The sequence below is a fragment of the Juglans microcarpa x Juglans regia genome, chromosome 7S (genome assembly GCF_004785595.1).
Source record: "Juglans microcarpa x Juglans regia isolate MS1-56 chromosome 7S, Jm3101_v1.0, whole genome shotgun sequence".
Lineage (NCBI taxonomy): Eukaryota > Viridiplantae > Streptophyta > Magnoliopsida > Fagales > Juglandaceae > Juglans > Juglans microcarpa x Juglans regia.
This window is the reverse complement of record NC_054607.1, coordinates 18131582-18203408: the sequence shown is the minus strand read 5'-3', so window position 1 is coordinate 18203408 and position 71827 is coordinate 18131582. Positions and strand designations below refer to the sequence as shown.

The 71827-nt window shown below is 35.5% G+C and overlaps 7 protein-coding genes across 10 annotated transcripts; 3 read left to right on the top strand and 4 right to left on the bottom strand.

Moving 5' to 3' along the window:
* Nucleotides 1-26323: 26323 nt before the first annotated feature.
* LOC121241329 (transcription factor GAMYB-like) lies at nucleotides 26324-35568 on the bottom strand. 2 transcript variants are annotated; one of them, XM_041139055.1, is made up of 4 exons: nucleotides 34658-35568; nucleotides 31608-31998; nucleotides 27065-28061; nucleotides 26324-26979 (listed from the first exon to the last, which is right to left on the bottom strand). In XM_041139055.1, exons 2-4 carry the CDS (start codon nucleotides 31965-31967, stop codon nucleotides 26834-26836), a joined length of 1503 nt encoding a protein of 500 aa, XP_040994989.1. In that variant the 5' UTR covers nucleotides 31968-31998; nucleotides 34658-35568; the 3' UTR covers nucleotides 26324-26833. The 2 variants fall into 2 exon arrangements, with proteins under 2 accessions (XP_040994989.1, XP_040994990.1); XM_041139056.1 differs by having other exon boundaries at nucleotides 27065-28058; nucleotides 34658-35567.
* A 4006-nt stretch (nucleotides 35569-39574) lies between these two features.
* LOC121241321 (pheophorbide a oxygenase, chloroplastic-like) lies at nucleotides 39575-44042 on the bottom strand. Its single transcript, XM_041139047.1, is given in 8 exon segments — nucleotides 39575-39993; nucleotides 40379-40657; nucleotides 41040-41199; nucleotides 41363-41499; nucleotides 42466-42592; nucleotides 42751-42986; nucleotides 43404-43426; nucleotides 43429-44042. Coding segments are annotated over 8 exon segments (1653 nt in total). The 5' UTR covers nucleotides 43865-44042; the 3' UTR covers nucleotides 39575-39738.
* A 1628-nt stretch (nucleotides 44043-45670) lies between these two features.
* LOC121241322 lies at nucleotides 45671-47216 on the bottom strand. 3 transcript variants are annotated; one of them, XM_041139048.1, is made up of 3 exons: nucleotides 47068-47216; nucleotides 46226-46339; nucleotides 45671-46146 (listed from the first exon to the last, which is right to left on the bottom strand). In XM_041139048.1, the coding sequence occupies exons 2-3, from the start codon at nucleotides 46306-46308 to the stop codon at nucleotides 46020-46022; spliced, it is 210 nt and encodes a 69-aa protein (XP_040994982.1). In that variant the 5' UTR covers nucleotides 46309-46339; nucleotides 47068-47216; the 3' UTR covers nucleotides 45671-46019. The 3 variants fall into 3 exon arrangements, with proteins under 3 accessions (XP_040994982.1, XP_040994983.1, XP_040994984.1); XM_041139049.1 differs by having other exon boundaries at nucleotides 47008-47148; XM_041139050.1 differs by lacking the exon at nucleotides 47068-47216 and adding an exon at nucleotides 46882-47007.
* A 2350-nt stretch (nucleotides 47217-49566) lies between these two features.
* LOC121240216 (cyclin-dependent kinases regulatory subunit 1) lies at nucleotides 49567-51057 on the bottom strand. The gene is made up of 4 exons (XM_041137613.1): nucleotides 50899-51057; nucleotides 50678-50794; nucleotides 50503-50563; nucleotides 49567-50045 (listed from the first exon to the last, which is right to left on the bottom strand). Exons 2-4 carry the CDS (start codon nucleotides 50728-50730, stop codon nucleotides 49893-49895), a joined length of 267 nt encoding a protein of 88 aa, XP_040993547.1. The 5' UTR covers nucleotides 50731-50794; nucleotides 50899-51057; the 3' UTR covers nucleotides 49567-49892.
* Nucleotides 51058-54891: 3834 nt separating this feature from the next.
* On the top strand, nucleotides 54892-55852 carry LOC121240329 (uncharacterized protein At1g08160). Its single transcript, XM_041137743.1, has one exon. The coding sequence runs from the start codon at nucleotides 54989-54991 to the stop codon at nucleotides 55589-55591; it is 603 nt and encodes a 200-aa protein (XP_040993677.1). The 5' UTR covers nucleotides 54892-54988; the 3' UTR covers nucleotides 55592-55852.
* A 3267-nt stretch (nucleotides 55853-59119) lies between these two features.
* LOC121240273 lies at nucleotides 59120-59981 on the top strand. The gene is made up of 2 exons (XM_041137665.1): nucleotides 59120-59334; nucleotides 59499-59981. Exons 1-2 carry the CDS (start codon nucleotides 59169-59171, stop codon nucleotides 59753-59755), a joined length of 423 nt encoding a protein of 140 aa, XP_040993599.1. The 5' UTR covers nucleotides 59120-59168; the 3' UTR covers nucleotides 59756-59981.
* A 9525-nt stretch (nucleotides 59982-69506) lies between these two features.
* LOC121241599 (cytochrome P450 705A22-like) lies at nucleotides 69507-71480 on the top strand. The gene is made up of 2 exons (XM_041139429.1): nucleotides 69507-70463; nucleotides 70555-71480. The coding sequence occupies exons 1-2, from the start codon at nucleotides 69555-69557 to the stop codon at nucleotides 71236-71238; spliced, it is 1593 nt and encodes a 530-aa protein (XP_040995363.1). The 5' UTR covers nucleotides 69507-69554; the 3' UTR covers nucleotides 71239-71480.
* Nucleotides 71481-71827: the final 347 nt, after the last annotated feature.

Below are 71827 nucleotides of genomic sequence, written 5' to 3'. Positions count from 1 at the left end.
ATGAACCTCATATGCTTCTCGTTCTCCAAGTCTACTTCTCTCCTCTTGGGTGAGAAACTCTGCCTTGATTTTTCCATTTGGAAGTGAAAGTCGGGCTTGATGTTCGTCCAAATCGGTGGGTGTCAAAACCTTTTGGATCTCAAGTTTTATGATGCAACCATCCAACTTCATCACAATTTTGTTCATCAACTGTGCCAACATGTCGGGTACTGGTAATCATGCATCCGTTGATTGTAGTACTTCATCTTCTTCCTCATCTTCCATTTGGGTTTCCTGGTCTATTGATCTTCTCCTTCTGCATGCAGGTTGTTACTGATGTTTGCAGCTGAGATATTATTACATTCAAATAGCCTCCGGCATTTCTTGGGTGGAAGAGTTTTCAAGAACTTCTCAAAATTGTTGGCTTCAAAAGTCCAGCGTTTCTTCAGTGGTAGAAGTCCCAAATCCATCTTCTTTTCCTCGATTGTTGTCATCATAATCATCTTTCTCATACTTTTGTTCTTGAACCTCGAAAGATATTTCAAGAATAAGAATCATGAATGTATTTCGAAAAGTGTTGCATGCAAAGAACGAAACATTCAACAAAGGAAATCATGTAGATAAGGAGCGTTAATACTAAAGTTGGTAGTATTCGAAGAGGTGCAAAAATCCTATTCTTAAATGAATTAGGACTTAGAGATCATATATATATGTATGTATGGCAACAAGTATCATTACAATTGCAACCTAATTTAGGACCAGTAAGATCTGGAGATTCAGTTTCTGAGTGATATTCTGAATCACTAGAACTGAACTCAAGGATATCAGATGATGAAGACGAAGCTATTTTTAGGAGTTGAAATAATTCTTCTTTATCATTGTTATCAATATCCAACTGATTAAGTTTCTTTTTTAATTTTTTATCTTTTTTGGCTTTCTGATGGCATTTGTCTGCGAAATGACCTGGATTGCCACAAATAAAACATTTTCCTTGAGAAAAATCCTTAGATTTTTTTTCTTAGGAAATGGCTTAGAAAATGGTTTTTTATAAATTTTCTTGTAAAATTCATCACGGGATTTTCTCTTGATACCACCATGAGATTTAGAAAACTTATGTTTCCTTTTAGATGGAGCTATAGCAGGAAGTCCAAATTGTTCACAAAATGTTCCCATTTCGTATTTGGTTTTCTTGTTATTTCTCATCTGCTCACGAAACATTCTTTGATCATTACACATACTAATACCAAGTTTCTTGATTACTGTACAAATATCACCATAGGTGTATACATCGTAATTAAGAAACCCAGCAATAGTAAGTTCATCCTTCACCTTGTAAGCGAACAAGCGAGGTAATCCATCAATAAACTTTTCCTTCCAGTAAGGTTTCTGGCTATCATTCCGAAGCATTACTTTGGAAATAAAAACATCTTGGTACCATCTATAATCAGACATCTGATGACATCTAAGATTATTTAACTGGTCGCTGATGCGGCTGGTTATATCAGATGGTGTGCCAATAAAATACTTTAAAATTGTATAAATCAAAGTATTAACTCCATCAGATTGGGCAGATCCAATGGATTCATCAAAAATAGGTAACCCTTCGTCATTACACTTGACAGCGTTCTGAATGGTTTTCTTGGCATCTCTGGTTAGGTGTTTATCCCACCAATTTCTCAAAACACCAGAAAAACCTTGTGTTAAAATCTTAACAATATCAGGTTGCCTAATATTGCTATTTACATAAGCATTTGCCACAAGAGACATTTTATTCATGGTATTCATGATTTCTTGTTCAGAGAAACCATCAATATTCATTCGTAAACCTTGTCGGCAAAGTAAGAAGATTGACTTTGAAAAACTTTCTCTTCAAACTGTAAATCAGGAGGAGTAGGCCTGGAATACCAATTCTTCGTCAGACTCATTGGTTTGGGTCCTTTTGAAGAAAATCTGGCTATTTCAGGTTTTAAAACAATATCTTGAAAATTCTTTTCAAGTAAATCAAGATGTTTTTCTTCAGAGGAGTGATAGTTAGAAGACTCGTCTGTAGTTTCAACAAGAACTTTTTCTTCTATTTCTTTGTTAGACAAAGCACTAGTAGAAGGCTGTTCTCTCTTCAGATCATTAAGCATTTGATCAATCTTATCAAGAGTCTTTGCCTGTGGATTTTTAAAATTAATTTTGGCACGACTTTCTGGTAAGATAATCAAAGGTTTTTCAACTGTTTTCTTTGGTTGATCTTTAGTCAAAACCAAAGGAATAGGATCAGGTTTTTTAACCTTTTCTTCAATTCGATCCAACTGTTGTCCGATCGTATGAAGGGCAAGATTCACAAAGTTATTCTGAGAAATAACCTTTTTTGTTTCTTTAAGAATCTTATCATTCTCAGATCTCTGGAAACAGTTTCCGAGATTTTGAAAAGTGAAGCAGATATCTCAACTCCCTTATGGATGATGAGAACAGTCTCTAAAGGTGGATGACTAGATTGAACTACCATCTTTCTTTCTTCCTTGACAAAATCAGTTTTAACAACATTTAAAATATTATTAGAAACATAAATATTTTCAACAAAGTCAAAGAAAAGAATATGTCGCTGCTTATTCATTTCTTCTTTCTATTTCCATTTAACACGTTGTTTTTCTTTTTCAGAATACTTTGTGTGATAAGCTTTTCGCCTAGCACTGTTTTTGGAAAGTTTGTATTCTTCAAAAAGATAAACAAGATCGAACGCAAACGGTTTGTTCAGCACAATTAAACTGTGATGAACTTGTGGTGCAACAGGAGCTAGCATATCTGAAGCTGTAGGTGATAAAGATGAGTTATCATCCTCTTTATCGGCTTCGTTATGAATAGGTTGGTCTTTAGAGGATCCAGAATCCTGTGTAAAATAAAAAGCAGAAGTAACTTGAGAGGACGTTGAAAGTCCTTTCAATTTTAAAACAGGATTTGACAGGTTGGGCTGTTTTAACAGAATCTTCTGGAAATTATTTGAGATTTTGGTCTCTTCTTACTGGAATTTCTGACCCAGCAAATGAAGAACTAGATCCAGCAAAAGAATTTCTTCTTAGTCCTGGAGATCTAGTCTGATCAAAACTAATTTTAACAGTTCCATCTAGGTACTGTTGAATGTTACTTTCAACATGGTTTCGGGGGATGGAAGTAACTTCTTCTTCCAAAATCCATTCTTTGGGAAGAGTTATATCTTTCCAAAAAATCATTTTTTGAGTTGAAACATCTGCATCTGGGGTTGAACTATAGATCAGAAGAGTTTTTCCCTAGATGGGTCTTGCAATAGCTTTTGGATTTAAACTCGTTTTTAAAATACAATAATAAATCCTGTAAATTAAAGTAAGGGGTTTGCTACCCTTAAGCATATCATATCCAGAAGTTAAAATGTTTAAAGTCAAACATTTTGAAATATGTTCATCATCAAGAGCAAGTGTTAAATCTAGATAACAATTAAAATGGACTGGTCCATCCGTTACGGAGGATTGGATCATTCCAAGAATACTTGTTTCAAAATTATTGAATCTGGCATCCCTTAAACAAAACAATACGGATGCATTGATGCCTCTCCTTGTTAAAGGTTTGGCAGGAATTTGGACAGATCCAATATGAATATATCTAAAACCTTGCTGCAAGAATTTTGTCATCTGTTCTTTTGGGAAGAGATAACATTTTTCTTGAGTTTTGGAAATAGCATAAGTTTGTTCAACAGTACGCATGCAAAATTGTGTGTGCATAGATCTCTCAAACCAATTGGTTCGATAGATCGTGCTAACATCAAGTTTTGGAATCTTCCATGATCCCAACACAGACGACTCTGTTGTTTCACAAACACAGTCTTCCTTATTAACTATGTCAGGCGGCATAGCCGACCTGGAACTAATTGTTGAATTGGATCTATTTATCCAACTCATTTTGTCCTAGGACAACACCGACCGTTGCATCTCAGGGGTCTGCAAACTTACCACTCTCGGCCCTCGGGTTTGAACCTACAGCTGCCCTAAACTCGTCTCCCTGGCTTCAAAATGGGACTTACACCTCCGGATTCCTAACCTACTTGTCGAAAGATGATCCTGAACTAATCAAAGTAGAAACTTCGGGTGGGGGTTGTCAGAAAATAAAATAAGTTTAACAAAGAAGAAGCAATTCACAACAATTAGATACCAGAGTAGGCTCTGATACCAAAACAGCAGAAAGAAGGAAAAGTTAAAGCTGACTGAAGAAGAAGAGAATGAAGGGAATGGAAGAATCAGAGTAAATTGCACAATAATTAAATTATGCAAGCACAAAGTAAACAAGCAGTTAAACCGGCCATATGCATGTATGAATATGTAAAATTAATTGTAATGAACATATAAACTTTATTAAAATTAACAAGCTTAAAGTAATTACAGACACAAGGTAGTGCAGATTGGCATTTATAGAAATCAAGGTAAATAAGGAGACTCAGAAATAGGGAGAGAGGATCAGAAGGTTTATCTCGAAGTTGAGTTCTGCCTTAGCTCAAGGGTAAGGTTCTCCTTTTATAACATAAGGAGTTCCTGTTTACAATCATTAAAGTAAAACAGTAAATCAATCTGTGAGTGAACAGTAGGAACTGTTTTAGCACAGGCATAAGTGGTATCATCTTTATGTCTTCCAGCTGTCTCTGAGACGGCTGCTTTAGGCATAAGATGACAAAATAGCACTCGGTCGTCTCTGTGTCTTCCAGCTGTCTCTGAGAGCGGTTGCTTTAGGCACAAAGTGACAAATATCTCAAAGATGACTCTAGTTAGTCTTCTTTGAACTCAAGTAGTAGTCAATCGTCTTCCAACTTTGGAATGTCTTCGGAGTCATGACCAAACAGATTACTGTACGAAGTCTCTAAGGATGCTTCTGAATTCTCATTGTCTTCAGAATTATTACTCGCAGACTTAGACAGTTGTTGCTCAAGCAATTTTATTAAATTTTTTTTATTAAGTTTGTTAAAGATGTTATCTTTGGCAGACTTAGAAGATTTCTTTGAAGATGAGCTGGTGGTTTTTCCTCTTGCTGAAGGAGTTGGTGAATAGGGGTCTGAATCATTAGGGGATATTTAGGAACAGGTGAACCAAATTTGATTACTGGGAATTCCTTCTTGTCTTGCAAATCAGGGGCGACTTGAGGGAAATCTTTAATCATCTAGTTGATTACTTTTTCAGTATATCCAAACCTATCCCACCACTTCGTGAAGTAGACTCGGTCAATTATGTTAGCATTTTTCTCAAAAGTCCATTTGAAGATCCACGGTAGTTTGTAGTTCTTGCAAAAATGGAGCTCATAAGGAAACATGACTGAATGTCGGTTTAATTGTGTACCAGCAACTTGTCTGTAAAATGTAAAAGCTCTGGCTCAGGAAAATTATCTGGAATTAAACCAAATTGGTCCCACCATTGGAGAAACCAATAAGGGAATGTTCCTTTGAATCTTGTATCAAAATTGATGAACCATGAATGGATCATATCAGGTACTTGAAAAAACATGAAGCGTCTCTAGGCAGTTATATAATCAAAATAATTATAACTCAGTGCAGATTCTGAGAGTCTTTTGGGAGTCCATGGGTTTGTTCCCCATTCGGCTTGTGTAATGACTCGGAGGATGTAAGCACTGTGATAGATTAATTTGGTAGAATCATTCTTATCATAAATGAGTTTTATGACAAGAGAGTTGGTGAGAATCATGATACTGGAATAATACTGGAGATTTTGGATAAATTTTCAGGTATCCAGTGGAAATTGGGAGAAAATAAGAAGAGGCTGTTTTGAACAGATCTGTTAGATTAGAACGGTTAGGTTCTATATGAAACAGATGGGTTATAAACGGCTTCTTCAGATATTCCGATTTTCCTTTTAGGAGGAAAAACTGAGGAGTAATTAAAGTAGGTACTTTTGATGCCACAACTTTCGCATATGGATCAAAAGATGTAGAAACCGTAGACGCGAAGGTCGCCGGTTGTACAATTTTACCAAGAGATGTAAACCTATTGGCAATATCCAGTGCTGTTGATGAGGCACTGGGCACAGTGGTGGATCCAGACTCATTCTTGATGAGTTTTATACTAAGTATTGGAGGTGGGGGTTTCGCTCTCTATTTTTCTTTTCCTTTCTTCTTGCTCACGCTTATAGTTGTGTGTATGCAAGAATTCTCTGGTAAAAAAATCAGGGATAGAATTATTAGTGCTTTTGATGTATTCAATATCGAAATAAAAAACACTTAAAATACCTTGCCATCGTGCAAAAATATATTTTGATGCAATGTTTTCAACATCTTGTTCTAAAACAAATTTAGCACTCATGCAATCAATTCGAAATAAAAACTTTTTATTTAACAAATCAGATTGAAATTTAGAAATACATAGTACTATAGATAAATTTTTTTTTAATAGTACTATATTTTTGTTGTGCAGGATTCCAGGTTCCAGAATGGAAGCGAACAATTTGTTCAGGAGAACCTGGTGAAACAGATTGTTTCAGAATGCCACCATAACCAATGTTAGAGGCATCTGTTTCAACAATTTTAAATGAATCAGATGTAGGGATACCAAGGCACGGAAGGGTTTTGACATGTGCTTTGATTTTCCTTACCAAATTAGTATGGATTTTTGTCCAAGGAGGAGGATTGGAAAGGAGTCGTTCGAACAAAGGACAACAGTGTTTCCTCATATTCTTGTAAAAATCAGCAACATAATTGAGAGATCCTAAGAATCTCTTCAATTTTTTTTGTTGAGAATGACATCAGGGAATTTGTCGGTGAAATCAATGACTTTCTGGATGGGCCTGATTTTACCTTCGGAAATATCATAACCAAGGAATCTGATCTTGGTTTGGAACAATTTGATCTTTTTCGCAGAAACGACAAGACCATTGATTCTAATGATGTCTAGAAACGAATTCAAATGTTTCCAGTGTTCATCAATAGATTTAAAAAAAACAAGGACATCATCTATATAGACGATGGTAAAAGCAGTGAACGAGTTGAAAACATCGTTCATGATATTTTGGAACTCACTAGGGGCATTTTTGAGACCGAATGGCATTACATTTCATTCAAAATGACCAAAAGAGGTTACAAAAGCTGCCTTATACCGGTTTGACTCGGCTATCTAGATTTGCCAAAAACCAGATTTGAGGTCAAATTTGGAAAAGACCACAGCATTGCTCAACCTATGAATTAAGTCATTTTTGTTGGGAATAAGGTACCTAATCCACTGTAAGACTTTGTTCAAGGGTTTGTAATTAATGACTAGACGAGGGATATCTCTTTCTAGTTCAGCATTTTTTGGACATAAAAGGCTGGACAAGACCAAGGGGACATGCTGTCTTTAATTATGCATTTTTTCTTAAGATCTGCAATTTCCTTTTTGCAGAATTCTAAAGTCTGACTATTCATCTGAATGGGTCTGGTTTTAGTGAAAATAGTGCTTTCATAAAAATTTTTGGGAAGAGAAACGATGTGTTTCTTCCTATGCCAAAAAGTATTTGGTAAATCAGAACAAACATAAAAAATAAAACGCTCGTTAAAATCATCGATTTTTGAAATCAATATTGGCAAAGATAATTGTTCAGAAATCTTTTTGTATTTGATTTCCTGTTGGAAAAAATTCATATGTTTTTCTTTTGCAAAGAGCAAAAATTTCAAACCTTTATCTTGATCAATCTCTTGACGAGATGCAAATTTAAATTTGACCTTTTGACCAAAAGGGTCGGTAGTAATACCATCTTTTTCAGTCAAAAAATGATATAAAAAAGTAGAAATAAATGGAATGCCTAAAATCACTTTGTCAGACATGTTTCTGACTAAAACAGAAGGGATTTTAAAGCAAACATTGTTTTGACAAACATGAGCGTTGTTAAGCTCATATGTGATTTTCATCTGAGATCCATTTGCAGAAAATAATTTCTCAGAAGATTTTTCAAAATATTTGCTAGGAATGAGTCCCTCCTAAATGTAATTCAGGTCTGATCCGGAATCAATCATAGCAACAATAGAAAATTAAAAATCATGGGCAACCACAATGGTGACCCTTGAAAACCATTTTGGAGGAATGGTATGATGGATCAAACAAATCTGATTATCAGCTGCTAACTCATGTTGACTTGAACCAGAATCGTTTGTTTGCTCATTGTCAGAAGGAATATCCTGATCAATTTGTTTATCAATTTTAAACACTAAAAATTCTTGTTTTAAAATCTTATTTTCAGATTTAAGGTTGTTAACCTTAGTTCTTAGTTCAACGATTTCTTTTTTAACAAGATTTATTTCGTATTGTAAATCATTGGTAGAAATTTCCTTAAGTTTTGTCTTTTGAAATCTCTCCAAGGTTTCTTGAAAACTAATTATTTGCTTAGAAGACTCTGGTTCTTGGCGAGACATGGTCTTTCTTAACTTAAGAAGATATTCTTCTCTAAGCTTAGGATTTGTTATTTGAGAAATCAAGGTTAGCAATAGATTTACTATCGTCTTTTAAAAACGAATTTAAATTTAAAAGCTATTGCAAAACCCATTCAGGGAAACACTCTACTGATCCAGAGTTCAACTCCAGATGCGGATGTTTCATATATATATATATATATATATATATATATATATATAGGCAGGTTTTACCGCCTTATGACTCTAAAGTTCAAAAAACCAGAAATTTCAAATGAACGAATTAAGGAAGGCTATACGCACCAGATTATTTAAAGTATATTATTATTATTATTATTATTATTATTATTATTATTATTATTATTATTATTCATTTATGAATTTTTTTTGTGACATAAATAATCGATGAATATATCGAAGTTGTGGGTTTTAGTTTTGTAACCTTTTTTTATTTTTTGGATAAGCTTTGCATAAGTACTACAATAGGAAATTAAAGTCATCCAAAAATAAATTTTGAAAGTTATAATCGCAAGTGATCAATGAAACACATAATAACGACCAACTACAAGAAAAATGTCATTTTAAAGCGCCACTTTTCATTGCAAAAAGTGCTTAAAATTCCTGTAAAAAGTCTTTCTCATTGATTCTTAATTCACTAAACGTTAGTTTCCATTGTTTATTCACTTTTGCTCTACTACAAAGAATGTATAAAATCACCACAATAACTATGTTTTTTCGGCAATTTTGTTGGTCGCAAAAAGTGATTAAGATTGTTGCAATTGTGCATTCGGATTCCATTAAAAATAATTGGGAAAACCATATTGCAGCGGCGTGGTAGCGTCGCAAATACTGTCAAGTTTGTCGTAAATATTGTTCTATTTGAAGTCATTAACTGTCTATTAATTGTCTAACAACTTAACCAAGGCCGCGTGGAGCCTTTGATTAACTCTAAAGGACCAAGTTGTATACTATTGTTTACCCTGGGCTCGTTTGCAAATGCAACCTCAAACTATGAAAAACTCAAGATGCATGCATTGGTTTTACCAAATTTCCACTTCCTCAAGTTGATTTTTGATACGGTCATGCTTGACTCTATCAATGGCAGTTCTAACCCTTTGTAATGAACCCCATATGCTTCTCTTTCTTCTAATCTACTTCTCTCCTCTTCGGTGAGAAACTCCGCCTTGATTTTTCCATTTGGAAGTGAAAGTCGGGCTTGATGTTCGTCCAAATCGGTTGGGTTCAAAATCTTTTGGATCACAAGCTTTATGTCGCAACCATGCAGCTCCATCATGATTTTGTTCATCAGCTGTGCCGGCATGTCGGGTACTAGTATTGGATCAGGCATCCATTGATTGTAGTACTTCATCTTCTTCCTCATCTTCCTTTTGGATTTCCTAGTCTCTTGATCTTCTCATTTTGCAAGCAAGTTGTTACTGATGTAAGCAGCTGAGATATTATTACATCCAAACGGCCTTTGACATTTCTTGGGTGGAAGAGTTTTCAAGAACTTCTCTTAGTCGTTAGCTTCAAAAGTCCAGCATTTCTTCCATGGTAGAAGTCCCAACTCCGTCTTCTTTTCCTCCACTGTTGTCATCATGATCATTTTTCTCCTACTTTTGTTCTTGAACCTCGAAAGATGTTCAAAGAATAAGAATCATGAATGTATTTTGAAAAGTGTTGTATGCAAAGTACGAAACCTTCAACAAAGGAGATCATGTAGATAAAGAGCGTTAACAAAGTGCGAAACCTTCAACAAATGAGATCATGTAGATAAAGAGCGTTAATCCTAAAACTTGTAGTATTTGAAAAGGCGCAAAAATCATATTCCTAAATCAATTAGGACTTGGAGATCATATATATATATATATATAGGCAGGTTCTTACCGGCTTATGGCTCCAACATTCGAAAAACCAAAAATTTCAAATGAACGGATTAAGGAAGGTTGTACGTACCGGATTATTTAAAGTATATTATTATAGTTATTATTATTATTATTATTCATTTATGATTTTTTTTTTGTGACATAAATAAACGTTGAATAGATCGAAGTTGTGGGTTTTAGTTTTGTAATCTTTTCTTATTTTTTGGATAAGCTTTGCATACGTATTGTAGTAGGATATTAAAGTCATCCAAAAATAAATTTTGAAATTATAATTGCAAATGACAATGAAACTCATAATAATGACCAACTACAAGAAAAATGCCATTTTGCAGCGTCACTTTTTGTCGCACAAAGTGGTTAAAATCGCCGCAAAAAGTCTTTCTCGTCGATTCTTAATTCGTTGCACATTAGTTGCCATTGTTTATTTACTATTTCTCTGCTGCAACGAACGTCTAAAATCGCAACAATAGCTACGTTTTTCCACCGATTTTGTTGGTCGCAAAAAGTGGTTAAAATCTTCACAATTGTGCATTCGGATTCCATAAAAAAATTGTTGGGAAAACCATATCGCAGCGGCGTGGTAGCATTGCAAATACTGTTAAGTTCGCCACAAATGTTGTTCTATTTGAAGTCATTAATTGTCTATTAATTTTCTAGCAGCTTAACCAAGTCAAGTGGAGCCTTTGATCAACTCTAAAGGACCAAAGTTGTATACTACTATTTATTCTAAGCTCATTTGCAACTACAACCTCTAATCATGGGGAACTCAAGATGTATGCGTCGGTTTTACCCAATTTCCAGTTCCTCAAGTTGATTTTTGATACGGTCAAGCTTAGTTATATCAATGGCAGTTCTAACCCTTTGTAATGAACCACATATGCTTCTCTTTCTCCTAATCTACTTCTCTCCTCTTGTGTGAGAAACTCCACCTTGATTTTTCTATTTGGAAGCGAAAGCCGAGCTTGGTGTTAGTCCAAATCGGTGGGGATCAAAACCTTTTGGATCACAAGTTTTATGTCGCAACCATATAGCTCCATCACGACTTTCTTCATCAATTATGCTGGCATGTCGAGTACTGTAATCAGGCATCCGTTGATTGTAGTACTTCATCTTCTTCCTCTTCCTTTTGGGTTTCCTAGTCTCTTGATCTTCTCCTTCTGTATGCGAGTTATTACTGATGTTTGCAGTTGAGATATTATTACATTCAAACGACATACGACGTTTCTTGGGTGGAAGAGTTTTCAAGAACTTCTCGAAGTTGTTGGCTTCAAAAGTCAGCATTTCTTCAGTGGTAGAAGTCTCAACTCCATCTTCTAATTTTTCTCCATTGTTCTCATCATAATCATATTTCTCCTACTTTTGTTCTTGAACCTTGAAAGATGTTCTAAGAATAAGAATCATGAATGTATTTCAAAAAGTGTTGCATGTAGAGAGCGAAACCTTCAACAAAAGAGATCATGTAGATAAAAAGGGTTAATCCTAAAGTTGGTAATATTCAAAGAGGCCCAAAAATCCTATTCCTAAATGAATTAGGACTTGGAGATCATATATATATATATATATATATATATATATATATATATATATATAGGTAGGTAGGTTGTTACCACCTTCCGGCTCTAACGTTCGGAAAATCATAAATTTCAAATGAACGAATTAAGGAAGGTTGTATGTACTAGATTATTTAAAGTATATATTATTATTATTATTATTATTATTATTATTCATTTATAAATATTTTTGTGACATAAATAAACGATGGATGGATCGAAGTGTGGGTTTTAGTTTTATAGTCTTTTTTTTATTTTTTGGATAAGCTTTGCATAAGTACTGCAGTAGGAAACTAAAGTCATCCAAAAATAAATTTTGAAAGTTATAATCGCAAGTGATGAATGAAAGTCATAATAACGACCAAATACAAGAAAAATGCCCTTTTATAGTGCACTTTTCATCGCAAAAAGTGGTTAAAATCGCAGCAAAACGTCTTTCTCATTGATTATTATTTTGCTGCATGTTAGTTGCCATTTTTTATTCACTATTGCTCTACTATAACGAACATCTAAAATCGCCACAATAACTATGTTGTTTTGGCGATTTTGTTGGTCACAAAAAGTGGTTAAGATAGCCGCAATTGTGCATTTGGATTCCATCAAAAATCGTTGGGAAAACCATATTGCAGTGGCGTGGTAGCATTGCAAATACTGTCAAGTTTGTCATAAATATTGTTCTATAAGATGTCATTAACTATCCATTAATTGTCTAGCAGCTTAACCAAGGCCGAGTGGAGCCTTTGATCAACTCTGAAGGACCAAAGTTGTATACAACTATTTACTCTGAGCCCATTTGCAACTGCATCCTCTAACTCTGGGGAACTCAAGTTGTATGCATTGGTTTTACCAAATTTCCACTTCCTCAAGTTGATTTTTGATACGGTCAGACTTGGCTCTATCAACGGCAGTTCTAACCCTCTGTAATGAACCCCATATGCTTCTCTTTCTCCTAATCTACTTCTCTCCTCTTGGGTGAGAAATTCTGCCTTTATTTTTCATTTGGAAGTGAAAGTTGGGCTTGATGTTTGTCCAAATCGGTGGGGTTCAAAACCGTTTGGATCACAAGCTTTATGTCGCAACCATGTAGCTCCATCACAATTTTGTTCTTCAACTGTGTTGGCATGTCGAGTACTGGTACTGGATTAGGCATCCGTTGATTGTAGTACTTCATCTTCTTCCTCTTCCTTTTGGGTTTCCTAGTCTCTTGATCTTCTCCTTCTGTATGCAGGTTATTACTGATGTTTGCAGCTGATATATTATTACATTCAAACGACATACGACGTTTCTTGGGTGGAAGAGTTTTCAAGAACTTCTCGAAGTTGTTGGCTTCAAAAGTCAGCATTTCTTCAATGGTAGAAGTCTCAACTCCATCTTCTAATTTTTCTCCATTGTTCTCATCATAATCATATTTCTCCTACTTTTGTTCTTGAACTTTGAAAGATGTTCAAAGAATAAGAATCATGAATGTATTTTTAAAAGTGTTGCATGCAAAGAACGAAACCTTCAACAAAGGAGATCATGTAAATAAAGAGCGTTAATCCTAAAGCTAGTAGTATTCGAAGAGGCGCAGAAATCCTATTCCTAAATCAATTAGGATCTGGAGATCATATAAAGATATATATATATAGGCAGATTCTTATCGGCTTACGTCTCCAACCTTCATAAAACTAGAAATTTCAAATGAATGAATTAAGGAAGGTTGTATGTACCGGATTATTTAAAGTATATTATTATTACTATTATTATTATTATTATTACTCAGTTATGAATTTTTTTTTTTACATAAATAAACGATGAATAGGTCGAAGTTGTGGGTTTTAGTTGTGTAATATTTTTTTTATTTTTTGGATAAGGTTTGCATACGTACTGCAATAGGAAATTAAAGTCATTCAAAAATAAATTTTGAAACTTATAATCGCAACTGATCAATGAAATTCAGAATAACGACCAACTACAAGAAAAAAGTCATATTGCAGTGCCACTTTTCGTCACAAAAAGTGGTTAAAATCGGTGCAAAATGTCTTTCATGTCGATTCTTAATTCGATGCACGTTAGTTGCCATTATTTATTCACTTTTCTCTACTGCAACGAATGTCTAAAATCACCACAATAACTATGTTTTTCCAGCCATTTGTTCACTTTTCTCTAGGACTATTGGGAGTTGTTGCTTGAATGTCTGGTAGGAATGGTTTTTTCCATTTCTCATATTTTCCGTGAAGGTAATAAAGTTGCAGATTTCTTTATCCGTTAAGGGGGGAATCAGGGATCACGAGGACGTATGGATCAAGTACGAACTTTCTAACTTCTACTGTGAGGGGCATGATCCGACTGGATAAGATTGGTTTTCCGTCTATAATCTTTTGAGTGTGGCATGTGGTTAGATGGTTTCTTGTTGGGCTTTGTATAGGATGAGTTATTTTATTTTATTGTAATTTGTTTGATGCATGGGGTATTTTTTGTAAATCCCAAGTGTTCGTTTGTTACCACGGTATTCCTCTGCCATAAGTGAGGGTTTATTAATAAACTTTGGATAGAGCTGCTATGTGAGTGGCTACCGGCTCTTCTTAAAAAAAAAAAAAAAAAAAGAAACTAATTAAACACCAATTTATTAGCACAATTTCAGTCTAACATAGGCTACTGACTTCTGCTTCATTATAACTTTTTTAATGGTATGTTCGAACGAACGAAGTCTACCTTATTGAGGATACAAACAAAAATAATAAAGTCTAGCATACAAAAAGCTAATAAATATCTACTCATTTATTCAACAGTATTTGCAAACGACCTATCCTACGCAATCAAAAACTGACATCTCACAGCAAAAGTTCAGAAAAAAAAAAAATTAAGCAAATTCATACTGAACAGAAGAAGAGTAAAGAGAGTAGAAATGAGGAAGAAAACGAAAAGAAGAAGTGTTACCTTGTGAAGTGAATCTATGATGGGAGACTTTAATGAAATGCTGCCTTGCTCTCTTCTTTTAATCCATGTTCTCTTCTTTCAATCTCTCCACTTAATCATGTCCAGGAAAATTAATTATCAAGAAGAAAACATCAACCAAGCAGAATTATTCCCAACCCAAAATTCCCAAGTCTGCACTCAAAGGGTAAATCAAAAACAAAAAACAAAACAGAGTAATAATAGGAAATATTTTATAGCAAATCTGTAAATACAAGAAGGGTGTTGATACTGACCACTTGATACATTCCAAGCAATATAAAAGTATAGGATTCGCCCCACTTGATACATTGTATAGCAAACCATGCTACAAGAGAGAGTATGAGGGATCATAAATAGAAAGTATGCAAGTGATCAAAATATATATACATATATATCCATATGACCATAAATATAAATAGAATTCATAAACTGGAATCATTCTCACCATCCCATAGAGGGCTTTAACTGGACAATAGTAGATTGAAAGCATGCACATCGTTTAGCATCTAAGATTCCTTCTCCAATTAATTTCTATGTATATTTTTATCAACTAATAATAAAAAACCAACTAAGGACAGATAACCATGGTGATGTAAGTAGGTCACAAAGTCCAGCCACATCACGAAAATATGCAAATAACAGTGGATTCAGAGAAGTAAAATAACCCATTCACATGTGCAAACATACCTAAGAATAAGACCATTAATGTAGACAAATACCATCTTAAAGTAAAACAAAAATGATCTAGTTTTCTCAAGAACCATAATTTACACTATGAGATGAGAAAACCAAGAAGTGGAACTTACCCAATATATTTCGGACCATTTTCACCAACAACCAAATACTCTTGGAGCATTGTTATGGCATGCAACAATAAGAGAATAAATATTATATGCAGTAATGGTACTATGAATGAGAGTTGCATTGAAAACAGAGTAATAATACTGCCTAACCAACAAATCTAACCAACAATCAACTAAGCAAGCGAAAAAGGAATAATTAACAACCAAAACATATATAAAGACATGATTTGAAAAAAAAAAACATGACAACCAAAATATGATATTTTCAAGTTTATACCAGTTTGCACCATCTTCAGCAAAACAATTCATAAAAACAAAACATCTATACAGAGCAGTTCATTCAGCAACATTTCCAAACTAATTTATGTTTCAGCAACCATGATGAGCATGCTAAGCTAATACAAAGCTGTCTAGTTGTTCCGGTCCAATTCATACACACCATTTCCAAACTCAGTGCAAATATAATACTTAAGATGTTGAGAGAGAGAGAGAGAGAGTCAGACTCCTAGAGGAATTAAGATGCTCACCTTTTTTTTTAATAGGTAATACTAAAAAAATACAAGAGCTTTAATAATGGAGAAACCCAACCCATTCAAACACTGCAATAGCACCTCTTAGCTCCTGCAATTGCACCTCATATTTCATCCCAACAATACAAACACTAAAACAGCACCAAACACAACCCATGCAAAGCCTAAAATCAAGTGATCTGCATCCTGATTCTATTTTGATAGAACAAACGGCGGCATTCATGATTATGGTAATTAAAAGTCCTAATTAAGACTAAGCAATAATTTGTAATGTCCCATTTTCGAAAAAGAAGTTACAAAGCAATAAAAATATATCTATATTGCATGATTAAAGAATTATCCACTTACAGCTCTCTAATTACCAACTATAGTCAACTTTCAAAATATAAGTGTAAGAAATGGGCAACCATAGTGGGCACCCCTTCACCTTCTCTTTGAGGTTATAAAGTGGTTATTAAACCACTTCATGAGACTTGATAGCTAGCCATTAAGGGTCAGCCTGAGGGTTACGCTTAGAGGGGCTATTTACATAGCCCCTCTCCCCTTTGTATGAGACACTTGCATCAAGAACGATTTCTCTCTCAAATGGTTCTCTTTAGTCTCGACATTTAAGCTGTGGAACGTATGAGTGTTGCTTTGGTATTACCACGTAGCACACTCCACCATCGATGTGAAGATCGTGGACGAACAACGACATTGGAGAATCTATGGAACAACCGCACTAAATCTACGATTTACCAATGAGGTAATATCACTTCCGCTGTGTACTTTGATCTAGTATTTCTAACAATAAGTTTTAAAGAAAGTTTAAAGGCTGACACGTGGTATACTAATTAGGGCTGGAAAACGGGAGTCTATCCCCAAGCCTGCTCGGCTACTCATGCATCTTGCCCAACCTGCAAGGCTGCATGCTACCGGACAGGGAGAGGAGATGGCTGCTACCCGCCCTATAGATACTAATGTCATGTGGAATTCTCCAATTAGTTTTCTAACAAGAATTTGACTAAGATACCAAATTATTAGTTTTTTTTAAAAAATTCATGTATACATTTTTCAAAAGTTGAAAATCTAAACCTCGATTTGTAACAAACATAAAAATCCAAATATTGATTTTGCAATTAACTCTAAAAAAGATAAAGCAAGTTCATGAAATGGTTAAAAAGTTCATTAACTAAGATCAATGTCATAGTCATATTTGTAGTCATCAGACAAATTAATTAAGAAATAATTATACTCGTGTATTAACTATATATAAGTGATTCTTCTACTTTCATTCTTTCTAACCTAGTAAGTCTTGCTTGTGTGTGTGTGTGTGTCTATATATAAAATTCCATGCATAACATCAAATATTATAAATTGATATACATCAATTTCAAGTCAATTACATTTTCAAGAAGTTGGGAATGTGGATTCCTACTTTTTTTTTTTTTAAGGAAATCCACATTTCATTCAAATCGGGGTTGGGATGGGAATCTGGATTCATATAGGCATTTGAATTCTCTCTCATAAATCCATACAATAAAAATAAGCTTTTAGGATTTTTAAGAACCCTAAAAGATTATGGAAAATGCTAAATATACTACAAATTTCACTTAAAAATCATATTAACTCCATGTGATTGGTGAAAAATCACTAATATGATAATATGGTTTGAGTTTGATTTGAACTTTTGATTGGTGAGACAGCCGTATGTAAAACTTTTATACATATAGCATTACCCAAAAATTATTTCGTCCAAACGCCACATATATGTGTCAAATCAGACGCCCAATCAGTTCTAATGCACTAAGTTCATGTGTTATATGAAAAATTGTGAGCCTATTAACATTAAGGCAATATCTTAAAAAGCCTATTTATTTCAAAAAAGAAAATAAAAGAGAGAGACGCAAAACTCGGGCAATGAGTATTTATTTACAATAAAAAGCTTTATGAAAAGACATATCAATCTATAATAAAATAGAGATGATTAAGGGATACTTGGGGAATAAGATGAGATGAAAATTTTGTGAATAGTAATAAGATAGTTTGTAAATAGTAGTGAGATAATTTGATTTAATGATTTTTGAGGTTTTGGGAAATGAGATAGAAAGAGATGAATAAAAAATATTATAAAGTATAATTTTTTAATATAATTTTTATTTTAGGATTTGAAAAGTTTGAATTATTTTTTGTTTTTTGATTGATTGTTTGAAAATTTTGTAATAATTAGTTTGAAAGTGTTTGTGTTTAAGTGATGTTTAAGAAAGAAATAAGATGGGATGAGATAAGGGATGAGACCAAAACTATTTCCAAACATCTCCTATCATGTTGGATTGAAATACCCTTGTTACAGATGGTGATCTGGCCAAAGTGACCCTTCAAGAGACCTGAGTTCTACTAAAATTCTCTTGCCACATATCCGAATAGACTAAAATACTTCTATAACTAATTGAATTAAATAGAAATGGCCCACATCCAAATCAAATCAACTGACAACCAAAAATCTCCAAAACCAGCTTCATCTTCATCTTCATCTTCTCTTGCACTCTCCAATCTACCATTTTCTTGTTCTTCATTCTTATGTTCTTTTTCTTCTCTATCTGCTTTAGACCCTTTTTTCATTCTACAAAGAAATTGCAGAGCCATGTTTGTTCGTCGACCACAGCGCAACCCATGGCAGAGATGGACGATTGCGTTGACGTGATCTGATCTGACCATGGAGTGACTCATGACCACGACAGAGATGGAAATCTAGAGCAACATGAAATATCTTCACTTTCGCACCAGAGACCCATAGTGCTACTGCTATCATGTGTCTAAAGATTTCTTGTAGAACTTTCTGCCGTTAGGTTCATGATTCTGAGATTGAGATTTTTAGTGGGTATTTATGTCGGCAACTTGAGAGGTTATGTGGCGATGTCGTTGTCGTGGTTTTGAGATAGGGTGTGAGCACTTTATTGGGATGTGAGTAAGAACTCGTCCTTAGGTGTGAGATGTTGTTGCTCACAATGCAATCAGATCAATTTGATCGGGTGTTAGATATCCCAATTCTTCCAGCCAATTTGAGCGAAAGTCGATACTATTGGCGATAAAGTACGCTTTACATGCTTAGGAGTCGAGCTGACATGTTATCTAACCAATCTGATCAGGAGTTAGATACTTATAGAGAATGGGTACGCTTTACATGCTTGGAAGCCAAGCTCCCACATAAGCATTAGATCCAATGGAGCTTGTACAATTTGCCCGATCTCCCACAGAACTTGGGAACAATTCTCGAATATGTAATGAGAGCAAAGTACTTACCCCCGGGAGTGGAATGTTGTTGCTCACCCAGGGCGATGAGCACTTTTGCAATCATCACTTCATTTTTTTTTTTTGAATGCTCACCCTTAGAGGAGCACTTCCTATAGAGCTGGTAACATTTGCTAGAGCTCCAATGGGGGCCGAACACTTTTGATCATCTTTTGAGTTGCAAGCATTTGCCTTGCCAGGACATGAGCAAAAATGCCTTGCTTGCTCCCGAGGATGAGTATTTCTTCAGTGTTGTCCCTCATCCGAGGTTCGAGCGTTTCACTCACCCTTTGGGATGAGAGTTTTGCTCACCCTCAGGGGTGCCAAACTCTGCTGACCAACATAGTGCTCATCCACAAGGGTGACGGGCACTTTTGATCAGCATAGTCATCACCTAGATCGAGCACTTATGGTAGCCCCAGGGACAATTACTTTTCCTCGACCCCACCAGACAAGCACTATTTGTTTACCTAGGGTAAGAGTTATTGTTCCTCACCCATACAAGCTATTTGTTCCTCACTCGACGAACAAAAGAGGGAACACCCCTCCTAAGTGTCATATTCCTCCTTGCCACCCAGCACGGTCGAGCTCATCTACTGCCTGGTCATCTATAAGTCGATACTCCGCGCTCACACTCGATGAACAAATGAAGAAACACCTCTCATAAGTTCTCACTCTTCCTCGCTACCTAGTGCGGTCAAGCCCATCTCCTACCTGGTCATCTATAAGCCGATGCCCCGTGCTCACATCTGGCGAACAAATGAGGGAACACCTCTCCTAAGAGTCCCATCCCCTCATTGCTACCTAGAACGGTCAAGTTTGGCTTCCGCTTGGTTATTAGGCATAAGTGTCTCCATGCCTAAACAACGACCGATAGCCTATATTGTTCAAAGTAAAGGGCATGACTACCAAACATACACTACAAGGGACATCGATAGGCATGGTAAGTGGGTCCCCAAGAAGGAGGGGGAAAAGAGGAGAAAGGAAGCAAAAATAAACATACTGGCAAAGCATCGACAAAAGTTGAAGTCAAAGCATATGCATATTGCATATCACTTAAATCCATGAGAGCCAAAAAGCTTTTGTACAATACATGGAATGTAAAAAAAGAAATAACAAACAAAAGAATTCTTCATCTTTGGGCAGCAAGCCGAGGGAAGAAATCGAGCATCAGGTCCCTACCCAAGGAATCAAGGAACTTGAGAGCCTCCTGATCAGGCTTGAACATCTCTAAGTCCAGGGTCCTTAGGTCAACCTAGGGGTTCAACAGTAAGTACTCTGCATTTTCTTCAAGCTCAGAACATGCCCATAGCTCCAAGATTGTTTACTGACCTTTTACGCCACCATGAGCTAAGGGGAGAGCCTGGCAAGATCCTTTTTGGCGGAGGCGAGCTTGGACTTCAGTTCCTTCACTTACCTCTTATGTGACCTCACCTTTTCTTGGCAATAGCGTACTTGGTGCCCATGGCGGCTTTGTCCCTTGAAAGCGGCACATGCTCTCGAGTTCCTTTCTCTTAGCTTGACACAATCGAGCTTCTTGCCCATATCCAATCGAGCATCCTCGGCTTCTGACAAGGAGGCGACATTGTCGAGGCAACATTGTTGGGTTGCCTATAACTCCTTATCTACACAAGACGCCTGAATCCGCTCTAGATTCCAATCTTATATAAAGGCCTCAACCTCGAGGCGTCTTTGGGACACTTCTCCCCTTAACTCACCTTCCGCAGGGCGAGTACCTCTACGTGGAGGCGAGCAATGTCTCCCTCCAAGGACTGGTAGTAATTATCAACCACAACAAAAGCTAGCTCAGCTTGGTCTCTCTCAACCCTAAGCTTCAAGATCTTGCGATATGCCTACTCAGCATAAATCCATAGCATGCGAACCTCCCCTTCCAACTCAACCCAACTATCCACAATCCAAGCCACCAGATCATCGACCCCCTGTTTGAGTAAACCCAATCGATTGGCGACATAAAAAAGTAATAAATAAAAGAACACAGTGAGGAACGACAAAAAAAACTTACCAGAGAAAGAAAGTTCTTAAGCTGGTCGGCCAACCCGTGCATGGACTCAGCCCTGGCTTTGTCAGCACCAAATTGAGAGTGACAAGATTCCAAAGAACCAGAGCGTCCTGGAGAAGCGCACCCCTCACCTAGACTGGCCAACCCCGAGCCACAGAGTGGCCCAAGGGAAAGAGACAAGGGAGAGGGACGTCTGATTGCGTGATATCACCAGAAGCAACGGGGGTGTTGCCCACTTCCTCCAAGAGCTCCTCGAGAGTAAGGGAGTCAGCTTGTGCGAAAAGGCGCTGGTGGGCAAAGCAACCTTCTCAACAAGCACCTCAAAGTCGACGACCCCATGACTGCGACTTGGGACCTCCAGGACAATCGAGTCTAGGACTCCGTACGAGTCCCTCAACCCCCTAAGGTCCCCTAAGCTGGTGATGGAGGACCAACCACCTCCATGATAGTAAGGGAGGTCCCGCCGAGAAGAGAGCTCAAGCCTCCCTAGGTACTCACCACAGTGAGGAGAGGGCGAACCCTACAAAGAAAGCTTAGATGGGTTTCTTCGAGCCATCAAAGGTAGGTGAATAAAGCAAGGAGGAAGAAAAAGAAAGAGTAAAGCTTCTCGAGAAGGGACAAACAAGAGAAGAAAGCGAAATCTAGAGAAAGTGGAAAATGTTCAAAGGATAGGGAGGAGTTCTTAAATAAGGAGAGATGACGGTCGAGTAGCCCCAATAGGGGACTGACAAGTGTGCAAGGAACAAAAGCGTCTTTGACAATTCCAACAAAACAAAAAAAGTGAAGAGACATAGATACAGAACCATCATGCTCAATCTCGAGATGTGGGCATGTGTAGCGCCAAGATAAATAATGAGGATAAGACCAAGACAATCGTGGGCATTGCAAATTCCTGAAAATTCCAGCCACGCCCACGTGACAGGAATTTGCAGGATAACTAGAAAGAAATATTCATTCCTCGTCGGGTGTTAAGAGACTTGACAAATGGCGAGGAGAAAACCCAGGCCAGCATGGGAAAGGACGAGACAACCCCTACTTGGACACGATTTCAATCACATCGCATTGAATGGCTGGATATGGGTCGAGATCTCATCATTGATAGGGGTGTCGCATTAAATGTAACAGAATGTCGCCCTCAGATGCGCAGGCCTAAAACAGGTCGAGTGCCCCCGAGAAGGAGTACCCCATTAAATGCAACAAGACGCCGCCACCAGACAAAAAGGCTCAACGTGGGTCGAGACACTCAGACAGAGGCTGTCGTAGTAAATGCGACGACACAATGTCCAAAGCAAGGGTAGACACCCCATGCACAGGGGGAACAATACCCCGCTGGGAAGAGGAGTATAAAAGTCGCAGTACATGTACAATTCAAGGATTCTCTCCACTCTCACTATCCATCTATTCTCACCTTAAAGCATAACTAACTTGGGCATCAAAGGTATTTTTTGGCACTCCAAGCCATCAAGCTTTCTTGTCTTAGGTGATCGGCGGAACAAGGCGGGGTACGAAACATGTCCTTAACAGGATCCAAGATTCAGAACTTAGAAAACTGAACTCTAAGAGGAACACAAGAGCTAATTGGATACTAACATGGATCAAAATAATAACAATAGCAAATTAATTTGATAAGCCTGCAAAAGATGGCAAATAATTTGATAAGCCTACAACTATTATCAAGATAGGATATAGTATTTTTTTTTTTTATGAATAAACTTTCATTAATAAAGAAATCATTACATAGCAACTTGATCAAACCAAAGTGCATGATCCACAAAAGCTGGGACATGTTCCCACCACATAAGAATATCATCAACATTCCAAGCAAAACATACCAAACTATGAGCTACCATATTATCATCCCTATAAACATGTTGAACTTTCAAATCTGGAAAATGCATCATCAATTCATTAGCATCCTTTATCAGATTACCATTTGAAGAGAATGACTCTTGAATAGCTTGTGAGTCTTGCACCAATAATAAACAATATGTCTCCGCCACCAGCTTTGGTATTCCAAGTAGTAGACAAAGCTATAAGCCTTTCAACACAGCTATCAATTCAATAGTAGCAGGTGCATCAACAACATCTTCAACTTTGTCGTAGCCATGACTACTCTACCATCTTCATCTCTTAAAACCAATCATACACTAGCTTTTTTTCCATCTGCAAAAACAGCACCATCTACATTTAGTTTTAAGAAACCTGGTGGAAGTGGTTTGATTTGATAAGCCTGCAAAAGATGACAAATAATTTGATAAGCCTACAACTATTATCAAGATAGGATATAGTATTGATTTATCATGAATAGCAACTAATTAAGACGATTAACATTACACCTCTAGGTTGAAAAGTTTATCATCTACTTGATTCGTGTTAAAACAAGTCCAGAGTTTAACCATGTAAAAGACATGTTAAGTGCACAGTTTCTAGGATTCCTCGTTGTTGGATATAATATGAACAGAATCCAGCCCATCGGAAACTCATCACTAATAATAAAAGAATTGATAAAACTAGGAAGAGATAATACAAGTAAGAGATAAAGCCAAAAGAAATTGACTCAAATACAAAAAAAATAAAGTGGTAGAAAGAAAGTAGGACTCAACTACTTAAGCCCATTGGAGATCCATTACCAATAATAAAGGAATAGATAAGACTAGGAAGAAATAAGAAAATAAGAGATAAAACCAAGAGATAGGGCTAAGAAGACATAAAGCCAAAAGAAGTTGACTCATATACAAAAAAAGGTGAAAGTGGCATAAAGAAAGTATGACCCAACTACTTTAAACCCATTGGAAACCCATCACCAATAATAAAGTAATGGATAAGAGCAAGAAGAGATAAGACAAGATAGAGATAATACTAAAAGGTGAAAGCGACATAAAGAAAGTAGGATCCAACTACTCCAAGCCCATTAGAAATCCATCACCAGTAATAAAGGAATAAATAAGATTGGGAAGAGATAAAGTTAAGAGAAAATGCCATGAAGAGATAAAGTCAAAAATAGTTGACTCATATATAGAAAAGGTGAAAGTGCAAAAAGAAAGTAGGGCCCAACTACTCTAAGCCCACTGGAAACCCATAACCAATAATAAAGGAATGAATAAAAGCCGAAAGAGATAAGAGAAGAAATAGAAAAAATCAAAAGATAAGGCCATAAAGAGATAATCAAAAGAAGTTGACTCATATACAAACAATGTGAATGTGGAATAAAGAAAGTAGGACTCAACTACCCAAGCCCATTAGATATCCATCACCAATAATAAAGGAATTAAAGCTAAAAAAAAATTTGACCCAGATACAAAAAATACGAAAATGACATAAAAAAAAGTAAGACCCAACTGCTTCAAGTCCATTGTAAACCCATCACCAATAAAGGAATGGATAAGACCAGGAATAAATAAAGCAAAGAAGAGATAAATCAAAGAGATAAGATTAGGAATAGATAAAGCCAAAAGAAATTGACTTGCATACAAAAAATATGAAATAGGTAAGAACATGAAAAGATAAAACAAATAAGAGATAAAGACAAAAGATAAGGTGATGAAGAGATAAAGTCAAAAACAATTGACTCATATACAAAAAGTTTGAAAGTGGTATAAAGAAAGTAGGACTTAACTACTCTAAAGAAGGAATTAAGGAAATAAAACGATCTCTACAAATCTCCCGACTTCTCTATACACAGAGATTCCTCAAATTATTGGCTCCCATCCACTTCTACGAGACAACATCTTCCTCAAACTCTCTCAAACTCTATCCCCTATATTGTATTGAGAGCTATGAGAGGTTATGACAGACTGTAAAATCATCAATCATAGTTGATTTTATTTCAAATGGCTCGTGGATATAAACTTTTATGTCGAATTATATAAATCTATGTCTCACTCTTTATTTATATTTTATTTACTTTAATTATTATCTATCTCATTTATGAGCATCCGAACACTATATCCAAAGTTTTAAATTTCGTACCGTACCGGTCGGTACGGCCGAAATTTTTCGTTTCGGCCGTCCGGCCGGTACAGGTACTATACCTGTTCCGTACCGGCAAAAATACCGGCTGTACCGGCCGGTACCGGTCATACCAGCCTAAATTTCGGCCTGTACCGGCCTATATTTCGGCCGGTACCGGCCGATATTTCGGCCTGTGTTTTTTTTTTTTTTTTTCGTTTTTTCAAACTACAAGCTTATTTTTTAACCCTCAATTCAGACTAGACTATTTATAATTTATATATATATGTATTTGTATATAATTTATTTATATATAGACTATTATTTTAGAATATAATTTATATATATATTTATATATATAATTTATTTATAGATCGATTATCCCGAAATGTTATCCCGAAACGCTATTCCGAAACGGTACCGGTACCGAAATATTTCGTTCCAGTGTCTTGACCGGTACGGTGTCCGGTACGGCATTCAAAACATTGACCATATCAACCATCAAGCTATCATCGTGAGCTATCATCGTGAGTCATTCAACCGTATTGTAAGGCTTCAGTCATGCGTAAAATGCATCAACCCCGCTGCAATTTCCTTCACCCAGTACTCAACAGTCACAATACCCTTGCCCTGGAGGGAAACCGTACGTAATTTTTGCATTAGTTGGGTTCCAAACCAGGAATCGCATCCTTTGTTAAGGCATCAAAAGCCATACGAAATCATCCATCTTTTGTTCTCTCAATTGCGAGCCATATCTGACAATGAAATAACGGCGAACCAGTGTTTCAATGTTGGAAACGCAAGCAAGAAGAGGGTTTAACAGCAGTATAAAAGACATTGCGTTTGCAGAGTCTTCAGGGTTTCACCATAAAATTAATTAATTAATTTAAAAAAAATTAAAATTAGAAGAAGCAAGCAAGAATGGAGATGAATGATATTTATGGCGTATTAGCAAAACCTGTATAGCAGCAAGTCATTTCAAAGGACCAAACAAGAAGAAGGATAAAGCCATCAAATTTGAGCATTACCCATATTTCATAATGCGATTGAATTTGTTCTCCACGGTATCTCTTACAAATAAAAGCAAATGATCACAAGAAAAGAAAGAGAGGGGAATAATTATTGAAGATCAACACCATGAATTTTGATCAATATGCTTAGGATAAAATAATTTTGCACTCCTCTTTGGTGGAAATGTTCTACCCCCGAAACTCATTTAGATTGAGAGATGAGATAAAATGAGTTGAGATGGTTTGTGAATAGTAGTAAGATGAGTTGAGACTTATCTCTCAATCCAAACTAAATCTTCCAAGATCAGCACCAAAGCACAAATCATAACAAGCAGACTACAGAAGTTCTCCGACGATCTCAATGATCTTCATTAGATTTTTATCTCATGCATGCACCAGATCCAAGTCGTGTTAAGAACGTAACAGTCACGGTGCTTATCTGGGAGTAGCCATTGCTGAATTCTTCACTAAAAAGTGCGTCACATAGCATCTGCATGAACTGATCCTTAACGATGCTGTTTGCTATTCCCAAACCAACACAGGTCAAGTAAAACATCGGGCCTTATAAAGTTTCTCTGATTTGAATCGTCTTTCTTTACGACATAATGACTTGGATCCTGATTGTTGACCGTTTCAAGCATAGCATCACTACCTGCATAAGAATGAATGGCAAACTTTATCAACATAATTACATATTTCATCTTACAGAGTGAATCCACAGTTTTCAACATTCTCACCCAGCATTGTTTCAATTGATTGGCATTTATCCCTTGAGCTTCCACTGACAGGTGTATACTCGCTGAACACTGATGCAGTAGAATGGCCCAAAGGTGAATTTGGGTCACCATATGTCTCACATGGATTGATGGGCAAACCTTTCACCACATCTCCTGGCATGACAGAAGTATCCAAACTTTGCTGGGGTGGATTCTTCCTTGATTCTTTCAGAGTACGTGACTGATAGACTATTGCTTCCAACAGACCATGGCTCCTTGGTGAGAGAAAACCTGAATGGGTCTGCTCTGTCAGAGGAGACTGGATCAAAGTATCAACAGAATCGAGTAAAGGAAGTGGGGAAGCAGGCTTGCCCCAGCTACCCAGTCGAGTTTCTGAATATTGGAGTGAAGGGAGCTCCAACTTCATAGCCACAGATATGGGCTCGGAAGAAGAAGAATTGCCATTTAAAAGGGCATGGCTGCCAGAAGGAACACCTAATGGTAACTGGTCACTGGGGTCAAGATCTGGATCAAATGAAGGCGGCAAGTTAAAGGATTTGGCAGCCTTCTGATCATAAGAATAATCCACGCAGTGATTGAAGACTGGGAGAGCACTGCTGACACTACCATCCAGACCAGGTAACAGCGCCTCCAACTCTTGAAGGCATCTGGGGGGATGCCTTGTTCGGAACAGCAAGTCATAATTATCGGATGAACTAACACCTTGTTGGAGCATGCTGCTCGCAGGAACATCAAGTTTTGGGGTGTAAGAGAGATACCCGTGATTGAGTAAATTATCGAGTTCTACAACTGGAATCTCAAAATTATTTCCCTGCAAGAGATCATGATGGTGTGCGTCCCCAGTGGTCAACATCCCATTGTGATTATTGTCTTCACTACCATTCATTACCGCAGAACACACGTCAGGCGGATAAATTGGTGTGCCTGATCGTTGTAGTCTCTTAATTCTTGTATTCCAGTAGTTCTTTATCTCATTATCTGTACGACCAGGCAGCTGCTATAGGGAGAGAAGGAAGAATGTCAAAAGGTTGATAGGTCAGTCTATTCCTGAACATATGAGCATACAAGACAAAAATGAATAAACATATAAACATGCAAATAAACATATTGGTAAAGTAATGTAGCATTACAAGACTGGTAAAAGGCAAAACATAGTCAACATCGAGCTCACCATATGGCTGTCTTCAGCTGCAAGGGATTAGAAATGCGTGATTTGCAATACAACCATGAATATTTCAAACTAGTCTCTGTTTATACTGAGAGGATGTTAGATATATCACTCAACTAGCCACAATCAGAAGTATATATATATATATATATATATATATGGTATCGACATCCAACTGATGGGGACAACTAGCCGGTTGAGGAAGGTTAACAATAGAGATGGGAATCTGAATTCTAAAGCACATATTTTAATTTCGGACAGCAATGGTGCTGCAGGCCCCACCTAGGATTTATCTAGCTTGTTTGACTGTTGGAGCTTTTATTTTAGCAAAAAGAGGATGTTAGATATATCACTCAACTAGCCACAATCAGAAATATATATATATATATATATATATATATATATATATGGTATCAACATCCAACTGATGGGGACAACTAGACGGTTGAGGAAGGTTTACAATAGAGATGGGAATCTGAATTCTAAAGCACATGTTTTAATTTCGGACAGCAATGGTGCTGCAGGCCCCACCTAGGATTTATCTAGCTTGTTTGACTGTTGGAGCTTTTATTTTAGCTGGTTCTAATGATAGGTTCTTAATTGTTAATCCAGGAGTATTAATTTAGTACATATTATCAAGTTGGGTTTCCAGGGACTTTGTTGTCACATCCAACCCAAAGGACTGAATTCCAGAAACCCCAGCACGAATCTAGACTTCTTCCTCCTGTTTTCCTCTCCCCACCCCCACTCCCACCTCTTTTCTGATCACAGACAATCCAATAACCCCTAATTTTAGACATACAGCCCCATCCCACTGGTTCTGTGACTCATCCGCTTCACATAAAGGGGTTTTTAAGGTCTGCCTCATAAACAAATCTAATATTAACAAAGTACCAATTTTCTTTTGTGAGAAAACAAATGTTATCCCAACTTTTCTTGAAAACATTTTTGAACTAGCTTGCCTCAATACCAAAGATTCGTAGTGTGAACTTAAGTAAGAAACTGGCAGATTACTTGCCTCAAAAGGAACATAATTTATAGGCATAATGAAGCTGTTCACATGACAAATCCAAAAAATTCATAATAAGCTCAGTTGGTTTGAAATAACCAATTTGTGCATATATGTATGATATAGGGTTTAGGAACATAAAGGATTGAAAGCAAGCCAATTATATAAACATCTTACATGAATGGTTATAGCCATTTCACCAACCAATATAATGCATTTGCAGTAATTAGAACATTTCTTCCCAATTTCAGACTATATAAATTCAACTTGGGATGCTTCTATTTTCAAAACAAGGGAGTAAGAATCCAATTTTTTTTGAAGTAGAGTAAGTTTCCAAAAATGAGGGTATAGATGCTGAAAACTCAAGTGTATCCGTTTGTACTCCTGACATCAGCATCAAACATCTGCCTGAAGAGAAATTTTGTTATTCTGTCAGTCAAACAAGAGATAATTAAGCAATAAAGCCAGCCTAATTCTGAAGAGTGGGCTCGAGAGCTTAAGATGTTACTATACTTGGTTTTTGACATTTATCCCATTGTTTTCTCAAGAACCAAACCCTTCAGATGGAAATTTAATGGCTGCTCAATACGAAGTGTTAATCAGAACAAAGGTAGCAAAAGCTCGCCATCACATTACAAAGTAAGAACCAGGAAAAACAAAGCACAACAACAGAAGTATCTTCGTAATTGGGACAATGTTGTTTAGTAACAAAGTACCAAAACTCTAGCTATTGTACATATGCTAATATTGCACACATACCCAGTCAAGACAAAGGTAAAAAAGCAATCAACTGAGAATCAATTAAGTCAGGAAAAACAGGGCTAAATACTAATCAATCCTTGTGGTTTGACCTTTAGACAAATTAATCACTGACTTTTAATTTTGAACATTTTCGAACCTATATTCTCAACTTCGGTCATTTGGATCCTTCCGTTACAAACCCGTCAGACCCACTAGCAGAGCCCTTGCCACATGGCTCATAAGCCACATCGTCGCCAATTACAATGCAACACACATCATATTTAGCTGTGTGTACATCCACATGTCACAATAAATAACAAATATTTAAAAATAAAGAAAAAAAATAAAAATCTAAATAAAAATATTACAGGACGGGACAAGAGGTTCCCTCCCAAATCACCAGGTGGATTTGGGGTGGCTGCAGCCATCATCCCAAGTGAGAAAGGCCCTTTGATCGAGAGGGGACCTCCCCTCCCAATCTGTAAGCCACGTGACAGGGGCTCTGTTAGTGGATCTGACAGATCTGCAACAGAATGATCAAAACGATCGAAGTTGAGAATATAGGGAGTGGAAAATTTCAAAAGTAAAAATCATGGAGTAATTTGTCTAACGGCCAAACCACAGGAGCTATTTGGCATTTAACCCAAAAAGATGACCATGTTCCAGAACTACAGGATCGAACAATTCTGCTGGTGTCAAAAGGAAACTTGGGGTTATGAGACTAAGAAGCACAGACAGTTATACGGCACCATGTTCACATCAGCGGCCATTTTCAGCACATCAATCATCTAGGATCACATGAACATTGAAAACACTCTCATAGGCTATTTCCATAATTCAATTTCAAATAATAATAATAATCAACAACTCCCTTACATATGTTTGACATTCCCTTATATATAATCATAAATAAAAGATTTTAAAATCAATTTAAGCACTAAAACCACATTATAAGAAAACTCTGAAACCTCGTGGATTTTACCAATTGACTCCAACGTTCAGAGCTACCAAAGACTCAAAAGCAATCCAACAAAAAAAACTAAAGAGAAACAACTGTACTTAGAGACTCTAAATAGACTTAAAATTCTTTGACCAATCAAAATTACAAACTAAAAAAACAACTAATAAGACAACTTCAAAACCTCGATAACTCCTAATATGATAACTCAAACTCATTCAGCCAAATTGACCAGTTCAAACTCCCATATGATTTGTAAATGGGCTCCAACTCTAAGGCTTGCGTCCATTACAGAGCTCCGTCTGCCACTCCCCATGAAGTCATGTAATTTCTTCTTGTTTGACTAATCTCAGAAATATTCGGCTGGACTTGAAACAACAATAAGAATTTATTTATTAATTTTCTCTATCTTGGGCATGATCGGTATCATTGGCTTTCATGGTTAAAAATTTTCCAAAGACTAACGCAAACTGGCCTGCATCAATATGTATCTAAATATGTGGGTGCACTTGAGTGTGCAGACACATAGAGTCCAATGTCTGCCCATTAAACATGGGCATGAGATGTACCTTATAAATGAAAATACTATTCACATCTAAAAGTAACTAGACATATCAGAATATACTTATTAGGAAACTAAGACTGAAAGTAGAAAATTTTCACTAACCTCTGCAGCCATTCGAGCCCATTTGTTTCCCATCTTAGCATGCATTTCAATGATACGGCGCTCTTCCTCTGAAGTGAATGCACCCTTCTTCAAATCTGGTCTTAGGTGATTCGCCCAACGTAGACGGCAGCTTTTCCCACACCGGGAAAGTCCTGAGTGCTTCTGTACAGCATTCCAGTTCCCCTCCCCATACTTTTCAACATATTCCACCAAAATTGCATCTTCCGCTGATGTCCAAGGGCCTTTCTTCAATGGAACTCCTTCCAAATCTCCTTCAGTTTTAGCTTCTTCAACTGATTCCAAATCTCGGCTACCCTTTGACTTTTTTGAGCTCTCACTCTTGTTCACTGTGCCCATCATCTCCTCAAATATTCCTAAAAGATCATGAAAATTAACATTCCAACAAATAAAGAAGCAGCAAGTGAGTTGGCAAATCAGAACATGTGGAAGCAAAACATACAGATTAATGGATGGGAAATATTAGCTGCAGCAGCTTTGTTTATATCAGAAAGAGAGAATAAACACGAAATGAAAATAGAAGGGAAAAGAAGACAATAGACCAAGGAAAAACTTTTTTTTACAAGTAAAAGATTGTATTAATAAGAATAGGCATATCCCAAGTACACAAGGGGTATACAAGAGGTAACACCTTGTTAGGAGGAATAATGGAAACAAGAAAATCATGAAAGTCTAGGCCATTGAAATCTACAGCTTTAGCCCATAGGAATAAAGTTTTAACAAAGAATAATCTAATCTCCTCGAATGAGCACTCCTTATCTTCAAAAGAACGATCATTTCATTTCTTCCATAGGAACCATAGAATACAAATAGGAACTATCTTCCACATAGCTGTGATTTGTGGAATAACACCTAGGTTCGTCCAGCTGGCCAGAAGCTCGACCACAGTAGCGCTTCTCTCTCTAACCATCTGAAGACATCATCCCATAATGCTTTAGCAACCTCACAATGCAGTATAAGATGATCAACAGTCTCGCTACTCTTTCTGCACATACAGCACCAGTCGACAACAATCACCCGGCGTTTCTATAAATTGTCCATAGTCAAAATTTTGTCCAAAGAAGCTATCCAAGCAAAAAATACTGCCTTGGGAGGCACCTTATTGTTCCAAATCCTTCTCCAAGGAAAGTGATTGTTCTACGGATATGTGAAGGACTTATAGAAGGAATCAACAGAAAATGTACATTTTCTAGTGGGTACCCACCACAAACTGTCAGTTCCAAGAGTACCAACCAAGGAAAAACTTGCCCTCGATTCAGAAATAAAACAATTGTATTTCAAGAAACAGATCAGCTATCCTTGAAATTCATTTTACACTGCATCATTCAGACCTGAATGAAGCCTGAGAAACTAATGCTACCCACAAAGAATGCTTTGATGAAAACCAAAAGAGGATTAGAAGTTAAAAACGTACCTCCAACACTTTTGAGCAGGAAATTTCCAAACTATAAGGCCTTTTAATACATTTTACACTAGAATATGACTTATTGGCAAAAGACACCAGCAAGTTTTCAGGCATTTTTATCAGCAATCTTTTAGAGGAAGGTGGAAGGGATTTTATAACTCTATGTAAGAAATTGAGAGACTTTTGGTTTCTCACATGTCCCAAAGTGCAAAAAAAATTAAAGAGCCAAAGCTTTTACTATGCACTTTTTTCCTTTTGCCGCAACCTAGCAGAGGACAAAATCTAAACCTCATGGTTGGCTCGAGTGGTAAGGGTCTTGGTCTTGGTCTTGGTGGTATGCTCCTTCTAGGTCTAAGGTTCAAACTCGTGTGCGCAAATAATTTTTAGGGGCCGAGAATTTACCCTTGAATTACCTAAGGTGCACTTGCAGGAAATTCTTTACCAATTGCTTGTGCGCCCTCAAGATTAGTTGAAACTTCATTCACGGGCATCCAGCACCAATAAAATAGAAACAAAGCACTAAATTTGTTAAATTCAAAGCAGGACAAAACTTAGAAGAATTGAACCTTTACCCAATTGAATACAAGATTAGATAACTTGCAAAACTCATTAGAGTCACCTCAAAGTCTTTAATTCACCCCATTTCCGAAACCCAGAAGGTCTAGTGCACTAATCCAATTGAGAGAGGGGGTGGGGGATTACAGAAAGCATATATATTAAAAGCAATGAAACACAAAGCTGTGGAATGTTATGGACCATGAAACCTATCTTGAACAAAATTATCGATTACTGAAAGTAGGTTAAATGAACTCAAAGGCACTTGAATAATTTCAACAAAAACACAGTATTATCAAAAAGCTAAAAATTATTCACTGCATAATCCCTATAATGCAGAATACAATAATATAGAATAATAATGAATAATATGATTAATAAATATTAACTCTAATATAGAAGCAATTAATACAGATTTCATGTAGATAATAAATAGAGGTAATTTATAGACATAAGCGGGTATGGGGTATCAAGCCCACATCGTTAGGTTGGAAGGCAAGGGGCTATATTTGACATTGATTCATCGTTTTTAACATCTCTAATTTAAAACAGAACGTGAATTTCAGTTTCATTTGGCTCCTTTATAGAAGAGAAACATACAAGGAAATAGAATTATTTCGGTTTTCAATTCATGCTGAACGGTCTGGCTTCAGTCCAGTTCCTGTGTGAACTGGAGAAAGACAGATGTCGAAAAGTGTGCACATTCAGATGTCCAATTAGCACCGGAACTGGACAGAAGCAGGATATACAACTGGATCTAAGTTAATTAGTAGCTCTAGGATCATTGAAAATTTTGTGTTCTCGGGTCTTATTGGAGGAAAATTGTTTTCCCAAATACAGAGAACTTACGATTCATAAATACAGACAAGAATAGAATTTCACTAAATATCACAACTGCAACAACAATAATTACCATATTCATGCTAATAATAATTATTATAAATAATAATAAACAACCTATCTTACTAAAAATAAGGAAGGGCCCAATCTAAGCCCATCGTTATGAAGCTACAAAAGCTGATGATGAAAATGATAATGAATAGAATTGGCAAGAAATGACCTTTTTCTTTACCTGAAATATTGAAGACTGCTGGAGTTGCAGAGCTCAAATGATTGGCATCAGCCACTGATAATTTGCAAAACCCCAAAACCCTAGAAAACTCGCTCAATCCAAAACAGCAAGATAAATTTGAAGCGGAAAATATTTTAGAAAGTTAAAAAAATAATAATAATAAAGACGATAGGAAACGCCAAGATGGTCCTTAAGAGCTCGTTTCAAATACCGGAATTCACCAATATTGACATAGAATTTCTCAAATGCAAGCTTTGGTCAAACGTATAGAAAAATAAACATGAAGCCGATAAATCAAGAAATCAAGAGCCAACGTGAAAACGGACATTCAGTTCAACTCTGATCCTCTAGTCAGAAAAATAATATTAATCAGAAAAAGAAAGAACAGAGAAGTTCCCAGATCCAGTTAACAAAGACCCAGCTTAGGAACTTTAGGGGAAAAAAAAAAAAAAAAACCCAGTGAAGAATGAGAAGCAAGAAGGTGGATGAAAGATAGAAGGAAGGAGAGAACGAGAAGGAAATGTATACGTAAAAATCCCCCCGACCCTAACCGTAGTCAGTGAAGAAGCAATTGCTCGATCTGAGCATAGAGTCAGAGAGCGAGAGTATGTGAGAGCTGGGTAATAGAAAAGTTACAATCTTTTTGACGTGGAGAGGAACGGTGGATTTGAAGATGAAGCAAACGAACAAAATGTTGGAAGAAACCCAATTTTAATAGAAAAAAAGGAGGCCGCAAAAAAGGTGGAAATCAGGAGAGTCAGAGATGAGCCAGCCACTTTTCGCTTTTAATATCTTGTGGATATTTTGGTTGTATTTTATACTCTCTGTATTTGGAATCTGGAATGCTCCTTTACCCTCTCCCTCTCCCTCTGGATTCTCCCACTCTCTCAGAATATCAAGGTCCTCGGCACAGAAATCCCAAATGAAATGGCAGAAAAGATAGAATTGTTTTTACCTCGTTTAAATTCAAAATTCACATTTAACATATTCAACTTATCTCGTTTCATCTCATTTTATCATTATAAATTTTATAAAGTTTTATATAAAATATAATAAATAATTTAATTTTTTTAAATCTCAAAATAATTTTTTTAAATTTTTACATAAAATATAATAAATAATTCAATTTTTATTTAACTTTTCATAAATCATCTCTATTTATTTCTAAATTCAAATCACTTCTTATCTTTATTTTTTCCCCCCGAGAGTTATTATTAATTTATCCGGAATATCTTAGACAACCAACAACCCACGGATCTCCCCCCTGGGATCCATCTGCCAAGTGCCAGGAGATATCAGGTATCTCTCTCCTCGTGCACTCTGCTTGTGGCCCATGGGGCATCATTTTGGAAATTTTCTATTCAATGCTCATAAATCATGTGTATGTATAATTACTAGTTCCACGCATAACAGATGTATAAAGATAGCCAAGTCGTAATTTAGAAAAATGATACTTGTAATCGTGATTACGTAAGCATCATATATTCACTTTAAAAAATTAAATAAATATAGGATTCATATGAAATAAAGTTAATTTTTTAATAGTAAATCTCATTTTTTTTCAAAACGATTGTACGGTACTTACATATTCTACGACTGCATATAGTATTATTCCGTAACTTAACCGTTCCTCTTGCTGCTTTTCCTGTCAACTTTGGTTCATAAAATATAAATATGTTTTTTAATAAGTAACTTTGGTTCATAAAATATTTAGTTGTCAAAAAGAGAACACCACAAGACTTGAGGCCCAAAATGATAACAATTGATGCCATCAAGGTCCATCGAGATTTACATTTGATAAGCAAAAGAGGAGCCAAGGCACCACCAGATACATATTGCGTGGATAGGACAAAAATAAAATGTATATCTCGCTTCATATGCTGGCATGTCGCTAGTTTAACAGATTACCGGAAATTCCATAAACCAACCATCTCCGGGCCTATCATTCTAGGCTACAATGAATATCGATCTTCTTCTTCTTTTTTTCTGTTCTGAGCAATGAATATAGATGATCTTCACTTTCATTTCAAAGCTCCTAACCTCTAACCCTTTCAACTGCTGTTATCTCATCAACCCCAAGTCTGAAGGTGCAACCCGGACAACCAGAGGGCTACTAACCAGTGAGTCTCTGTTCCTCCATGACAACAACCCAAAAACATATCCCTTTGATGGAGCAGCCACCTTGAATTTCACGGTAAACTTGATCTTCTGGCCGAACCGGTCAAAGATTAATCGCTTTGGCACGACAGTGACATTGATTCCCCTGGGAGAAGAAACTAAAGCATTATATATACTTTTTGGTTTCCCAACATTGGTCACAGTTCGAGTTACTGAGAAGGTGTCCTTGAGATTAGGCACCGTGATAGAAGGATAGTTCAGGGAAGATGGTGTTCTGAAGGCCCCATGACATGTACTGTTGTCTCTTGTAACCAGATGTAATGACCTCTTGTCATAACCGATTGAACAAAGAAATGATATGTAGTCTCTTGGTTTTGCATCATAGATGAGTCCTGGATCAAGGACTCTCGTTGGGCTCACAAACCTAGAGCCATAATCAAATGCATTACCCCTTCTTCCTTCCGGATCCACTATGAGTGGTTTGCCGTTCTTATCCAAAACAGTAGCTGCATTTTCCATCAGTAATCAGGTTCTTACGTGGAATGACAGTGATTTACGGTACGTTTAGTTTCTAAACCAAACTCAATCCATCTCAACTCATCGTTACAATTTTTTCAAATTTTAATATAAAATATAATAAACAATTCAATTTTTTCAAATTTTAAAATAATAATAATATTAAAAAATAATATTAAAATAATATTTTATCAACTCAACTCAATTCATTTAGCATCCAAACGCACTCTAGTAGACTTCATTAAGGATACGTTTGCTTACTAAACTCACCTCAATTCATCTCAACTCATCATTACAACTTTTTCAAATCCCAACACAAAATATAATAAACAATTCAACTTTTTTAAATTTCAAAATAATAATAATATTAAAAAATAATATTCTAACAATATTTTATCATCACAACTCAACTCAACTCAACTCACTTCAACATCCAAACACACTCTTATTCTAAGCAAACTGCTAAATGCAAATATATATATATATATATATATATATTATATATATATACTAGCAGTAAGTAACGTCCAAGGGACGTTTGCCTATTTTTTATTTATTTTTATCTAGTGATTAAGGAAGTATTTTTTTTAATGATGTTGTAAATTTTTTATTTTTTTAAAAAATATTTATGATAATTAAAAATATACATGAACAAAAGAAAATAAAAATAAGAAAAGTGAAATACAAATTCAGGACACATTTTTGAGTTACTTTTTTAATCAGTTCTTTTTAGTTAATTAAGAATATTATCATATTTAAATTATGTTAAAATTTTAATTATTTATATAGTTTTACTTTTTTTAAAATATTTAACAAAATTTCATTATTTATTTAATGATGAAAGATTAGTATTTTATAAATTAAATTTGATAATTTATTTATGATATGATATTTATATGTTAAATATATATTTTAAATTAATTTAAATCAGTCTTTAAATTTTTACCATTAGATCAAATTTAGAGAGTTACGATGAAGGGTTAGATTTAAATTCCAAAAAATTTCATTTTCCCATCACTTACAATATATCAAAAGGAAAACACCATGTACACAGAAAATTCTTACCGAAATTCTTTACCAAAAACTTTTTTAATTTTTTTTTTTTTTTTTTTACTTAATGATTAAGTAAGTGTTTTTAAATGAATATGTGATTTTTTTTATTTTTAAAAAATATTTAAATAGTTTTAAAAAATAGTGAAAGAAAAGATAAAAATAAATGAAAATAACGTATAATTCATGTGAACAGTAATTACTGTTCACGTTATACGGCATAACAGTGATTACTGTTCAATTTACTGTTCATCACGATATAAACACTTTTAAGATATAGGCATATATATATATATATATATATATATATATATGAGTTTGAACCTAATTCTCCTACTTGGAGACTAGTCCTTATGTCGTCTAATCTAAAAGGACCTTGGCCATAAATCATATATTGTTAAAATAAAATCCGTATGATGTTTATAATGTTTATTAAGAGTGATTAATAAGTGACAATTAGACTACTGATATATCTCTATATAAGTATATGATTCAGTCTGATTATAGCGTTGCAATAGTTAAGATTAATACATCCATAGAAATCCAGTTAATGACTCGTGTAATTTCGCTATTTCTATCATGGGCAAAATCAGAATTCGAATATTATAAATATGTAGTCATGGTCTCCATTCTAAATTCACTTTTGACTCATATGTATCTAATGGTATTGAGATTATAAAAAGTGTGAATATTGGACGTGGTTTGACATGTGGATTCTCCATATCCAGCACATGATCATGCGAGCAATGTGATCGATGTGAATACAATTGGAAGAATAGATCTCTCCCCTTGAGTATAGTTGCGTCCATCTCAAATGAGAAGGGAAAGATCTCTGTCTCGTCACACCGTATGTGCCCATCAACACGCGATGGGGTGAACATATGATCTTTTTCCTAAAACTGGCGATGGGGATCTCCCACTTCATGCTGAGACAAAGCATGAGGTAGGAGGAAAGGGAAATCTCATCTTCCCCCCACCCCTCCATTCACAAGCAGTAGACAATGCAAGCGATGAAGTTGTAATGAATACAACCATGATTGGAAGGATAGATCTCTTTTATATGATCATGATTGTGTCCACTATCAATAACAAGGGTAGAGATCTCTCCCTTTCCACACTTTGTGACAGCTAGGAATAAGGATGGCTTGAATTTGTAGGCTGTGTATATTCATAAAACAAGAAACTATTTGAGAGGATAATTCCCCCAAATTTACCAATCTCAAAACATAATGGTAGCTCATTTTCACAGTGCATATAAAGACTTGAATGACAAGTTATCTGTACAATTTTTGGCATATATTCTTTATATATTCTCAATCTTCATACAAAGATTGATTCACAGTAGTTTTTAATGCCTATGCATATTGGCAAACAGTGCCCAAGTATCATCTCTCTTTCTAATCAATTTCAGAATGTACATAATCAACAAATACAAAGTTCTTCTGTAGTTCATGCAAAGCAAAAGCCGAGCCAGAGCTAAGAAGTGCAAGCCCGGCCAAGAAAATCCGTAATTGCATATCTGATGGAATCCCAGCCGTTGCACAGCAAATAACTGCTGCACCAATTAGAAACTTTTGCAATGCCTGGAATGTTGTATAAGCTCCTTTACATGATGAACATTTAAGAGTGTGCTGCTCAAATCTGTCCAACATCTGCAAAACACAATGGAAACAGAACTAGAACAAATCAGTAGCAATACCAATGTATCTTGTACGTTGTGCTGACCTATTAAGATAGTCTCTTAATTGTTGAGATTAAGGGGTCATTTTAAAACATGATATACCTTTGTATACAGGCATTTTTGTGTATGTCCTAGCGTCTAAAAAAATTGAAAATTAATTAAATAAAAGAAGGGTTCAGGATCTTACAGAAAAGAGCCTTCCCCCATCTGGTTATAAAATTGCAATATTTTTATTGCTCACATCTTAGAAACTAAGTAGCATGTCTATACTGTATTATCAAAAAATCAAGGAACAAAATTCAACAAACTCAATATAGACCTGCTCTAAAAATGTGAGAGACAATAAGTTTCCACACCTGACGTTTTGATAAAACTGTTGATGGCAAAGGTTGTTGGTTGTTCATGCCAAACCACTCAGGTTGGCTGTTCCCATGTCGTCTCAACCAATTTCGAAATGCCAAGACAAGGCGATCAGCTTGGGTGGGTGTAAATGTTATTGTCGTATACTGCTTATTAACATCAGCGGAACCCTCCTTTGTCTTTGAAAGGAATATCTTCTCTTGACCTTGGAGGACAATCATGTCCCCATCATACACCTTATTTGAAGTCCAATGCTCATGCCATCTAGGAACCACCTAACACCAGTGCATACATAATAGGAACTAAGTTAAAAGGATATGATCACTCATTAAAATGGAAATAAAAATCAGATATTATTTAAACACACTTTGACACAAAACTTATCATTACTCAGTTATTACGCAAATGGAATTATACCACAAGAAGCCACTGTGATGTAACATCAAGATAGATTTATTCTTTTCACAAGAGGGCATGATTAAACTTAACACGTTTGCTAATCTAAGAGAAGCAATTACAATAATTTGCATAAGAAAATAGCAAGCTAATAAAAATGATCAAAGAGAGAATTTAACTAAAAGGGAGAACTGATCGGAATGCCCATCTAATTGGTGCCATTTTAAGCTAAATAAAGAAGAATGGTCCTAGAGTTCTTACCTGCCACCAGGAAGGCCCTGGTACTGTGAACTGGAAGAAGTTTCTGGCACTGCAAACAATAGATCGAGTCTTCCCAGGTGCCATTGGCACATTGAAGGAACAAATCCATATTATCCATTTTTTGTTGCCAACTATCGGAAGCTTTGCGTCTATTTCTATTCTGTTAAACATCAATGCATGTATGAGTAGGACTCAAATTTCTAAGCAACCACATACAAGAATCAAGTCATGAGATTTTATTAGTATCATGCAAGCACCACATTATCAATGGTAAATGCAAGAATATGCAGCTTTAACTGCTTATGCGAGAGTGGTAAACTTACTTATTCATATAATAACAAGGTGCAACAAACTCGGCAGTGATCCGTGGGTTACCATCATTGGCTCCTGCAAAGCCCCAGTGACCACTAGACTCTAACTTAAAAGGCAGAGGTTTGGCTCTATCTCTTCTTCCCGTAACCTGTAAATAGATTTATACTTTGAAGCAACCTACGTATGGAGTGGCAGGTGATGTCTAAGGTTCAAGTTCCCTTAGGTGCATGAATATTCTACCAAAAAAAGTCATCCATTATAAAAAGCGCAAATATTTACCATTCTTCCTTATTTAGCAAGTTTCCTCTTTAACAACTTTCCCCATAATATTTCAGTTGAACAGATCATGGCCAGCCATAGTGTTCCTTGCATTTCTAAATCTTATAAACCAATAAAGTCAAACATATATGCAGAGTTAACTTTTAAATATTAATGAGCATTACACGTACATAGGTCTCAGCATTAGACTTGCCACAGGCACACACAACACAATAATATACCAACTGATTTCTGCTTTTACAGAACCAGAGTTTCCTTACTCTCCGAGCCTTATACAGAAGAGTATTGCTATTCATAAGCCCCACACACCACAATTTTTTTATTTTTTATTTTTTAAAAATTTTTTTGGTTTTATTCTTCTTAAAACAATTGAATTCTTCTACACATACCACACATTTGGTAAAAGAAAAGAATTAAAAAAATCACAAAAAGGGAGGTGTGTGGTGTATGAGGCTTACAAATAGAATTTTTCTATACAGAATCAGAAGGAATACCTATTTCATCCTGACAGCACTTGTTGTCTGAAGCAATATTAGAGAAAAGAGAGAGTCAACCAAACACAGGCAAGCTGTTACGTTAGTTCCATATATGCTATAGTGGTTGGGTTATAAAAACACATATCCATGTTGAGAATCAGGTTTGATTATCTTCTTATTGAATTAAAAACTGCATTGGCAATGCACACAACACACACGGGGCAGCATCACAATTGAAGAGCTACCAAAATTCATCCACTAACAGTAGGCCAAACTATCATAATAATGAATTTGATTTTTATACATAGGGCAGCATCACAATTGCATAAATTCAATTTAATATTGTTACAAATATATACCTTGTGATGAGCAAAATCAATGTGGGAAGGATCAGATACATTCTCCATGAGGGTATCATAGCCATAGAACAGATCACGCTGAATTGTCACCGACAAAAACTCAGGTTTATCGAAGTCATCAGGCAGCCTACATAACAAAACAAGTTTTTTAAAACATTCATCACATTGCAGTGAATTTTATATTCATCAGACTTAATATCATCATGAATCCACATCCTCAACTTAATGATTAAATCAAATCAAAATAATTGGAAGTAGATTGCAGATATGAACTGAATCAATCACCTGGGAGGCTTGGTAGTTTGTGCTCTTTCCCATCCATTCTCATCCGGCCAAACGAAGAGTAGGCCTTGTGACTGCATCGTAGGGAACTTCGTAACGCATGCTCTTGAAGACTTAACAGCACGAGCTTCAGGACCTTCAGATGAAGCCTGAGGGATCCTTGCACAAGATCCGCAGCCATCAAATGACCAGCCATGGTATGAACACTGCAAGTTGCCGCCTTCATCAATTCGCCCTTCCTACAAACCATATGAACTCATCAGGATTGCGAAAAGACATCAAGAACTCAATTACTCACCTTTGTCATGGAGGATTTACAAGATATAAAGAAACACTTGTATCTGATTTTATATATTACATCATTTCGGGAAACAATAGGGCATGAATTCCTCTAGAAACCGAAAAAAAGAGGAAAAAACAGAGCATGTAGCAACTTTATCTTTACCAACATATATCCTATGCCACTTTATCTACCGAACTAATTATTTAGCTATTTATCCATCGAATTGTTTATCTATTGTTTAAAAACCAAATATAAGGTGATCGTTTGTTAAATTAGTTTATTTTCCTTTCATAGCAATCAAACAGAGCATAACTTCAATTTGCACAGGAACTGGAGTGTAAAAATCAAGAAGAATTGGAGAAGATTAATTTACAGATAAGGGCGCGAGGCGGTGGGGCATTTGTCGTCGAAAGCGACCCATTCACGAGCAGACCTGTCGAACCAGAGCACGAGATCTCGACCCAGAAGCTGAAACGGGGTAGGGAGCAGAGGATCCAAATCTTCGATCAAAGAAACTGGGTACCAGTGATCCCTCCAAGCGAACTTTGCATTGGACGAGCTTTCCTCACCGTGCTCATCCTCAACTCCATACCCTTCTATCGCATGCTCTTGTTCTTGTCGATTCTCCCCAGATGCTGGTGTGGTTGGAGGAGCAGCTACACGTGGAAGAGAAAGAGGTCTACTTGCTCTGTCTCTACTCGTAGTGAGTGATTTTCTTGAAGAGAGGCTTGGGATATTGGTGGAGATAAAGGGAAGGGTGGACTTGGGTGGCGATGGTGGTGACGATATTGTGAGAGTTGCAGAAGGAGCAGAGGCCGAGAGTAGCACTGCCATGATCGTGTCTAATAGTTCAACTTCATTCCCGACGATATTCCGTCTTTACACACTACAGAGAAGGAAGGGGGGCGTGTTGGGTTGCTTTTTCACACGAAGTTCAAGAGCTTTGCGTGCAAGTTTGAAATGGCTGGGAGGGTGATGGACACCGATGCAAACACAGTTCACCCAGTATCTCTACGCCTCAGTTTCTATCTTAATTTAATTTATAAGATACAAAATTAATTTTAAAATTAATTTTTTAAATTAAATTAGATCACGTAAATAATATAATTTAACATAAAATAAATTATTCATTCCACTAACAGTCGGATTAATCAAATTATTTATTGTTGTGAATTCAAAATTCTCTCTTAAAACTCTGTACAAAATTTGATTGGATTTATATATGATTTTATATAAACTCATAATTTCATACCAACTCATATTAAAAACAGTTGTAATACTTCCATGTATGGATTAGTGTGCGTACTTTCCTAAACTTTAGGATCTCAAGTAGAACAGAAATGAACGCATGAAATTGTCCTTTTAAATTTTATCAAATGTTTAATGTTATTCTAAATACGAAAAATAATAAGAGTTGCAAGGTCTATTTTTTTCATTTCTTTTTTACTTCAAAATCTTTTAAGTTGGGGAAAAATCTTGAGGCATGTTTTTCGTGCAAAAGTATCTAATATTACCCGAATGGCACTGCTGCCGACCAAAAGACAAAAACAGAGGAAAAAGGAAAACAAAAAAACAAAAAAGAGGAAATTTGGACGAAGTTTGTACTGCGAAGCCGAGATAGATGGATTGGCTTTTAGCAAAGTACGTGTTTGACAATGTGTTTGGAATTGGAGTCGAGACAGATGACAATAACCCTTTTAATTCCTTGGGAGGTTTGAAGAGCGAGTAGAGATGAGATAAAATAAGAGTTAAAATTGAATAAATTATTATTAAAATATAATTTTTTTAATATTAATTTGTTTTGAAATTTGAAAAAAGTTTAATTATTTATTATATTTTATTTAAAAATTTAAAAAAATTATAATAATTAGATGAGATTAATTGAGATTAACTACAACCCTGCTATCCTGTTCTTGTAATATTCAACACCTCCACAGGACCACAAGCATCTAACCTATGAGTCTATGACTTTCATAAAGCTTAATCTGAATGGGGGTTCAGTTCCATGGAACCCAGCATCCACAGCTCAACTACAACACCAGCCAGATATCAATTCAAATGGCCCACTCCCGATTCCATTTTGAATCAAAACATGGCTACGATGGCTAACTAACCAAAGAAAAATAAACAAGTGGGGACGAGAGAGAGAGAGAGAGAGAGCATACATTACATATCCAGCATATTGGGATAGTTTTGGTGGTTAACCCATATTGGATTCAGCAATGTTGCTTTTGAAGGGGATGCTAAACATGTGGAGGTAGCTTTACAGAGAGATCTTGAAGATTTTAAGTATCATTGGCCAAATTGTTCAAGAAACTCGTAGAAAGTTATCTTATCTGCAGCATTGGAGAATTACTCATGTCAAACCTGAAGGAAATCAAGTAGCACATGTTCTGGCAAAAATTGCTTTGGATTTAGTCAGTCATAGAGTCCGTATGGAGTCTATATCAGATAGTATTCAGCCTCTTCTTGTACTAGCTGATTCTATGTTTCTTCATTAATGGAAAACTTCTTCATTTACAAGAAAAGAAAAAGAAAAGACAGTTATATACCATAAACCAAACTTTTCTTTCTAGTAGAAGCACAGGCCAACATACAGCACCCAAGCAGACAACCCCCGAGATTGAGTGCTCGACCCTATTTTTTTTTAGGAGCAATATGAAAGATAATTTATTGTATTCTAATCGTAGCAATAAAATCCGTAATGGATGGTCTATCTCATACATATTTTCACCGATCTGCCCCAATTAAAAAAGAAATCTTATACTCCCAGTAAATTGCCTGCTCCAGTAGAATGCAGGATCACGATATTAAATCTTATGCCCTGCTCATTTAGCTCCGGTAAACCGTGCAGACATCCCTGACCCAGAATCCAAAATGATCTAATCCGATAATGTCTAGTCTGAAAGAGTAACAGATTCATATACAAAACAGACATAAATGAGCACATTTTTTGCTTACACCAAGAGAAGGTCCAAAACAATATGAATCATTTCTTCTGGTAAGCCTGGTGATCGGGTCCAACATCGCGTGAACCAGTGTTTATATAAGGCCCTCGAAATGTTGCCTGGGGTGGCAAAGGCCTTGATGGATCAATAACAGGCTTTCTAGATGACCTGAATTATACAATTGATGTTATTCTAACTGATGCAACCAAATAGAACTCTTTACCAGTACAAAAAGCAATTTACTTACGCCATGTAAAAGGGAAATGCCAAGCCTGCAGCTGCAAAAGCTACTAAGCTAGCGGCAACAATGGCATTGCGAGCTCTCGACATGAATGTTACAACAGCAAATTAAAAATATGACCTGAAAAAATGAACGAGAAAAGACCTGTTAAGTGCATCCATCAACCAAAGTTTGAAAACAAAAATACGTGTTCAATTAGACAGCATGAAATCACTAGTCACTAGGAAAGGCATAAGAGTAAAATTGTGTTTGCAAGACAGTATTTTGTAGCTAGTTTCTATATATACAAATATGCATACACACGCACATTCATATATGCAGAACAATGCAAACAGATAGCAAAGTTAGGTCTTCAGCTAGAATGGGTAACGGTATCAGGTGATGATCCGGTTGATTATCTCCACCAAAGACAAAAATTGCCAGTAATTTTCCAGAAATGTTCACTAATTACAGTTTGTAAGCAAGGTATTCTTGCAGTAACTGCAGAGATACCCTCTAACCCACACAAAAATGAACATATTCGAGAAACAAAAATTGCTGCAAGGAGCCAGAGGAGTAAGATAATCAGAACGGTGTAAATCAGCAAAAAAAAACAAATCAAAGCTGTCAACCATGGCTGATTAAAAGATATGTGAATATTAAAATTATGCTAAAACACTCGCAGATTGTATGCGTCTCCAACCAAAAAAAAAAAATGGTGCATCCAATTCACCGTGCTTTGCGACAACAAATGGAAATCAGTAACAAAAAGCAATCGAAAATGAACCCTAAGGGGAACGACATAGCACCAAGCATATATTGAATCACGAAGGAGTCGCATCAGAAAACATCGGGAAAACGAGTTATACCTCATACGGATTGAAACATACGAAGAAGATTGGGTCAGTTCGGAGCGTCGCAGAACTGAAGGGCAGCGAGTTGAGGCGAATCGGCCGGACTCGGGGAGGTAGCAAAATAGCTATTAGCTAATTTTATAGAGTTATTATATTCATTGTGAGAAAAAAATAAAAATTAATAAATTTTTTTAATTTTATATATCAAAAAATTTTATATATAAATATTTATTCAATTAGTTATTTATCTTTTCAAAAAAACATTTATTCAATTTATTAAACCATATATATAGCTCCAAACAGCACATTTCTCCTTTTTCTTTAGCAAATAATAAAAACTCCATTAAATTAATAGAGATCCAAAGTTGGTTTATTATCGGCAATGTGTCTATCCTAAGATTCAACGCGGTGCAACGAAATAATTGAGAGAAAAATTATATATATTAAACCATATAAAATTATAATAAAAAACCAAGAGAATTAAAAAATCGTAATATATAAAAATAACTCTCCAAAAGCTTAATATCATCCGGTTCAATATTTTTTGTGCTACAAATAATTCTCAAAACTCCATTTTATAAATATGAGAGGATAGTGAATATGAAATGATGATATACGAACTTATAATAATGAATTGAAAATTATTGTAATTGTAAAGGAATTACATAAAAATAAACATACAAATTGATGTAGCTTGATACAGTACGACAGATTATAAAATTATTTTTATTATAAAATAGATATAACAAATCACATAAAACTATATCAATTTATATGTTTATTTTTTTATACTCTTTATATATATAAAATTTCTCGAATGAATTTAAAAGTTTCAAGAGTTGTACATTAATGGATAAGAAGGTTACAACATTAAATAGAAAGTTGGTTAGTTAATAATGTTTCCCAGTGATCTAGATCAGTGGGTTCCAAAATAAATAAATAAATTGATTTGTTCATTCTATATTTTTTCCTATATCAGATTTATCTGCTTATCAACATCCAACCTTCTAATACTTTGTTGAAGATGCAGCTGATCGGACATTATGTGATGCAGACAATGGGGTCTAATAAAAGTTTTATTACATACAATCACTTTTACGTATTTTTTATATATTTTATTGATATGATTGATCAAAATAATTATTTTATATTAAAAAAATAATACAATCAATCGTAACAATGTACAAAACAATAAAAAAAAGTAACTATACATAAAATTTTTGATATTTTACAAATATATGGATACAGTTCTTCGTATGATATGGATGTGTGTGTATGGTACAAAACCATGCGATGTGGAAAGAAGCGTTCAGGTGAATGGCAGAAGTTTGAGATGTCTCAATGGGAGAGAAAATAGAGAGTTAGTTAATTTGTACCCAACTTTTTTCTTGTCCGATTACTTGAAATAAAACCAGTTTTTTCCCCTTTCCAGTTTCCAGTAAAAAGCTTTCAACTTTGGTGTTCATTTTAATTTCCACCAAATTTTATTTAATATATATATATATATATATAATACGCTTTGCCCGTGTCATAATGCTTTTTCCAGAGAGTAGTATCCCATTAAATAGTTGAGGTCAAGTATATTCAGGTTGGTATAGAAATGTCCACAAGACAAGCCGAAAGAAACAGAAACCCCGTCATCAAGCTCAGAATCCATCACAGTTGGTCTCTGTGGTTCCAGCAGCAAGCACAGATATAATTGCGGCAGAAGTGAACATCAAAACCCTAATGGGATAGGCTACCCAAATCTACAGAATATTTCAATATCCTGGTAATTGCAAACACAATACATACTAGCCATCCAAGTCTCAACCCAATTAAACATTACATAATCAAGAAAAGATTAAAGTTCTCCAAATTTGGAAAAAGCATGGCCATTGAATTATAGAATATGTCATATGGCATCAGTTAAAATGATACTGAAACAAATCAATGAATAAGGATGTGTCAAGAAGATGCATGTATTAGTCTGATGGAATAGGCATGTAAATTATCAATTAAGGATCCGGGTAAATGAAAACACAGAAATCAATATATATATATATATATATATATATATATATATATAACTATAGCCATTTTCTATCCAAAGGTGGCATGTACTACAGAAATTATGAGAACAAACCTAGAATATCATCATTTCTGTAGTAAAAGCCACCTTTGGCTCATTGATCTCATAGAGAATCATAAATTTTCTCTGGTCAACACTTACTATATTCAGCCAACATCAGTTTAGAAGACAAATAAATAATATCAAGGAATCAACAACCAGATAATACCCAATATGCATCAATGCTTTTCGTCAAAACTCTAGAGAAAATTAATGGGTCAAATGAAATGTGGAAGCATATACTAGTGAGCCAAGCTGAAACAGAGTACCATTACCCTTAATTTCCTCAAAATCAATTTAATGTTACAAGTAATTAATTGTTCTTTGTTTTTCAAAAAACACAATTTTTACACAAAGGCCATATACGAACCATCCATGTAGAAATAAGTTCAAAAACAACATTTGAAGCATAAAAACACTATTCTATTGCTTTTTATCTCCAGCTAAGAAAGACCAAAACCACAGAGTGCATAGAAACAACATAATTAAAACCCACCAATGAAACAAAACCCACACTAAAAAGTAAAGTAGTAAACCAGCGGTAAACTAACATATTTCTATGCAGTGCCAATGACAACTATAAAATTCCCCAAACAGGAGAATTATTGATACAGACACGAAGCCAAGTTCAAACATGCAAACATACTTCTTGGGCAAACATAAACCATCATCCTTAGTCATTCATTCATTTCACTTGAAGATATGAAAAGCAACTGGCATGAAACAATGATCACTTAGCAAGCAAGTTCTGCTGAGCCTGATTCTCCTGCTGCTGCTGATAGTTGAGAGGCCTCCTGAAGAGCATGATATGTGGTTCCGGGCGATGAATTGCATAGTGGACCCACCCACGGCTCTGCTGAACCCCAATCGCACGCCATTCATTCTGAAAGGAATGATCAAAATAGCAAAGTCCAAAGTATTCAGTAATCATAGCATGTCCGATTACTCTGACCTTGTTTAAAATCAAAGGGAAAAAATACCGTTTCCCAAACAAAGAGAATACATGCTAATATAAAAACCCCCAACAGGCCCTGTAAACTAGACATGAGCACGAACTCAAGTATTTAAATATGCCATTAGACTCACGTCAAATAAAATCTAATAATTTGTGGAGTTTATATATCCAGTGTATCAACTCAAAAGAAAATTACAAAATCAGTTTTAAGATTAATTCGAAAAATATCCGGATGGAATCGTTGTTTCGATCCGATCGGCCTCAATTTTGTCTTGACTTAGCGTTTAATTTGAAGGTCATGCTGATTGTTAATAGTGTGGCGGTGTATTGTGGTTTCTAGACAAGAAAAAAAAAATGTAAAATCTCAGAAACCCTAGTTACTCACCTCAGATAGGAGGCGACTCTTGGGCAGCAATTTCGCAACTTCTGGAGGAAGCACAACATGCCTGTACGAACAATCAGGGACAAGATTCCGCCGTATTTCATAACCAAGAGGAAACCAAAATATAAAAAATCCATGAAAAAAGAAGAATACTGAGATAAATTGAAAAGGCAAGTACCGGTACTCGTAAGTGTCATCGAAGTACTTCTCTGAGTACTGGATCTGACCCATCTCTCACTCCGGTTAGGCTTTGCTCTGAAAGAACCACTATCGTTCGCTGCCTCGCTAACTCGATCTGTGGAAAATAAAAAATGCACAGAAATCTATATAAGAAATAAAAGAAATATACGAACTATGAAATTCTCAAGAATTAGACATAGGAACGGTTAGAATCGTGACCTTAGAAAGAGAAGGAAAGAAATCAGAAGGAAGGCAGAGCCTAGAGAGCGATTGTTTTTTCTTGGCGAGAAAGTGATTGGCAATGGAAAAGTGGCGCAATTGGAATAGGGAAGTTTTATGGGAAATTTACATAAAGTCTATTTTGTGGATTTTTGAATCTCAAATTTGGAATCCTTCCCGCCTTAGCTTTTGTTTGGGTCTAGAAATTATTTACTCGTTGATTAGTTATCTCGAAATTAAAATTTGGCTTATATCTGTCTTTTTAGCTTTTAATATGACTCAAAATTTAAACTTTTTATTGGATTATTCATTCCATTTTCTATTATAATAAAATATTATTATTTTTAAAATAAATTTTTTAATGCAACTTTTTTTTATATCTTAAATACTTTTTAATTTTCATTTTTATAATCTCAAACTCTCCCCAACAAATAAAATAAAATAAAATTACAACTACCTGATAGATTACTTTTTTATAATCTCCAACTCTCCACGTTTTTATTTTCATACTTTTTTTTATTTTTATTTTCATTACCAAATAAAATTATATCTACCTGGTAGACTACTTAAGTGTGGAAAAAGGAAAAGAAAAAGAGGAAACGAAATGGAGAGAAAAAAAGTGGAGTTACAAATATTCATTAAAAATTGAATGACCCTTGAATGACCCGTTAATTGGCAATGACCTAGCTATTGTCAAGTCTAAAATTTAGTTAGAATCTTATATTTTAATTATAGTATTAACTTTTGACTATCTGAGTCTACATTAGATTAGTCATTTTAAAATTAAAATAATATTATTATATTATATATTTTAATAATATTTGACAATTTTTTTTTCATATTTTGCAAATACACTTCATATATTTTAATAATATTTGATAAAAAAAATTATATAACAATTATTGAAACCAATAAACTAATTTTTGCCAACCCTTCTTCTTTTGCCAACAAGTAGAGTCATTAACTTTAATTTATAGTACGGCAAGTCACTCGGATGCACATTAACTTTACGCACCCAGATTGCTACATACATTCATAGCATTATGAGATTCACAAACCAACTACTCGGTATTAACCAAAAAAAAAAAACTAACAAAAACTATGATAGAAAATAAATATATTTTGCTTTATATTTTTATAATGTGTATTAAGTTGATAATGATAGAAAATAAATGTACCCTCAGTTGGAAACCTCATCATAAAAGAAAAATTTCTCAAATAAAAAAAATTACCAGAAAGGGAGGGAAGGGGAGGGAAATTGAAGAAAAATAATAAAAAACTCCTTTAGTCCTTTAATAGTGTGTCGCCAAACATAACTAAGTGGGGAAAGTTAGTGTAGCTCAAAACTAAAAAGTATAGCTATAGCTAGTTCAATGTAGGAATTTAGTGATAAAAAAAAAAGGTAAAATTTGCACTTGGCAATGCTCAAATCATAGAGCTAAGTATAATTTTTCTATATTAAAAAAAAAAAAAAAAAAAGGAAAACTTTTCTCAGCCATCTGTCGACGCCATAGTTTGTACTAATATGGTGGAGAGGCACTAATACTAAAAACAGCAAGCCATGAAAGAGTAAAGGAAAATTTTACTATGTTGCTCAAATCATATCGTTCGGTCTTTTTTTTTTTTACCGAATGATGAAGAAAGTGATTTTAAATTTATTAATATATTTTTTTTATTTCTTAAAAATATTTAAATATATTAAAAAAATATGAATAAAAAAAAAAAAAAAAAAAAAAAAAAACTAGTTTTATAACTTGTGGTTACACCGAGCGGTGCAACTTGGGCGGCAGAGGCCTAAGTAGCACCGCTCAAGAGTAAAAGCCTATAAAAGGGAGAGGCAATACTGAGTAATGAATATTGATTTCTTCTCTTATATATGAGTTTGTAATGCGGATTAGGATTTCCAAATATTTTCTTATTCAAACACTTTTGGTCATTCGAAAAGAGATAGACAACAACAAATAGATCTCATTGAAAAAGTTGTACTATTTTTTATTTTTGAAAGTTTTGAAAAATTGTATTGAGCATGATAATGATTAGATGAAAAAAAATTGAAAAATTGAAATTAATTTTTTTTTAAATATTTGAGTAATGTTTGAGAATGAAATCTTTAAGAATACCAGAAAATATTTTGATACACAAACAAGGCTCGTCAGACTCCATAATAAGACTGTTCATCCGGGTCGGATTTTTTCTCGGCCCGGTCCATAACCGAGTTCCGATTACAGATTCAGGCCCGGATTTAATCCGGGCTGGTACTCGGATGACTAACCCCGGATATAGCCGGGTTGGGTACCGGATTTAAAATCCGGAAAACACCAAAAACTGAATTAGGGCCGGCTCAATGTGAATTAAGGCCAAGAAAAAAAATTTTTAAATGACGCTGCTAGATTTTAACATGGCATGTATCGTTTATTTTTCACTTATCATCATATAATGATATAATCATCATTATGATATAAATATATAATATTTCAGTTATTTTAGACTTTATTTTAATTATTTTTTCAAAATATACTAAGGTATTTATAATTTGAGAAATGATATTTGCAGTCGTGAGTGTGCAAGCGCCGTGCAGTCGCTTTGAAAAAAGTGAATAAATACGGAACCTACATAAAAAGAAATTAATTATTTTAATAGTGGACTCCACTCTTTTTTAAAATAACTATACGGCGTTTATGTACTTCACGACTATATATAACATTACTCTTATAATTTTTAGCCGCCTTGCTCTTTGAAGGCCTTAGGCAACTGCCTTAATGGCCTATCCATTGAGTCAGCACTGGAATGTATTGGAGGGAAAAGATGATGAAAGTTTTAAGAAGGATTTTAGAATAGCTTGCCGGTAAAGCAAGAATCATAAGAAACGAGAATATCTCTAATAGATGGAGTTTGAAAAGGAAAATATTTTAGTTATAAAATAATTATATATAAAAATAAACTTATAAATTGATGTAATTTGATATGATATATCAGATCGTAAAATTACTTTTATTTGAAAAAATCTAAAATCAAGATGTGATATAAAATGGACTTCCATACAATCCAACCAAAAGCTAAAACAAACCACGTGAGCTTTTTTATCGTAATTAAAATATACTCGTTCGCACGCAATCAAAACTTATAATTGGTTGCTGACCACAAGACTCCCGCCAACTTTGGCAGCCGACTGCTCTCTCGCAGAGCAGATGTGGGCGGGAATCGCAACAAAGGGAGTTACGCTTGGTTAATGAGGTATTTTGTGGACAATAATAAAGAAATAATAATAGAATATTAAATAGTAATAAAAAAAAAATAAATAATAATAATAAAATAATAAATAATAATAAAATATTAATACCCAAATTAAGCATAAAATCTCACCTTTTTGCATGCAGGCAATCTCTGCACAAAGATGATTCGGCTGGATGAAGGATTAGGAGCAATGTTACTGAATATCTCAAATAAATAAAAAATTAGAGCTATTGTTGTTTTGATCAGATTAGCATATATTAAGAGGAGATAATATATAATAAAGAGTAATGTTACATGTAGTCATGGTGTGCGCAAACGTCGTGGTGTCGCTTTGAAAAAGAGTGGAGTCTACTATTAAAAAATTAATAAATAAAGAAAATGTAAATTTCTAGTCATTTGTGCAATAGACTCGAGGCATAACTCCAACAGCTCGAATCACATAAATCTGCATTATCTTGTCCTATGCTATGCATTGTGGTAGTGCATGAACAAAAATAAACCACTCATGAATGCTTCCACGGCCAGCTTAATTTCTTTTATTTTGTAATTTTTTTAAAAATGACTTCTAACTTTATAGCTATCACCTATATCATAGTGGACCTAAAACAACATCCAACTTGGAAGAAAAGAACTATAACGTCCAGGATCTGAATCCTTTAGATGTCTTGAGTTTCATTCAAGAAAACAAAAAGAGAAAGGTGTTCCAATGACAATAAAAAAGGCAAAAGCATTCACTATATTAGTTCACATCATGAATATTTGCTCCACGCCTGCCCCTTGATCATCAAACAAATACTCTTTCTGTCTTGTCAAACATTAGCTTCTCCACCTAGACATACTAATTAAATCAGCTTCGATGGCCACTCCGGCACCGCAACAAGCAGCCGGACGGCCAGCACACTCAAAGGTGCTTCGCAGCATTGCTGTAGTCTTGCTTGCCCTGATTGTACTGGTAGGTGTAGCAGTGCTCATCACTTGGCTGGTAATTAGGCCTAAACAACTTGTTTACACAGTTGAAGATAGTTCAGTCCATAATTTCAACTTAGGTACTCATGACCAACTCAATGCCACCTTCAATTTTGCCATAAGATCCTATAATCCCAACAGTAGAGTCTCCTTATACTATGACTCAATCCAAGTGTCAGTAGAGTATGATGATCAAACCATAGCTTTAAACATCGTTGATCCTTACTTTCAACCTCATCGAAACGTGACTCGCTTGGAGGTCAATCTCACAGCTCAAAATGTATCACTGTCGGGGTCGACAGCTCGGGACCTCAAGATCGAGAAATCATCAGGGGAAGTTGAATTAGATGTTCTGCTGAAGGCAAAGATACGTTATAAGGTGGGAAGGTGGAAGTCTGCACATCATACTTTGAGGATCTGGTGTTCCCCTGTGTTGGTACACTTCTCTAGGTCCAAGAGTTTTGAAAGGACATACTGTGATGTTGAACTTTGAGCATGCATTGTTGTGGGTTTCTGTGACTAGAATTTTCTCTTTGCTTTGGTACTTTGGAATGTGGTTAGTTTCCCATGCTTGCCATCATGCAGTCATACTCAAAAAGATAATTTTCTTTGCTTTGTTTTCATCATGGATGTGTGTGAGATTAATCATTTATTGGTGTAAATTTGCATTAACAGATTTCGATTGTACTACATTTTCCTTCTCAAAGCATTTTGCTGCTGAATGTTGTAATTGTACTACTAGATATAAACATTATCTTTGTTTAGTGTCATGTTTCTTTTAAGAGCATTCCCAATTGTCCTATATCATACCATTCAAAATACATCATCAAAATCCACTCTTTCTATTTTATATATTGCTTTTTACAATAGGTCATACATCAGTTTGTTTATTTTTTCTCTATATCATTTAAATATTATTTTTATAATATTTTTTATTCATTTCAAATATTTCTTCTAACTACCAATGGATTTGTAAATGAGAGAGAAAATAATTAAAAATATTTTAGAGTTGTGAATAATATTCTATACATCCAGAGGATTACTGTAGCAAAATGTAAAATAAAGATTAAAATACAAAATCCATTGGAAGGGTCTTTTGATCAACTTCCTTTATATTTTACATGAGCCATTGTGAATGCTCTAACATTCAAAATATCGGAAATGCAAGTTATTGCTTTAAGTTGATGTGATACCTTCTTAGTAGCACTATCTCTAACCCTTGAGATGTGCATCTTCAGCCTTATTTGAATTCAAAAATCATTTCAGTTCATATAATTTAATCATTATAATTTTTTCAAATTTTCAAACAAAATATAATAAACAATTCAACTTTTTCAAATCTCAAAATAAAAATTATATTAAAAAATTGTATTCAAACAATATTTCTTTCAACTTTAAACTCTAATTTTATCTCATCTGAACTCAACTCACTATCCAAACCCTCCCCTACATCTAACAAGTGAGTTCTCTAGCTATTTTTATCAATTATCATCACCGTTATTATTGTGCAGGTAAGGCTGCATTTGGTTTCCAAACTCAGCTGAGTTTAGCTGAGTTCAGTCTCATTTTAAGATGAGTTTAACATCCAAATACCAAATACCAAATTCTCAAATTACTAAACTCATCCCAATTCAAAACCTTCTTACACGTGGGACCTATAACCTTTTTCAACTTAAAACATCTTTATATGTAGGACCTATAACCTTTTTTAATTTTTTATCAAAAGTACTAAACTCATCTTAACATCCAAACACACTTTAAATTTAGTTTAGATGGGCCTCACATAAGTTATTCCACCACTAAACTCACTACTATTTATAAAAAATTCAACTCAGTTGAGTTTAGTTCAACATCTAAATGCAGCCTAAATCTGGTTTCTATTTCACGAACAAACGTGTGGAAAGGCCATTAATGGAGACTTGGAGCATGAAAAGAAATTGGTAACACCACGTGAGGCTCATTCAAAAAGATCGAAACCTTGGGTTATCATGAATCTGAGCTGCAATCACGTGACTACTTTAGTGCAATTCAATCTAAAGGCAATCTAATACCCAATTCAATTGAGACGGAAAAGGGATATAAAAGATGCAGCAACTTGAAATAGGGGTTTGGAATTTGACATACCTTGGAGGAAAAGCAAGAAGAATATAGGATGGGGTGCCTTTTTATGTAGGGTAAGTAATTTGAAAAAAGCCACTATAATCTAAGTGTTTGTTTGGAAAAAAAAGACATCCCAAGATTTTCATCCCGTATTATTTCCAAACATCATTTAAATACAAATGCTTTCAAATAAATCATTACAACTTTTTCAAACTAATCATTACAATTTTTCTAAACTTTCAAAAAAAAAAAAAAATCAATTCTTTCATCCCACCTGCCCCACATCTGGCCCCCTAGCGGGTGCAGGCTGGGCCCTACGTTCCCCACACCCTACTTATATATTTATATATAAAAATATATATTTATATTGATATTTATACAAATTGTGCATATATAAATATATATATATATATATATATTACAATTTGTTAGACTTATTTACAAGATTGTATTACATTGACCTCCTAGACTAATCTTTATATAGGAGATCAAGATAATACAAGAGTCTTACTTGAATAATGTAAGACTTACTATCTGTGAATAAGTCTAACAAATTTAAATTTTTAGACTTATAACATAAAAACTATGTTATTAGTTTTTTAATTATTGTTATATATATAAATTTTAATTTATAATTTTAATTATATAATAATTTGGGTCCAAAAATATTGTTTTGAACCCAAGCCTAGTGGGGCATTATTACCTCTAAAGTGGGTGGGGGGTGGGGCGGATGGGATGTCTGTCCCCGGCCTTGCCTCCCAAGGGCGGGGTGCCGGGAAGGGTTGAGCCCTGCATATGTAGGTATCACCCCTAGTGGAGGCTGGTGGCTCTCTTGCTTCTTTGGGCGATATTGCTCAGTCGGGTGCCTCGATTTCCAAGGCACCTTTCACAGTCCCCGGTGGCTAAGTGCCCGTCATTCTTGTCGATTACAATGGTCTCTCTCCTGAAGACCCCTTGGCCACTAGCGAGGACAGGGTTTTGATTCTTTCTTCACCATTCAACGCATATGTCGAGTAGGGGGCCTTTTCACCACCGTCTTCAAGGATATATCTTCCATGATTCCTCTAGGAGGTGGTGAGAAGCAGGTGGACAAGGTGGGTCTTGTCGACCGCGTAGGCGCTGGACCTTCTTCCCAACCAAGCGTGGAACCCGTTGATGATCTGAGGTCGGAGGGTACCTTGGTGTCCCTGCCACCTCCCTTACCTCCACCATTTTCCCTTGGACCACTCTGTAGCTCTGGGTTGGAGGGTTGAGGAGAGGAGCACACTATTTTGAGAAGCTCTGGCCCCTCCAGACCTTGTCTTTCCCGATCTAGCATCAACAAAGCCAGGGCCAAGTCCATGCGCAGGGTGGCCAACCAGCTCAAGGTCTTTCTCTCTCTAGTAAATTTTCTTTCCCTCTCTCGTTGGCTTCTTCTATTTTGTTTGTAGTTGCTAATTGGTCGACTTTGCTCAATAGGGGGTCAATGATTTGGCGGCCTAGATTTTAGATGGTCAAGTAGAGTTGGAGGAGTAGGCTCAGGTGATGTGGGTTGAGCAGGCATATCACGAAATCCTTAAGCTTAAGGTTGAAAGAGACGAGGCCGAGCGGGCTTTTATTGTGGTAAAAAACTACAACCAATCCTTGGAGGTAGACGTTGCTCGCCTTCGCAAATAGGTGCTCGCCTTGCGGAAAGACTTGGGCCACTCTAGGGAGGAAGTGTCTTGAAAATGCCTCAAGGTCAAAGCCTTGATAAAGGAGCACAAACTGGAGTGGATTCGTGCGACCTGTCTAAGCAAGGAGTTAGCCTGCAGCGTTGTCTCAACTATGTCGCCTCCTTGTCGAAAGCCAAGGATGCTCGTCTAGATATGGGCTTCGATCTTGACCATGTCAAGGATAAGAAATAGGATCATGTGGTGTAGCACGTGGTGCTCACGAGGGACAAGCTCACTTCCTCTAATGAGGGTCTCGCCCTGCTTTTTTCTCAAATAATGGTGGCTAAAAAGGTCTGTAATCGAGCTTGGAGTTTTGAGGGTGTTTTGGGCTTGAAGAAAATGCAGGAGTTCCTACTATCGAACACCCAGGTCGACTTGGAGACCCTGGACTTAGAGATATTCAAGCTTGATCAGGAGGCTCGCAAGTTTCTCAACTCCTTGGGTAGAGACTTGATGCCCGACGCCTTCCCTCGTCCTACTGCCCAAAATTAATTTTATGTTTTTGCTTTTTTTTTTTTTAGAATACATGCGTTTTACATAAGTTTTTGGCTCCTGTTGCTTTAATTAATATGCATATGTTCTAATTAAAATTTTGTTGATGTCTGTGAATTTGTGCACTCTTGTTTCATTCATCTTCTTCCCCTCCTTTTTGGGTGCCCATTTACTATGTTGGCCGATGTCCAGTTGATTTGAATGAAAAGGCTATCGACAGTTGTTTGGGTGCAGAAATACTTAGGCTTAAGGTTCCAGGCAGGAGAAGGACTCGACTTCATTGGATGGTGGGGAGAGATAAGATATTTAGGAGATGTGTTCCCTCCTTTGTTCACTGTGTGCAAGCGCGGAGCATGGACTTAAATAACTAGGCGAGAGATGGGCTTGACTACCCTAGGTGGTGAGAAGAGATGTGACACTTAAGAGAGGTGTTCCCTCCTTTGTTTGTCAGGTATGAGCTCGAAATATCGAGTTAAGTAACTAGAAGAGAGATGGCCTGACCGTGCTGGGTGGCTCCCACAATTTTTGTGCGGTAGTAAACATTTGACAGCAAGAAATGAAATGTGAAGGTGAGTCATGAAATGTAAAACAATTCTGTTGAGTTTAAGAGATGTTTTTACACGAGATTGTTACCGAAATAAAGATATTTCTTGAGTTGTTGCAGCCCTCTTCCTTTGGCATTCTTTAGTTGGTGAGCCCTGGGTGGTGGGCTTCCCAGACCAACGCTACGACAAGTAGGGGTTCGGCTTACTCTGCCATGCCCGCATGCCTCCTCTGCTCTAGGGCTCACCAATGAATTCGGGTGGCAGGGGAGGAACTCGCTTCTCGACCCCTATCACGTGCACTTCCTTCTCTTCGTCTTTCAATTCCTACATGTAGATTCTCTATGCCACCACCCGCTCACCACGCACTTTACCTACACTTGTTTCTGTTGAAAACTTTATTTTTAGGTGGTAGGTAGAGGTTACAAACTTTAGACTATTCAACGTTGATTGCCCGCTTATCGCGTTGGGAGGAGGTCTTGACCACATGAAGTCTATCATTGTGGTTGCCATGTGCATCCCAGACCCGAACATCATAGGTAACGTTATGGCTCCCAAGGGTTGTACCATTTCCCCTAAAAATCCTTTCAACTGGGTCGGCGATGAGCGCAATTGATTCTTATTGATGCCTGATTTTGTAAACGATTCCCAAAAAAAGACTATCGGCTGAGCTTCCCTTATCTATTAGTATTCTCCTGGTGGTGAAGTTGGCAACCAATATCGTCACTATCAGGGCATCATCATGCTGGTAGATCACCCTTTCACGATCACTTTCGTTGAAGGAGACGACCATCGTTTTCTCCCTCGGCAAATCCCTTGGCGATAGTCTAGATTTCTCCTAAAGGGATGTTATCCTGATTCGACCTCACCTAGGCGGGAACGAATGTTGTGCAATCAGCCTCTCTAGCTCCCCATCCTCTTGCATCTACTCCATCATTCACTTCAAGTGATGGCAATCTTCAGTTCTGTGGCCTTCTACATTATGAAATTTTTTTGGATTTCTACTCTTTCTCACGGGTCCATCTACTTGTGACTTTTTTGTTCCATTTCTCTGACCATTCTACTTCAGACCTTCTCGAGGTGGTCAAAGTGTGGAATGTGTCCTCAATTTGACAAAATCATATGCCCGGTCTATGAAATCTCACAACATTGTTGGGGTCCTTCTGGTCAATTCGGCCATGAATGGGATATTGGGCCAAATGTCGCTCAGGAGCGCTACCAACGTGATCTTCTATCCTGGTCATCCATCGTTAAACACTCCTTATTAAACTAGGAGAGATAAGATTTCAAGCTTTCATCTTCCTGCTGCTTCACGGTTAGGATATAGGTTGCCAAACGTCTTCTCCTTTTGTTGTCCATGAATTGGGTAATGAATTGCCTACCCAGCTCCTCGAAATTGTAGATGATGCTCGGCTGTAAGGTTCTTAACCATTCCCTTGTCGTTCCCCTGAGCCTTAAGGGAAAAGATTGATGTGCAATTTCACTAGGAAAGTTGTGGAGCTTTATGTGAGTCATGAACAATTCGAGATGTTCAACTATGTCTTTAGATCCATCGTACATCTCAATTTGCATGACTTTGAATTTTGGCGAGAGCGTGACTTCCATAACCTCGGCACTGTAAGGGAGGTCCATGCTACTTAACAGCTGGTCGATCGAGGAAGATGCTCTTATCTTCGTAGCCATCTCTTCGCACTTGCCCATGAGGCTACGTAGTTCAAGGTGCATCTTTTTCTTTTCCTCTTTGTCAAAGGAGACCCCTCTTGCGCTATGCAGCTCTACCACAATTCGCTTGTCATGGCTTGTGCCATCACTTTCCCCTGATCCCATATTCTTATGCTTCATTATCTCGTTTTCTAGTTGGAGATTTTCCATTTTGAATGCTATTTTTTTTAATTCGCTCATCCATTTTTGCAAACCTTCCATCCATGTTGGTTGAGGTAACTTCTTGTTCATGGGTTGTCTGGAACTAGGCCTGTAAGGATTTCAGTTAGGACTTGAAAAACCAATCGGACCGATCAGTTTTAGTCTTCCTTTTAGAAAATTTTCAACTCTCATTCCAGTCCCGGGGTGGGGTTTTTCCACCCTAGAGTGACCAAATGTAATATACATATTTTAAAATATTTTTAATATATATTATTTTATATAATAATTATATAGTTAATTATATAATTTTCATTTAACCTATTACAATTGATAATATAAAATGTTAAATATGCAATTACTAATATGCTATCAATTAACTAATGTATTGTTTCTATAAAAAGAAAAACTAATGTATTATATCAATTAGTTAACTTATCACTATCAACTAATTACTAATATCTACATCTAATTAAAGTTATTAGATAAAGCTTTTGTAAAATATCTAAGTTATTGGATAAATCATCATTTGGTATTGGGTCAAACCAAATGGACTGATCGGACAAAATGGTTCCGGTCTGGTCCAGTCCATATGAGAGTTTGGTTTGGTCCCAAAAACCCCATATGGACTGACCGAACCGAACCGAATTCACCCCTATCTGGGACCAGGTCTCGAGAGGCATATGAAAGGCACGTTAGTTTTATTTAAGTATCCCACAGATGACGCCAACTGTTAAGGATGTGTTTCGCACCCTACCTTCATCCGAAAGGTCAATTGAGACAAGAAAGCTTGATGGCCTGGAGTATCTAAAAGAAGCTCTGATCTGTGAATCAATTTATGTTTCAGAGTATGAGAGAGAGAGAGAGAGAGTAAGAGTAAGAGGAGAATAGGGAGAGAAAATGAATCCCTAAATTGTTCCTGTATCGAGACCTTTATACTCCCTCTTTCGATGGGGCTATTGTTCTCCCTATGCCTGGGGTGTTCGCCCATACTTTCGACGACATGCTGTCTCATTTAATGCTGCAACCTCTATTTGGGAGTCTTGATCCACGTTGAGCCTCTGTGCCTGGGGGCGGCATCTTGTCGAATTTAATGAGGTAGTCCTTGTCAAGATGAGATCTCGACCCGTATTGGGTCATTTAATGCGGCATGGCTAAAGGAGTGCCCAAATAGTTTATGTCCTGCCTTCCCCGACCTAGACTGGGCCTTTTCCTTGCGATACATTGAGCCTTATAACACTAGGTTGGTAGCTATGGTAATTGGGCAGGGCCTAGCACAACGAGGCACAAATATGTCCTTCCAATTGAGATGAGACATGATAGGGGTGACATCGACACTATCAGTGTGGTTTCAGTCCAAAACCAAAACTGAACCAACATATTTTTTCAAAGGATGGTGCCGATAGAAACCGATCGATTAAGGGGGACAAAACCGGCAGGTGTAGTTTCGGTCAGTTATGATTAGGTTATTGGTGTTCTTGTCGATTTTCCCTTCAAAATCCTATCAACAAGTGTCACAACAACATCATAGACTTTCCCGAACTCCAAACATAAGAAAAATCATTTCAAAAACTAGATAAACTAAAATTAACATCATACTCAACAATGAGAGTGTGAGACTTTGGGCTTTTTGGGCTTCTTTATGATCAAATGGAGAGATTAAAGGTGGCAACAGGGCAACAATGGCATTGGAGAGAGCGACGACATCGGGGCAAAATCTCTGTGTGTGTGTGAGAGAGAGAGAGAGAGAGAGTCGAAATCCTAAAACAGTGCAAATGGATGGGCAAAGGGGGCTCTGGGGTTAGGGATGAAACTCTAACCCAAAATGGCTCTGTTTGGTATATAAAACCAAATGACGTCGTTTTATATTAAGTTTTTTTTGTCTAAAACCAAGTTATAAAACCACGTCATCTAATTCACTGAAGTGAAACAACATCGTTTGATATAAAAAATATATATAAATATATATTTATATTTTGTCGACTAGTTCGACGGTTTGAACTTGAATCAGACCGAGACCGAACTGGCCGACATCGATTTCATCAAATTTCTACCGCCGGCTGATCGGTTCTCCATTGATTTTGGCCGGCTTCAAACTCTGGTGGTCGATTCCCTTCTGCAATGATCGGTCCTGTCAGTTTCTGTACAGCCCTAATACATGAATATTTCAACATGCATGACTGGCATGACTCTCACTTTCCTCTTAATGGTTCTTCCCATTACGTAATATATCTAATTTGACTTTTCTAGATCCTTATTAATCTTATGCAGCTCCTTTTTGGTGAATTTTAAATCGTTTCATTTTGTTCTTGGAGATATATTTTAGATGGATGAATGGGTAAATTTAGGATATTTCATTTTCGTCTTGTCATATAATATTTGTTACACTATCCTGCTAATGTTTTTTTATTTGGTTTTATATTCTTTTTCTTTAGATATGTCCCCCATTACATTTTCTTTATCAAGTTTCAAATATAACAGAAAAGTGCCATCTTTCAAAGGTACTGGTGGTGCTTACTGGTTTGTTGATCTCTACCCCTCTGCTTTTTATATATATCATTTAGAACCCTTATCATGAAATATTCATCCAATTTAGTATACTGACCTTGACTTCATTGGATTTCTAGCCTTTTATAATCAACTTAGATGCGTGTAAGATATATTTTATGATTTTCTTCATAGATATTTGGCTATGTTAGTATAGATTTCTGAATATTCTATTTATTTCTAGGTTTCCTTCATGTTATTTGTTGTCAACTTAATATATAAAGCATACAGGTCTTGGGTTGAAGTATCAAGTATGTTGTGTAATTGCTTTAAATTTACATTCAGATAAACAGAAGTTATGGGCACTTTTGGCTTTTTTGAGATGAGTAAATCTATTCATCATCTATTTTCTCATCATTTCATGATGTGACATTAGATGATATGCTCACAAGTAAAATATAAAAAATAGTCTCCAATCATCTAATGTCATATCAAATGGTGATAGGATGATGAGGATTGAGATGATGAGTAACATTACTCGGGATATCTCATGGAAATCATCTATCATATGCTTTTGAACTTATCAGTTGTTTTCAATTACTGCATTTTAATAGGTTAAAGCCGTTCCAGAGGAAATGGGAATCAGATTTCAAGGAATTGGTTGACTGAAATACATACCTATAACGCCCAAGGTATCTTCTTCCCTACCTTACATGGAAAAGTACAAGTCTTTTAATTGGTTAGAAAATAAAATTTATTAATTAACAAAAGCTAGAGAAGAGCTACTCCATTATATAATATTGCAGAGCCTTTGGAAGGAGGGAAGAGTAGAGCAAGGTGGAGGCTCTGGTCCATATTTATCTTAAATATGGTTGTTTTGCTGCCTTTCAAATGGATTTGCTCTTCTCCATATTTTTCTTGTGTCATATATATTACAGTTTTCAAGTATATCTTTTGTGTCATATATTTCTTGTGTCATATGTTTTATGCATGTAAATACATCTTTTGGGGTATTCTATACATCAAGTTAGTTCATCATGTTTATTTTTGTCTTGACATGTTTTTTAGGGCAGTGTTACATATCTGTTTCAGTCAAGGTAGTATGAATGAAAGCCGCAAGCCACAACAATGTGCCGTGTAATCTTTTTTAAAAAAATGAGTAAATACGAGATCCACATAGAAAAAAAGTTAATTTTTTAATAATAGATTTCATTCTTTTTCAAAACGATTATGTGTCGTTTACATACTCTATAACTATATATAATATTACTCTTTGTGTCTTAATTTCCTCCTCAGGTGTAATTGCATAGTCCCAGCCATTTTGTAGTCTAGCTGTAAACATTTCACCAAAGACGGCTCAATAGGTTGTAGAGTTTAAAACGAAGATTTTAAGTGAGACTTTTTGTATTTTAAAAATGAAACTTTAGTAAATTTATTTTAATTTCATTTTTTACATTATATTTTTATTTAAAAATTATTTCTATAGTTTTGCAAAATAAAACTACTAATTAAGATTTAATAGCACCTTTTCAATTAATAACAAACTTAATATTCGTTAAAAAATATTAGTTTAGAAAAGATTTTATCAAATTTAATTTTACAAGAGGCGCTTGAGACTCTTTAGAAGCAATTATAACTATTATTGTCATTAAATTTCTATACATAACCTATGCACTTGGCAAAAAAAAAAGGGTCTCTTACCTCTTCAAAGGATTACACAATATACCAATTTTATAAATGCTTGAAAATTAGATTTTTTTATTTATAATTTTCAAATTATATATTAAAATAATAAATTATTAATAACAAAATACAAGTGTATTCTTAAAAGGAGAGTATGTGAAATACTCTATTTGATGTTTTTGACGTTCTCTCATTGAATTAATCATTTTTTTTTTCTAAATATTGGGGCTTTCTTTTCTTTTTTGTTTTTGTTTTTAAATCTACTTGGATTATTTTTGGGGGCCTTTAATTCTTTCACTAGCGCCTAAGTTTCAGAGTCGACCCAGCATTTAACTTGTAATATCGTACTTTTTTTTACCCTAGCTATAAATATTTGAATTGTATCCTATTTAGATTAAGGGCAGCGCTAGCCGGCCAACGTTTATTATTATTAGTATATTTTTTTTCATTTTCTAAACATTTTTAATTATTAAAAAGTAAAAAAATATACAACTTTATTAATAATCACTTCTTTAATTATTAAATAAATAAAAAATAAATAAAATACTTGAATGATAAATTTGAGGGGACCAAATATCATTTTCCTTAAATTAATGAAATGAAAGGTAGGGGTGGGCAGTGAGCCCCGCTGCCCCGCCTAGCTTCCACTCCACCCATGCGGGGTTGGGGTCCCCCGCCACGCATCTAGGGCCCCTAGTGGGGGCGGGTGGCGGGGAGGGCTCAACCCCACCCCGCCCTCGCCCCATTTATATATATATATATATTATACATATATATAAACATAAATATATATTTATATTTTACAAATTGTGTATATATAAATATATATAACAATTTGTTAGACTTGTTCACAAAATATGAATTGGTAAATTTAAAAATTACATAGTTTAAAAATTAATATACTACAATTTACACAAAATATACACTAGCAAATTTAAAAATTACATAGTTTTTAAATTATAGTCATATTTACAAAATTTAAATTTATAATTTGGATCTAAAAATATATTTTTAATTACATTTGAGCTTATAAATAATTTTTAAATCACACAAATGTAATTTTTTTTTTTAAGTGAAAAGAGGCGGGGCGGATTGGGAATCTGCCCCACACCCCGCCCACTAGGGTGGGGTACCCCACCCCTGCATCCTGTGGGCGGGGGACGGGGGTGAAAACCCCACCCCCCATCCCATATGGGGCAAGGTTAGGGGTGTAATTTTAAACCGGAAAACCGGTCCGGACCGGACCGGACCGGACCGGTTTTACCGGTTTTGAACCGGTCCGGTCCGGGACCGGTTTCAAAAATTCTAAAACCGGCCGGTTCCGGTCCGGTTCCGGTTTTAAGATTTTTGGAACCGGACCGGACCGGACCGGACCGGTTCATAAAAAAATATACAAAAAAAATATTTTTATATATAAGTTATTAAGTTTTATACAATATATTTTATATATATATATATATATTAATATATAAAATTATAAATTTATATGTGAAATTTTTATATATAATATATATAATTATATATATTCATTTATGAAATAATTTCATATTATAATTTATAAATTATTACATTAAATGTTAATACTAATATATAAGTTTATAAATAATACTAATAGTCTAATATAGACTATATAGACTATAGTTATACTTATAATTAATACTAAAAGATTTTACTAAAAGTTTATAACTAATACTAATATTAAATATATAGTTTATAACTAATACTAATATATAACTTATAACTATACTAATAGTCTAATATTAATACTATTATATAGTCTAATATATTATTTAGCTTTACTAATATATAAGTCTATAACTATTTAATTAATAGTCTAATACTAATAGTTTAATATAGACTATAGTTATACTTATACTATAGTTATACTAAATCACTATAGACTATAGTGATACTAAATCACTATAGATTATAGTTATACTTGTACTAATATAGTTATACTAAATCACTATAGACTATAGTTATACTTATACTAATATAGCTATACTAAATCACTAAAAGTTTATAACTAATACTAATATATAGTTTATAACTAATACTAATATATAACTATACTAATAGGCTAATATTAATACTATTATATAGTCTAATATATTATATAGCTATACTAATATACAAGTCTATAACTATTTAACTAATAGTCTAATACTAATAGTTTAATATAGACTATAATTATAATTATACTAATATAGTTATACTAAATTACTATAACTAATACTAATATATATAATATAACTATACTAATAGACTAATATTAATACTATTAATCTATTATATAGTCTAATATATTATATAGCTATACTAATAATTTTTTGGACTTGTAATTTAGACTTTTGGACTTGTAATTTGTTGGACTTTTGGACTTCTAATTTAGACTTTTGAACTTATTTTATTCCATAGGCTCATAGGCATGTTGATGTCTATTCTTGAATTTCTTGTGATTGCTCTAACTAAAAAATATGTGTAAGTACTAAGTTATTTCCTTTAGTATGCAAGGACTTATTGTAGATAAGGTAGTTTATTGCAGATTTTTTTTTTCAGTTTTTGTAGTAGTTATATTCATAAGTTTGTAAAATAGTTTTTTTTCAGTTTTTTAGTAAAGCAATTTTTTGGAGTGAATCAGATTTTTTAGTAAACAGATTTTTTATAGTAAAACAGATTTTTTGAAGTAAAACAGATTTTTTATTGAAGTAATTTTTAGTAAAGCAGATTTTTTTATTTAAAGTTAAAACAGATTTTTTGTAATAACAGTTTATAAAACAGATTTTTTTAAATCAGTTTTTTTATTTTATAAACAAATTTTTAATGACAAACTATGACATTTACATTTTTAAAAAACCGGAAAACCGGACCGGACCGGACCGGACCGGAAACCGGTAAAACCGGAAGTACCGGTTTAGGAGGGTAACCGGTGCGTAATCGGTTTTGGAAAATACAAAACCGGTACATACCGGTTCGGTCTTAAATTTTGTTCAAAACCGGACCGGACAGGACCGGTTACACCCCTAGGCAAGGTGCGGTGAAGGGTGCCCCTGCCCCGTAGGGGGCGGGTAGCACCCCTAATGAAAGGTCTACACAAACGTGAAGCTATTATTTATGAGTTTTGCTACTCATCATTCCTACAAATAACACACCATACTTTTTTTTTTAATTTTTTTTATTCTTCTTAAACTAATTGAATTTTTCTACTTATCATCTATACACTACACATTCGGTAAGAGAAAAAAATAAAAAAATAAAAAAATAAATGTAATGTGTAATGTGAAGACAATGAGAAGAATTTTTCATTATTTATTATTCGATGATTGAAAGGGTACATTTGGTTACCAAATTCATCTCAACTCAACATTACAACTTTTTAAAATTCTAACACGAAATACAATAAATAATTTAACTTTTTCAAATCTTAAAATAAAAATAATATTTTAACAATACTTTATCATTTCAACTCAATTTAGCATCCAAACGTAGCCTTATTGTAGATCAATCGATCACGCGCACACACATGCATGTGTATATAAGAGGCACGTATGTCATCATGTAACTATGCAGAAAGATCGAGACTGCTAGCTACAAAGCCATGGCTTCCCTGAGTACCCTGACTAACGCCCAATACTATTTTCTCTGCTTATTCCTATGGGTCCTTTCTATCTCCCTACTTCGATCCTTTTTCGGAAAATCCACCAAGAAAATCCACCTCCCTCCAAGCCCACCAGCCCTCCCACTCATCGGTCACCTACACCTCCTTGCAGGTTCTTCCATGTACAAATCCTTGCACAAACTCTCCCTCCTACATGGCCCCCTCTTCTGCCTCCGGCTTGGCCCTTATCGGACCATGGTAGTAGTTTCATCGGCCTCCGTCGCCACCGAAGTGTTTAAAGCCAATGACCTTGCTATTTCAAACCGCCCCGCTCTTGCTGTCGCAGATAAAGCACCTTATGCGGGTGCCGGATTCTTCTATGCTCCCTATGGCAAGTACTGGAGGTTCATGAAGAAGCTTTCCATGACACAATTGCTTAGTACTACGCAGATTCAACATTCACGCTCTATTCGACGCGAAGAACTTGTACTATTTTTGTGCAGACTGTTCGACAGTGCCCAGAGAAGAGAGCTGGTTGATCTGGGAACTGAGTTCTTGAGATTTACAAACAATTCCACGTGCAAGATGGCGATGAGCTTGAAGGTTTCAGGTGATAGTAGTGAAGCTGAGCAGATTAGGGCGTTGGTGAAGGAGTCTTTGCAGTTAGGGTCCAAGCTTTATTTAGGGGATGTCTTGGGGCCTTTCAAGAGGTTGAGTTTTTGGATGTATGGGAAGAAGGCAATAGATGTTACCATGAGGTACGACGCGATTCTGGAAAGGTTATGGAAGGAGCACGAGGAAAGCGGGAAGCGAGACAATGAGGATTTGCTGGATATACTAATGAAGGTATATAAAGATGAGAAAGCTGAATTCAAGATGAACAGAACCCATATCAAGGCTTTCTTGCTTGTAAGTAGTTCTTTCAAATTGATATTGTACGTAGTTTTACATACATATTTTTGATATATAATATTTATTGACCAATACTTCTCTTGTTTAGGATCTTTTTATTGCTGGCACTAGTACCTCGGCGGATATCCTGCAATGGACGCTGTCGGAGCTCATCAACCGTCCTCAGATGCTCAAGAAGCTTAGAGATGAAATAGTTTCTGTCGTTGGCACTGCTACTAGGCTGGTTGAGGAAACGGATGTCCCAAATCTCCCTTACTTGCAAGCAGTTGTCAAAGAAACACTAAGAATGTACCCACCAATTGCTGTGACAGCAAGAGAGTGCCGTGAAGATTGTAAGATAAAAGGCTACGACATATCCCAAAATACTATGTTGGCAATCAATCTGTACAGCATCATGCGAGACCCGGAAGTTTGGGACAATCCAAATGAGTTTCGACCAGAGAGGTTCTTGGTTTCTAATAATTCTAAGGTACTACATAAGCACCAAAATCATGAAAATGAACTCACAGGCCATCAAAGTTTGATTGATTTTGTTCCATTTGGGGCTGGAAGGAGAGGGTGCCCTGGCTCAACTTTAGCATACACCACAATAAATCAAACAATTGCGGCCATAGTTCAATGCTTTGATTGGAAGGTTGGAGATGGAGGAGATCATGATCAGCCCCCGCCTAAGGTGGATATGGAAGTTGAGAATTCTGGCTTTGGTGTGAACAAGGCTCAATCACTTGTATGCCTTCCTATTGTTCACTTCAATCCCTTTGCTAGCTGCTAATTCAATGTAAATTCAAATATATGGGCTAGAATAATTGCTCAAAGCATGCCCTAAAACAAGTTGAATGTATAATATTTATCCGGCCAGCTTGCAGGATATATGTAATGTATTATTCCTGTAGGATAAGAAATAAACCATGGCCTTCACAAAAAAACCATGTGTTTTAATTTTGTTTGTTTGTTTTGAATAAACATGTTGCTTGTAATTTATATATATGAGCACCAAAATGATCATTGGATGAATATTTTGAGTTAATTGCGCTCGCTCTTTCTCTGTTCGAGTTCTCAGGTATATATATATATATATATATATATATATATATATATATATATATTAATTATATATAATTATATATATATATATGTAGTGAGTATGTATTGATCGTTAGATCAAAAACATAAGAAAAGCACTTCCCTAAAGCTTGGAGTTCTTTTTTTGCTCCATACCACAAAAGCAGTACTACCATAGGTCCATAAAGCCTTTTTTATTATGGTTTACCGGCCTGAAATGCTTATAGGAAAGAAAAAAATGACTTTAAAAAGCTCTCTAGTCTTTTTACTCAACCTTGAGCAATGTATTGTTTTTTTTA

Excerpts from the sequence above, each read along its gene's own strand:
- LOC121241329 (XM_041139055.1), bottom strand. The coding sequence starts at position 31,967 with ATGATGGGCACAGTGAACAAGAGTGAGAGCTCAAAAAAGTCAAAGGGT. Across the intron at positions 28,062-31,607 it reads GGGCTCGAATGGCTGCAGAG|CAGCTGCCTGGTCGTACAGA; the intron begins GTTAGTGAAAAT and ends CTCTCCCTATAG. Across the intron at positions 26,980-27,064 it reads ATCAATTGAAACAATGCTGG|GTAGTGATGCTATGCTTGAA; the intron begins GTGAGAATGTTG and ends ATTCTTATGCAG.
- LOC121241322 (XM_041139048.1), bottom strand. The coding sequence starts at position 46,308 with ATGTCGAGAGCTCGCAATGCCATTGTTGCCGCTAGCTTAGTAGCTTTT. Across the intron at positions 46,147-46,225 it reads GCATTTCCCTTTTACATGGC|GTCATCTAGAAAGCCTGTTA; the intron begins GTAAGTAAATTG and ends TGTATAATTCAG.
- LOC121240216 (XM_041137613.1), bottom strand. The coding sequence starts at position 50,730 with ATGGGTCAGATCCAGTACTCAGAGAAGTACTTCGATGACACTTACGAG. Across the intron at positions 50,564-50,677 it reads GATGACACTTACGAGTACCG|GCATGTTGTGCTTCCTCCAG; the intron begins GTACTTGCCTTT and ends TTGTTCGTACAG. Across the intron at positions 50,046-50,502 it reads AGAGTCGCCTCCTATCTGAG|AATGAATGGCGTGCGATTGG; the intron begins GTGAGTAACTAG and ends CATTCCTTTCAG.
- LOC121240329 (XM_041137743.1), top strand. The coding sequence starts at position 54,989 with ATGGCCACTCCGGCACCGCAACAAGCAGCCGGACGGCCAGCACACTCA.
- LOC121240273 (XM_041137665.1), top strand. The coding sequence starts at position 59,169 with ATGGTGGCTAAAAAGGTCTGTAATCGAGCTTGGAGTTTTGAGGGTGTT. Across the intron at positions 59,335-59,498 it reads CAAGTTTCTCAACTCCTTGG|GAATTTGTGCACTCTTGTTT; the intron begins GTAGAGACTTGA and ends GTTGATGTCTGT.
- LOC121241599 (XM_041139429.1), top strand. The coding sequence starts at position 69,555 with ATGGCTTCCCTGAGTACCCTGACTAACGCCCAATACTATTTTCTCTGC. Across the intron at positions 70,464-70,554 it reads ATATCAAGGCTTTCTTGCTT|GATCTTTTTATTGCTGGCAC; the intron begins GTAAGTAGTTCT and ends TCTCTTGTTTAG.